The 72,089-nt window shown below is 36.3% G+C and overlaps 2 protein-coding genes and 2 long non-coding RNA genes across 5 annotated transcripts; 2 read left to right on the top strand and 2 right to left on the bottom strand.

Annotated features, from left to right (window-relative positions):
• Positions 1 to 23,859: 23,859 nt before the first annotated feature.
• Positions 23,860 to 25,492, bottom strand: LOC139881932 (uncharacterized). Of its 2 annotated transcripts, XR_011771766.1 has the most exons (4): positions 25,358 to 25,492; positions 25,142 to 25,257; positions 24,738 to 24,829; positions 23,860 to 24,086 (listed from the first exon to the last, which is right to left on the bottom strand). It is a non-coding gene; the product is annotated as an uncharacterized lncRNA (long non-coding RNA). The 2 variants fall into 2 exon arrangements; XR_011771765.1 differs by lacking the exon at positions 25,358 to 25,492 and having other exon boundaries at positions 25,142 to 25,351.
• A 4,079-nt stretch (positions 25,493 to 29,571) lies between these two features.
• Positions 29,572 to 31,789, top strand: LOC139881941 (uncharacterized). Its single transcript, XR_011771767.1, has 3 exons — positions 29,572 to 29,813; positions 29,915 to 29,990; positions 30,123 to 31,789. It is a non-coding gene; the product is annotated as an uncharacterized lncRNA (long non-coding RNA).
• A 17,781-nt stretch (positions 31,790 to 49,570) lies between these two features.
• Positions 49,571 to 56,017, top strand: LOC139881947 (coatomer subunit beta-1-like). The gene is made up of 6 exons (XM_071866338.1): positions 49,571 to 49,679; positions 50,178 to 52,228; positions 52,649 to 53,158; positions 53,884 to 53,969; positions 55,475 to 55,721; positions 55,836 to 56,017. Exons 2-5 carry the CDS (start codon positions 50,183 to 50,185, stop codon positions 55,677 to 55,679), a joined length of 2,847 nt encoding a protein of 948 aa, XP_071722439.1. The 5' UTR covers positions 49,571 to 49,679; positions 50,178 to 50,182; the 3' UTR covers positions 55,680 to 55,721; positions 55,836 to 56,017.
• A 387-nt stretch (positions 56,018 to 56,404) lies between these two features.
• On the bottom strand, positions 56,405 to 57,085 carry LOC139881957 (PRA1 family protein B4-like). The gene has a single exon (XM_071866348.1). It carries the CDS (start codon positions 57,083 to 57,085, stop codon positions 56,405 to 56,407), a length of 681 nt encoding a protein of 226 aa, XP_071722449.1.
• Positions 57,086 to 72,089: the final 15,004 nt, after the last annotated feature.

Here is a 72,089-nt window from a genome sequence, read left to right on the forward strand (position 1 = left end):
TATTATATTAAATCTTGTGGTTCAAATGCAACGTTTATTAAAACACCTATGATTTCACCAACGTTTTCGTTGACAGTTTTCTATATGTTTTCTCAGGTCCTTGAAAGCTACTTGATACATGCTTCCGCACTCTTTTTGATACTTGCTTGGATGTCGAGTATACATGCATAGATGGAGCGTCTTTTGACTACTTTAAATTGTGTCGCATAGGTTTCATTCGTACGTTAAACTTTGTAATGTAACTAGTCTTTCGAACTACATTTGTAAACTTGAAACATCCTTTTTCTTATAAAATAAATGCGACATATTTTGGTCAAAAGTCATAATAAAGACTTATGACCACGCAACGGGACCGAAGTAGTCGGCGCCGTCAAACATGATTTGGTCGGGTCGCTACAGATGGTATCAGAGCGTTGGTTGTAGGGATTTAGAGTTCATTGGTGTCAACCCCGAGTCATAGGGTACATTGGTGAGTCTAGACTACAACCGGCATATAGACTTGAAGTAGGAATTACTTGACTATTTGTGCATTTATACTCGAACGCTTCTACTCATATCTACTCTTATTTCATCTAAATCTCACGTTGTTTAATTTGATTGACACGCCACCTTGACTATATGAAATAATGTCGAATGCACATATGAATCAGGGTAATATAATTTCCGGGATTATATTACGGTGACTCATATGAACGTTCCGACATTATGACATAAGGAATTTAAGGCGAGTCAAGGGAAATTTTCTCTCTATATTTATTCCATATCACGGTTAGTATTATTTAGAATACTAACCAACGGTATTCTTTTGTTTTGAAGGAACAATGCCTCCTCGTCGTGCACCACGCCGTGAAACACCCGAACAAGCTCTACAACGCATGATAGCCACCGCCGTAGATGCGGCCATGGTCGGTCACTCATCCAACAACAATAACAATAATAATAACAACAACCAAAACAACAACAACAACAACAATGGAGCCGGTAACTCAAATGAGGGATGCTCCTATAAAGCCTTCATGGGGTGCAAACCTCACACTTTTGATGGAACCGGGGGACCGGTTGTGCTCACCCGATGGTTTCAGCAAACGGAAGCCGTCTTTAGCATAAGTGGTTGTCGGGACCAAGACAAGGTCAAATACTCCACTCACACTTTCGCCGGTGTCGCTCTTACATGGTGGAATACTTATGTACAATCGGTGGGTACCGATGAAGCTCACGCCCTCTCTTGGGCCGATTTAAGGGAAAAGATGGTCATCGAATATTTCCCTCGCGAAGAAACCCGAAAGCTCGAACAAGAGCTAAGAACCTTGGAGGCGGTCGGAAACGATCTCAATGCCTATAATCATCGATTCGCCGAACTATCCTTGATGTGCCCAAACCTCGTGAACCCCGAATCTCAAAGGGTCGAACTTTATATGTATGGTCTTCCAAAGAGCATCAAACAAGGGGTGATGTCATCCAAACCCGCTAACCTACAACAAGCTTTGAACATGGCCCGCCAATTGATCGAAACGGTTGACGAAATCGTAGTACCGACGCCTAAAGCTGAGGAAAAGTCGGGTAACAACAAAAGAAAATGGGAAGCCCCTCAATCAAGCAACAACTACAACAACAACTTCACCAAAAAGCCTTTCACCTTCGACGCCAAGAAAAGTTATGGCGGAAATAAACCCTTTTGCAACAAATGCTACAAACACCACTATGGTGAATGTAGCAATCTATTTTGCCACCGGTGCCAAAGGGGTGGTCATGTGGCCAACGATTGTAGAAGTGCCGCCCCCGTCGCTCAAAAGGTGCCCAATGCACCAAAATCGGGTACTTGTTATGAATGTGGCCAAACGGGTCATTTTAGAAATGCCTGTCCGAAGAAGAAAGCCAACCCCAACACATGCGGCCGAGCTTTCAACATCAACACCGAGGAAGCCCGAGATGACAATGAATTAGTCACGGGTACGTTTCTCCTCAACAACACTTATGTTACTTGTTTATTCGATTCGGGTGCCGATAAGAGTTTTGTATCCAAGACTTTGACTCATTCTTTTAGCACTCCACCACTTTCACTAGATACCACTTATACCATTGAAGTGGCTAACGGGAAACTATTAAGTGCCGACACATATTACCGGGGGTGTACGTTAAACATTTTGGGTAAGGAATTTGAAATTGACTTGATACCCATGGAACTAGGAAGCTTTGATGTAATAATCGGTATGAATTGGTTAGTCAAAACGAAATCTCACATCCTTTGTGATCTTAACGCAATCCGAATTCCTATCGAGAATGGTGAACCTTTGATTGTTTATGGCGATAAGAGTTGCACCAGACTCAACCTCGTTTCGTGCCTTAAAGTTAGAAAACTACTCCGTAAGGGTTGTTTTGCGATCCTTGCCCACGTTAAGAAAGTCGAGTCCGATGAGAAGCATATCGATGATGTGCCTATTGTTAGTGACTTTTTCGATGTATTTCCTGACGAATTGCCGGGTCTTTCACCCCATCGACCGGTTGAATTCCAAATCGATCTTATTCCGGGAGCCGCACCCGTAGCACGTGCACCATATAGACTCGCTCCATCCGAAATGCAAGAATTGCAAAGTCAAATCCAAGAACTACTTGATCGTGGTTTTATCCAACCTAGCCATTCACCTTGGGGCGCTCCGATTTTGTTTGTTAAAAAGAAAGACGGATCCCTACGAATGTGCATTGATTATCGTGAACTAAACAAATTGACGGTTAAGAACCGATATCCTCTTCCTCGCATCGATGACCTCTTTGATCAATTACAAGGGTCTTGCGTATATTCAAAAATCGATCTCCGCTCGGGTTATCATCAATTAAGGGTTAAGGGGGAAGATGTCTCCAAAACCGCTTTCCGAACTCGTTATGGTAGTTATGAATTTCTTGTAATGCCATTTGGTCTCACTAACGCACTGGCGGTGTTCATGGATCTTATGAACCGCGTGTGCAAACCGTATCTTGACAAATTCGTTATCGTGTTCATCGATGATATTTTGGTCTATTCAAAAAGTGAAGAAGAACACGAGGAACACCTCCGACTTGTGCTTGAACTTTTAAGACAAGAAAGACTCTATGCCAAATTCTCCAAGTGTGAATTTTGGTTGAAGAAAGTTCAATTTCTTGGTCATGTTGTAAGTGACCAAGGTATTAAAGTCGATCCATCAAAAATCGAAGCCATTAGTAAATGGGAAACTCCTACTACTCCGACTCACATTCGTCAATTCTTGGGTCTCGCCGGGTACTATCGTAGATTCATCGAAAACTTCTCTTTGGTTGCACGTCCTCTAACCGCATTAACTCACAAGGGAAAGAAATTCATTTGGGCGACCGAGCAAGAATCCGCGTTCCAAATCTTGAAGACAAAGCTTACCACCGCTCCTATCTTGTCACTTCCCGAAGGCAACGATGATTTTGTTGTGTATTGCGACGCCTCGAAACATGGTTTTGGGTATGTGTTGATGCAACGAACGAAAGTCATTTCTTATGCTTCTCGACAACTCAAAATTCATGAACGAAACTACACGACACATGATCTCGAACTCGGAGCCGTTGTCTTTGCACTTAAAATGTGGAGACACTATCTTTATGGAACCAAGAGTACTATCTTTACCGATCACAAAAGTCTCCAACACATCTTCGATCAAAAGCAACTAAACATGAGACAACGAAGGTGGATTGAAACCTTAAACGATTACGATTGCGAACTTCGTTACCATCCCGGGAAGGCAAACGTAGTAGCCGATGCCTTAAGTCAAAAAGAAAGAGCGGTGCCTCTTCGTGTCCGAGCCTTAAACATCACCATCCACACCAACCTTAATAGCCAAATTCGGGTAGCCCAAGATGAGGCTCTCAAGGATGAAAACGTTTCACACGAGCTCTTGAACATTCTCGTCTCTCGATTCGAAACTAAGGAAACCGGACTCCGATATTTCGCCGGAAGGATTTGGGTGCCTAGTTATGGGAACCTACGAAGTCTCATTTTAGATGAAGCCCATAAGTCACGATACTCGATCCACCCCGGTGCCAATAAGATGTACCACGACCTTAAACAACAATATTGGTGGCCGAACATCAAAAGGGACGTAGCTACTTATGTTTCCAAGTGTTTGACATGTTCCAAAGTCAAAGCCGAACACCAAAGACCGTCGGGACTACTTCAACAACCCGAGATCCCGCAATGGAAGTGGGAAAGGATAACGATGGATTTTATCACCAAACTACCAAAAACGACGGGCGGTTATGATACCATTTGGGTTATTGTTGACCGTCTCACCAAATCCGCACACTTTCTTGCCATGAAGGAGACCGACAAAATGGAGAAACTTGCGCAACTTTACATTAAAGAAATCGTAGCCCGACACGGTGTACCTTTATCGATTATCTCCGACCGAGATGGCCGTTTTGTTTCTAGATTTTGGCGTACCTTGCAAGAAGCGTTGGGAACGCGTTTAGACATGAGCACCGCATATCATCCTCAAACCGATGGACAAAGCGAACGTACAATTCAAACCTTGGAGGACATGTTACGAGCTTGCGTGGTTGATTTTGGAAAAGCTTGGGACAAGCACTTACCTCTCGCCGAGTTCTCTTACAACAATAGTTATCACGCGAGTATTAAAGCCGCACCTTTTGAAGCGCTATATGGCCGAAAATGTCGTTCACCTCTTTGTTGGGCCGAGGTAGGCGACGTGCAAATCACCAGACCCGAACTCATTCACGAAACCACCGAGAAGATCGTACAAATCCGAGATAGGCTCCGGACGGCCCGGAGTCGTCAAAAGTGCTACACCGACAAAAGACGCAACGACCTCAAATTTCAAGTCGGTGACCGAGTAATGTTAAAAGTTGCACCTTGGAAAGGTGTAATCCGTTTTGGGAAACGCGGGAAGCTAAATCCGCGGTATATTGGTCCTTTCAAAATCTTGGAGCTTATTGGAAACGTTGCTTATCGTTTAGATCTTCCGCCTCAATTGAACTCCGTTCATCCTACCTTCCATGTATCTAACTTGAAAAGGTGTCTTGCCGAACCCGATATCGTCATCCCTCTCGAGGAACTTACTATTGATGACAAGCTTCATTTTGTGGAGGAACCGGTTGAAATTGTGGACACCTCTGTCAAGACATTGAAACAAAGCCGAATCCCGATTGTTAAAGTCCGTTGGAACGCCAAAAGAGGACCCGAGTTTACTTGGGAAAGGCAAGATCAAATGCAAAAGAAATACCCTCATTTATTCCCAATTCCGGAAACGCAGGATTCCGAGGAAGAAACAACGACTACTACGCCTACTTAAATTTCGGGACGAAATTTCTTTTAAGGAGTAGGTAATGTAACATCCTGCCTTTTTCCGTTTACTTTTCCGTTTAACTATTTAAATCCCGTTATATGTTTATAACATCTCCCGTTAATACGTGTTTTAAAACTATCTCGTCTAGGTAATTAACGCACCCGACTACAACTTGAGGGACTTGTTTTGCCAAAACCCCAAAATGGTGACTAGCACTTGACTAGTCAACCATCTTCCACCTCCATTTTTCATTTTCTTTTCTCTTTTCATTCTCTACTTTCATATTTTCTTTAAATTCATCAAAAAGCAAATCATCATCCATACTAAATCGATCAAGCTTCGAGCCAAACAAATTACATATTTGAACTCCTCGTGATCTCCTCTTCGATTCCATACCAATCTCATTGCATTTGGGTAACTTTCTAAAATCACTAATTTTTGTGTTCTTGAGATTTTTTGAGTTACAAGGTTGTTAATTAGTGTCTATGGCTCTAGTCTAACAAGATTATGTGTTTGAATTGCTTGATTTGTTGTTTGGGAGTAACTTGCATGAACTAGCAAAATGGGTGTGTTTAATTTTGAGTTTTAGATGATTAAATGTTGTTAAATGTTATAAATGCATGTATTAAATGTGTTTCTAGTGTTACTAGCTTCATTTTGATGTATAGGTTGCAGGAGAAAACTCTAATAACTTGTTTAGTGATTTTTGGTGGAATTGAGCTAGGGTTTAATGAACTTGAAATGATTATTTGATGCATTGATTGCCATGATTTGTTGTTAGTAAGTTGTTAGTTGTATTGTATGCTCAATTACCTACAAAATGGCATGTCATATGTATGCATTGAATGCCTAAATCATTAAATGTGCATTGGTGAGTTTGAAGCATTAATGTGTGCATTGAATGATCACTTGGTTTGAAAACTCGGTTGTTACAAATGAGGTTTTTGATTGATGAATTGTGTTTAGTTGCATTCTACGTCAAAAGAGCTTTCCAACGATATAAGGTGCGAGTCCTAAGTGTTAGCGGTTTGTGTTTTATGCACAAAAAGGTTTTGGATTGAGACTTGAACATTTGGGACTGGCCAGGCACCAGCACCCGGCCTTTGCCGCGGCGCGGCCCTTTCCTGTCGCGGCGCGACATATAAGGGGGCCAGGTTCTGACCTCCTTGTCCCAAATGTGAAAAATGTTTGGCCCGTTCTAGAACTCCAATTCACATGCAACTTGTTCTAACATGCTTATATATGAATAATTAGCATAGAAAATTTGTTCGGGACCCGACCCGAACATGTTGACTTTTTCGTTGACTTTGACCGACCAAAGTTTGACTTTTTGTCAAACTTAACCAATTGATTATGCAATCTTTCTAACTTGTTTCTATACATGTATCTTGCATGAAACTTGACTATTTGCTTCACATGCTTCATAATCGAGTCGTGTTGAGCCATAGGACTAATTAAACATCTTTGACCTATCGTGTTTACCGTTATTGATACGACCTATTGGTTTAGGTCAAGACTAGCACTATCCTTCGCACACGTTACTTTGTGAAGTACTTTTCATACGTGCACTCAAGGTGAGATCATAGTCCCATCCTTCAAACAACTTTTATGCTTTAAACTATGGGATGAGAAACATATACGTATCATACTTTTACACTTTGAACACAAGTACGAAAACGAACATTCCACGTACGGGTTTGAACAAAAAGCCTCAATTCAATTATCATTAGTTACACTTGCAGGGTGTAAACGTGAACTTATATTATGTGATCACATGGGCTTGACGAGCCTCATTCGGACGGTTAGCTACCGTTAGCGGATGAAATATATTTTCGGGTCTAGTGTATGTTCTAACACTACGCGAAGGGTGCAAAACAGTTAAGTTTGATAATTGGGTGCCCGCGAAACAAATAACAACTTTGGAATGCAAATGATTTAGATAATCATATTATATTAAATCTTGTGGTTCAAATGCAACGTTTACTAAAACACCTATGATTTCACCAACGTTTTCGTTGACAGTTTTCTATATGTTTTCTCAGGTCCTTGAAAGCTACTTGATACATGCTTCCGCACTCTTTTTGATACTTGCTTGGATGTCGAGTATACATGCATAGATGGAGCGTCTTTTGACTACTTTAAATTGTGTCGCATAGGTTTCATTCGTACGTTAAACTTTGTAATGTAACTAGTCTTTCGAACTACATTTGTAAACTTGAAACATCCTTTTTCTTATAAAATAAATACGACATATTTTGGTCAAAAGTCATAATAAAGACTTATGACCACGCAACGGGACCGAAGTAGTCGGCGCCGTCAAACATGATTTGGTCGGGTCGCTACAGTCAAAGGACGCGCAATCAGAGAAAATCCTTCAATGAATCTTCGGTAGTAACCAGCGAGGCCTAGGAATTGGAGAATATGCGTTGGAGTAGTGGGGGTCTCCCACTTGCTGATGGCTTCAATCTTGGCGGGATCAACTTTGATACCCTGGTCACTTACAACATGACCCAAAAATTGTACTTCCTTCAACCAAAATTCACACTTGGAGAATTTAGCGTAAAGTTGCTCTTGTCTTAAGAGTTCAAGCACTAATCGGAGGTGTTGCTCATGTTCTTCTTCACTCTTAGAGTAGATGAGGATATCATCTATGAAGACGATAACAAACTTGTCCAAGTAAGGCTTGCAGACACGATTCATGAGGTCCATGAACACGGCAGGTGCATTTGTCAAACCGAATGGCATCACGAGAAACTCATAATGACCATAACGGGTCCTGAATGCAGTTTTCATCACGTCACTTTCCTTCACCCTTAGTTGGTGATATCCGGATCGCAAATCGATCTTTGAATAAACCCTCGATCCTTGTAGTTGATCAAAAAGATCGTCAATTCGTGAAAGAGGATACCGATTCTTGATAGTCAATTTGTTGAGTTCACGGTAGTCGATACACATACGGAAGGATCCATCCTTCTTCTTCACAAACAACACAGGTGTGCCCCAAGGCGAGAAGCTTGGTTGAATAAATCCTCGGTCTAACAGCTCTTGTAGTTGACTTTGTAATTCTTGCATCTCGGAAGGTGCGAGTCTATAAGGTGCGCGAGCTACAGGTGCAGCTCCTGGCACTAAATCAATCTGAAACTCTACAGCTCTCTGCGGCGGCAATCCAGGCAATTCCTCTGGGAAGACATCGGAAAATTCGTTCACAATTCGAACGTCGTTCACGCTCTTCACCTCAGTTTCTACCGCTTTCACATGTGCTAGGACAGCAAAACGTCCCTTCTTCATAATCTTTTGCGCTTTTACGCAACTAATGAGGTTCATCTTCGAGGTACATCTCTCTCCATAGATAACCAGTGGTTCGCCATCTCCTTGTGGTATGCGAAGTGCTTTATCTCCACAGATAATATCGGCCTTTATCTTGCTCAACCAATCCATACCGACGATCACGTCAAAACTTCCCAGTTTGATAGGTATCAAATCAATTTCGAAATCTGCACCAGCTATGTTGATAATAGCTCCACGACTAATATGGTCAACCTTTTCAAGTTTTCCATTTGCGACCTCGACAAACATACTTTCTTTTAACGGGACTAATGACCAATTAATCTTATCGCAAAAATGTCTACATACATAACTTCTATCCGCACCAGTATCAAACAAGACAGAAGCTAAAAGATTGTTGATTGTGAATATACCTGTCACCAAGTCGGGGTTATCGCGTGCATCCCTTGCATTAACATTGAAGGCTCTACCTCGGGGTGGTCCTCCGTCTTTTCGCTTGTTTGGGCACGCGTTTCTGAAATGGCCCGTCTGCCCACATTCATAGCATTTCTTCGGTCCATTGGTGTTCGGTTTCCCATTCAAAGTGGTGACCTTGCAGTCCTTTCCGATATGCCCAGCCCGTTGGCACTTCTCACAGACAACATTGCAATATCCAGTATGGTGCTTGTAGCACCGCTTGCATTGTGGTAAGGTTCCTTTGTAGTTCGGGTTGGTGTTGGTGTTGTTGTTGGGATTAGGGTTTCCACCGTTGTTGTGCCTCTTGGCGGGGGTTTGATCGTAGTTTCTCCCCCCTGTTGTTGTTGTTGTTGTTATTGTTGTTGTTGTTGTTGTTGTTGTTGTTGTTGTTGTTGTTATTGTTGTGGTTGTTGTGGTTGTTGTGATTGTTATGGTTGTTGTCCCATTTCCTCTTTTCACTATTACCGGCTTCAAACTTAGCCTTCTCCTGCTCGTCAAGGATGATTTGATTCAGGAGAGTATGCGCCATGCGCATTGCTTCGGGACCATTCGGTGGTTTGAATGAGGTGACATTTCCTTTGATGGACTTAGGGAGTCCCGAGAAGTATTTCTCCATGCGCTTGAATTCGGGGGTGACCATGGTCGGACACATTAATGCTAACTCCAAAAACCTACGATTGTAATTGTTAAGATCGTTTCCCACGGCTTTCAACTGCATAAATTCGATCTCCATCTTTTGTATTTCGGTCCTTGGACAGTATTCCTCAATCATAGCACACTTAAACTCTTCCCAAGGCGTATCATACGCCTCATCGATTCCTTGCGCTTGGGCCATGGTATTCCACCATGTAAGCGTGCCATCAGAAAGCGTGCAAGAAGCAAACTTGGTTTTATTATCCTCCGAACAGTTGCTAACCCGGAATACTGATTCAAGTTTCTCGAACCATCTGGTGAGACCAACTGGTCCCTCGGTGCCGCTGAAGTTATGCGGTTTGCAGCTCTGGAATTCCTTGTATGTACACCCATTTCGAACGGGTGGAATAACCGGTGGTGGTGGTGGTGGAGCTTCGAGATTTCTTTCTGCTAGGGCTGCAGCGACCCGTTCGTTGATCATGTCCTCAATCTGGGCGGTGGTAGGTGTGGATCTTCCGTTAGCCATGGTATTCTAAACAAAAATTTTGACTCAAGTCAAAATCCAGTATGCAAGTAGTAATAATACAGTATATAGCAACCAACATGGAATCAATACATCTCATGTTATTAAATAACGCATCTAGGTACAAATACCACAGAATCATCGTACATCAATGTAAATAGAATATCGTGCAAGAATTAAATAACGCAAAGTTCCATTCATTAATAATAATAAGTTTCATACATCTGAATAAGTTCGTACAATACATAAATAATACAAGAATCTACAACTAGATTACATCATGAAATCTAAATACAAGGTCCTACGGTGAAGGCGGGTGAACTGCTCCTCGAGCTCAGTGACTCGAGCTCGGAGAGTCTCAATCTCCCTCATCAGTTCCTCGTTAGAGGGAGCTGGTGGGGCAGGAGGTGCAGGTGGGGCGGGTGGTGCGGGTGGTGCCGGTGGTGCTGATGTAGATGGTCCGGCTCCGGATGTAGACGGTACGTCCCTAGATGTAAGTGGTCCGTATCTAAATCTAGGTGGTACGGTTCCAGGAATAGTCAATACGTAACGGGGAACCTTACGTATCTGTGGGTCGGCAGGGTATGGCACAACTCGTTTACGAGCAGTAACCCTACGACGATGGCCAAATGCGTCAGTAAAAGCACGACCTCCATTCACCCCTGGAATGACGGTGCCGTCGAAATGGTACCGCTTCTTCGGCGGGGTGGAGGGTGCCTGAATAGGTCTATCAGCAGGATCCTCATCATCGCTGGAGTCGTCTGATGATGAAGAATCGGCGGATGATGAGTCATCCGAATCGTGTGGTGGTGACACTGGTGGCTGAGCTGGTAATCCGAAGAGTCCGAAGGCGGCCAACATCTGTCTGTGTCTGCCTGGCGGAATCACGACTAAACGTCCGTCGGGAGTGCGTCGGCAAGGCGTGCGCATGTGGTTACGAAACGGCCCTTCCCCGAAATCCGCGGGGATCTCAATACCACCAATGCGGGGCTGTGACCTCGAGGGTCCGGGAGTAGACACTGGGGCAGGTGCACTAGTACCAGCTCCGGAAGTAGAAGCGCCGGGATCACTAGTGGGTGTCGGGGCCGGTGTATCGGCAGTAGAAGCAGGTGGTGTGGTGGAGTCTGAGTCTGAACTGCCCAAAATGCTAGCAGGTGGTACATCCGACATCTGAACAAGGAAAAATAAATTTTCCATGTCAGTAAGTCATAAGCAAGCACGTATTAGGCCAACAGTTTAAATCATGTATAACAATAAGTAGCATGGCAATAATAACGAATCGTACAAAAGTAGCATGCAATCGAAAGCAAGTAATATCATGCAGTAGTGAAATCATGTAGTAGCATACGGCATATAGCAGTAAAAGTAAGCATCAGCATGCAGTAAGTTCAGCAGAAACACGTAAACTAGCAAGTTGTAGATTAGTCCTATTAGTGAATCCTACTCGGGTCGGTCTTAGACTCACTAATGCAACCTAATTCCCTACAACCAAGGCTCTGATACCAAATGTGATGCCCCGTACAAAACCATCGTGTATGAATCATCAACAACAGGATCATTACAAGGTTAAGTACTATATGCTGTAATTAAAGAAGTTGCATTCACGATAAAAAGGTGATGTCACAACCGACATCAAATGTTTTTCATTTCAAAAGCATGCTTTACTAAGTAGAAGCAAATAATAAGTGTATGTGACCACAATGGTCGTTACAAGTCATAGTTCAAAAGTACGAATGTTTGAATGCAAAATAAAGTAGTTCATGCGATGACAACTCTAAGCAGCGGGTGTCTACAGCACGACTAGTACACAGCGGAAGCTAACCTCAAGCACCTGAGAAAAACATGCTTAAAAACGTCAACACAAAGGTTGGTGAGCTATAGTTTAAGTATAACAGTATGTAAGGTAGGTCACGAGATTTCAGTGCTACAAAGAGCGTTTCAAAACAGTATGATAAAGTATATGTTAACCGTGGGCACTTGGTAACTAACTTAACGTTTATACCCCCTGAAAGTACACTTGGCAAGTGCGTATGTATACGAAGTATTAAACACTCGTTAAATGCTAGCGCTACTAGCCCGAGTGGGGATGTCAAACCCTATGGATCCATATCTAAGATTCGCGTTCACCGGTTCAAAAACCAATGACTAAACGTTACCGAGCTAAAGGGAATGTTTCTGCCGTTATATAACCCACACATATATAAGTTTAAGTACTCGTGCCTAGTATGTAAAACATAAAATCCGCATGTATTCTCAGTTCCCAAAATAAGTTAAAGTAAAAAGGGAATGCTATAACTCACAATGATATGTAGCGGTAAAGTAGTAGTCGGGAAAGGTGTGCAAGTAAACGGTCTGAAGTCCTCAACCTAAGTCAAATAGTACTAAGTCAGTAAATCGTCTTAATAGGTTTAAAAGTATGTAATTAAGGTCTTAAGGGTCATCATCATTCATCATTAAACAAAAGGCGTAAAGTAGGTTTCGTTTATGAAAGTAGTTTAAAACAAAGTCTGACTTCAGTCAGTCACCACGGCCTCTACCCTTACTGAATTAAGGTGAGACCAGTGGCCATGGCTCCGTATATGAGTCCCTTAAGTGTGGTAAAATTTACAGAAGCAAACTTGTCTTGGTTTGACCGTGGCGACGGTCTAAGTGCGAGTAGGTCAGAAATTTCTGCACAACGTTAAAGGACATAGTGACGATCGGAGGGCCATAAATCCTAAACCGTAACTCGGATTAAGACGAGTCCTATATGAAAAGTTATCTACTCGAAAATTTCTATCTAAAAATCAAGGTTAGAACAGCCCAGTTCTACTGGTCTGTTACAGAAACATCAGATCAGTAGCTTTTGGACAGAACAGTGAGTTTAAAAGGGTTCCGGTGGTCTTGGTGCTTGATGTTCATCATGGTTCTCATCCTTGATGCATATAGCTTCAAGTGTACAACTCATTGATGTATCTACATCATCTTAACCAAGTCTTGACCATCATAACCCATGTGCAAGTCTAAGACATGAAGCACAACTCACTTAAGAGTTGTATGAAGTTTGATGAACCAAAGCTGCATCAAGGTCTTAGATCTAACACATACATGGACTTTAAAGCTAATAACAAGTTACAAACTTGAAAGTAAACTAACTAATCAAGATCATAAGTAGTAGAACATAGTTCTTAGTTTGATCTTGAAGATCCAATACTCAAAAGTCTAGATCCAAAGTTATATTTAAAGAAAACTTATTTGTGTGTTCTTGAACTTTCAAAGTTAACTTAATTTGTTCAAGAGATATGAGATCAAGACTAACTTGTAGTACTTGACCATATAAACTAACTACATGAAATTAAAGTGCATAAATTGAAGAAGTAAACTTAAATAAACATGAAAAGGTTCATGGTTGTTCATACTTTAAAGATTCAAACCAAAGTTTGATCTTTAGAAAGTAAACTTTAGAGTTTACTTCATGAGCTTCAAGTATGTCTTTAATCAACACATGGAACTTGCAACTTTTGAAACAATTGAAGTAGAATCATAAACTAGTGAGTTTATGTTCTTGTGTTCTTGAAAATACAAGATAATAGAAGAATCAAAACTAGAAAGTTTGATCTTGTAACTAGTAAAGAATAACTAATAATTACATGTAACAAACTAACAACAAGTAATCAAACTACAAATAACAAAAGATGATGATGATTAAGGGTGTATGGTATTCGGTTTTGTTTAAGAAAAAGGAGAGAAGAATGCTTCAAGTTACTTACAAAAGTTAGAGAGAAAGGAGAGAAAATTGGAAACTAGTAAGTGTGTGTTTTGAATGAGAGATTACAAAATGAAGAAGTGAATGAAAAGTGAAACAAAACTCCCCATATGCTTGAGGGAAACCGACGGTTTGCTTAGTGGGGGAGGGAGGATGGCTTTGTTCTTTGGTCACTTGCAAGTAAAGCTTCAAAAGTGTGGTTAAAATGGGTGATTACATGGGGATTACATGCAACTAGATTCCTAGTCTTTCAAACTAACTAGTTAAACATGAAACTAATACTTACAAGTCTAAGTGGACTAGTTAATCCATTTAAATGGGTAGGGTGAGCTTGTAAGCCCAAAGTCATAAGTCTATTAACTTAAAACAAGCCCAAGTTTCAATAATTAACAATTTAATCCATTTAAAGCCCAAGTAATTAACCAACAACCTTAGTTAATTAAAATGATTAATAAAACTAATCATGAATGTAAATAATACTTGAAAATATTATTCGTGCAAGTTCCGGGTGTCACAAAGACGTTTCGGGCAATTAAAGTCAAGTTCGGGCAATCATGGCAACATGTAAATGTAATAACGTACATTCGTTTAATCACACGTATTAATAATAGTAATTATTAATAAATAAATGTTGGAAATTTCAGGGTCGTTACAGATATTTGGATCTTCGGATATCCGATTTATCGGATTCGGGTGTCGGATATGACTTTAAAATTTTTGCATATTCGAATATTCAAAAATATATATTAATATTAATAATTTATAATTTATAATTATTTATATTATATTATAATATTATAATAATTTATTTATTTAAATAAATTTATTTTATAATTTATACAGAGTGAAATGGGAGATGATTCTCACACACCACTTTTTGATCCATCTACACTTTTGGCTAATTCTTTTAAATTAATCTAGGAATTTGAACTAGTCTATAGTTTCTATTAAAATTCTATAATAATGATGTCATTATTAGGCTAATTCTTTTGTTAAAAAAAATTAAAAAACAAAAGATTAAAATATAAGCATGGTGGGTGATGTCATTAATCTAAATAATTTTGAATTAAAATTAAATCTTATTAATTAATTAATTATTATTATTATTATTATTATTATTAAATCTTATTAATAATTATTTTAATTATTAAAGTTAAATAATTTTGAATCATTTTAATTAATTATTTCAAATTGAGTACGAGAAGGTATAAAAGCTAGGCACAAGGAAACCAATTTTAAATGTATTAATTTATACTTTTAAAATAAAATGACAACTAATATTATCTCTTATGATTGGATTTGGATTGTTTAATATGCATTTTAGGTGTTTGATGAAATGTTTAGCTGACGAGTTTCTTAGTCGGACTCTGTGGTTCAATGGGTCATTAAACTAAATGACTTTAACATTTACGTTCACTTAATACCTAAAACATATCATTAAACTGTTTCGTTTAAACAAAACCGTAATTTTACGGGTAATTTTACTAGTATTATTATTTTAAATATAATTAAGAGTATAATAGTAAATTAGGTGTAGCTGAATAAAAAGTGGGGAGGGTGTAAAAGGTAAAAGTTAAAACAAAAGAGGTGGTAAGTAGAAAAATAGAAAACCCTAGATCTAAATAATTTATTCTCTTGCCGGCGATTCTATCTTTAATCCTCACTGCATCTTCATCTCTTCATCTAATCATCTCATTTTCAGTTTCCATCTTCGATTTCTTTCATCATGGTAACAATATTTTCTTTTTAATTTTATGGTTCAACTTCCCCAATATGTTAGCATGTAAAATTATATCTAACTTTAATTGAGCATACAACTAAAGCTGTGTGTTAATTTTGTATAGTACTTAGAAAACAATCGAATCTGGAGGTTTACGAATCATAATGTAAACGCACACAACAAATTTTAAATATTGGTGAAAAAAGTTTTGTAGTCATCTGAAACAAAAAGAGAGGGCACTGTAAGGCGTAAGATTACATTTAACAAGTCAAGTACTTTCCGATTCACGTCTTTGGTTTAATGTTGTGAAAAGCTTGCTCTAATTTTACTTTATTTACTTAACATGTGTATGTAGTTACAACTCTTTGTTTTGTAAAAAAAGTGGTACTTGACATGAAATGACAGAAGATAGAAGAAGTGAACGCTCATTTGTATGCTATAATTTTATCTACAGTTCGGATATACGGATAATCCAATATCCGAATCCGAAAAATCAGATATATTAAATTTGGGTATCCAAAGTTTCGGATTTGTATTTTGGAAGACCAAAATCACTTCCAAATTTTCGGATATCCGAAATTCGGGATATGCGAATTTTCAGATATCAGAAATTCGGATATTCGAATTTTTAGATATCCGGTTTTGAACACTTCTATCACTACTCTAGATCCATCCATCCTTGTTTTCGTGTGTTCGTTCAAACCCTAGTTTATATACAATTTAGTTGATTCCAGAATCTCTCTAATTCTCATTATACCTATGCATATATGTATATTCACATATTAAAATTTTCTTAAATTTATGTATCTTTGTGATGTAATTAAAGATTGTTTTGAAATTAAGTTAGGTTTATATTGTCAGTTTGTACATTAATGAATCTGTTTGATTTGTTACGTTGTTAGGCTTTTTACACTTGATCATATTTCAGAATGCCAGATCTTATTGATTTTCCGTTGAATTTGTGATATTCGTCATCTGTAATGCACAATTGAATATTGTGTAGGGTTCCCTATACTGTTACCTGTTGTCATAGTTACAAGGAAATATCAATACTTGGTACTTCTAATTTATGGTTTTTGATATTCTAATAAAGATGAAATATGAATGTAGGTATTTTGCATGTCATTTAGCTATCAAAGTTTCAAAATCTCCAAATTGTGAGGATTTGAGATCTAACAATTTTGATATTTGATCATTTGTTTTTGAAAAGATGGAGAAACACACACTCTACTCTCCACTTTGATAAAGGAACCCCTGCAGGCTGCACTTGCCAATGAAATCATGGATAAACTGACTCTAAAGGGAACAATATGATCCACTTGTATTTACAGATCAATCAACCTCTGCAGGTGATGAAGAAGAACACGGATGGGTTCGATAACACGAATAGCATATATAGGCTTCTTCAACTGTTTTTAGAAGATTGTGAAAAGAAATTTAAAGGTGGTAAGTTTTAAATAATTTTTAGGTGATGGATACGAGACACAAAATCTAAGAGTATCATAAATGGATTATCAGAACAAAATTTGGTTTGGTAACCCAATTTTGTTTGTCTAAAAATGCTATTAAAGTGAGAAGAATTTCTTACTAATTTGGATTTGAAGTCCAACGCGAAACTAGGAGGGCGCAATGTGGAGCTCATCGATGGATATGCTAAGTTTATGAGTGAAGATAGATTCACGTTCATTGGAGACGATGTTAATAATTCGGATGAAAGAAACAAGTCATCCGCGTCGATAGTAACAGTCGTGGGCTCAGTCAGCTAGCCTTCTGCGAATAGATTTGTTGCACGTTTATCCCCCAAAGTCACTGGCAAGAACATATTTCGGATTTTGGAGATGTATGTTTAGACCTTGTAAACATAGATATGTTGCACGTTTGTCTCCCCAAACCCACCGGCAAGAACACAATTTAATTTTGGAGATCTATGTTTAGACCTTGTAGACATGTATGCTAAAGTTAATTTGGGGGGGGGGGTGTCATACCTCAACACATATTCGTTTTTCATGATGGAGTGAGCGACTCGCAGTTTAATACGATTATGGATTATGAATAAAATTATGAAATACGTTTTTGACAAAAATAAATACAAGCCACATGGATTGAGGGGGGAGGGAAATGTGCCAGGGAGAACTTTTGTAGATATTACAATAGTTCGTTCTGGTTTAAATTGCTTCTACCTTTGTAGTCACTCGGGATAAAGGGAATGAGTAGACCCACACATTACACTTGTCTTTGGAATGAACCTCTCAATATGCAGTGGGAAAGACTCGTATGTCATTTATGTTATACGGTTGCAGGATGCACGACATCCGTATCCTTAGTGCCGCCTATATACTACGCAAACCTTGCAACTTATAGGGGCCGGATATATCAAGTCGTTGATTGATCTTCAACCTTCAGGTTGTTAAAACAGCATTCGACCAATACTTCTATGATCTTCACCAAGATCTAAAGGATGTGGTGTTCTTTATTTGAGATCGTTTATGGGAAGACTCTTAAACTTACATTAGATCGTGGTCGGTGAATTGAAAATGGTTTTTTTTTATATTATATATAGTTTTGCTCGATGCTGGTCAGATTTTAATAAGACTTTTCTCTTCTTTTTTTTAATAAGAATATGGTTTAGAGAGAACTATCCAGCATTAAACAAAACTTTATATAATATAAAAAACCATTTTCAATTTCATCGACCGGAATCTAATGTGATTTTAAGTGTCTTTCCATAAATAATCTCAAATAATAAACATCACATCCTTCAAATCTTGGTGAAGATCATAGAAGGATTGGTTGAATGCTTTTTTTTACAGAACCCGGAGGTTGAAGATCCATGTATGACTCCGATACATTATGCCCCTATAAGTTGCAAGGTCTGCGCAGTATATGGGGGGAACCAAGGATACGAAAGGTGTGCATCTTGCAACCATATAGCATAAATGACAATATGAGTCTTTCCCGCAACATATTGAGATGCTAATTCCAAAGACAAGTGTAATGTGTGAGTTTACTCGTTCCCATTTGTCTCGAGTGACTACAAAGGTAAATGTCATTTAAATTGGGACGAACTATTGTAGTATCTGCAACACGTCCCTCCCCATCAGTTTTAAATAAACATGTCTTGTGATGTTTTTGAGGAACAACAATACTTACATGCGGCCTTGTACTTATTTTCTTCAAAAACATATTTCATATATTTATACTCATAATTCATGATCGTATTGAACTGCGAGTCGCCCACTCCATCACGAAAAACGATTGTGTCGAGGTCTCAACCTTCCATTCACTTTAGCATACGTGTCTACAAGGTCTAAACATAGATCTTCAAATTTAGAAATGTGTTATTGCTAATAGCTTTGAGAGGGCAACATGCAACATATTTATTTGCAGAAGCCAATTGATTAAGGCCACAAGCGCTGCTATCGATGGGGATGACTCGTTTCCTTCACCGAATGATTAACATCGGCTCCTATAAACATGAATCTATCTTCACTCATAAACTTAGGATATCCATCAATGAGTTCCACAATGCTTCCTTCTAGTTTCACGTTGATTTTCAAAGCCAAATTAGTAACAAATTCTTCATTCGCTTTAATAGTATTTTTAGCCAAGCAAAATTGGGTTACCAAACCAAATTTGGTCTCGGTAATCCATTTGAGATGCTTGTAGACGTTGTATCTTGTATCTATCACCCAAAAAATCATTCAAAGTTTACCACTATTAGATTTCTTTTCACAATCTTCCAAAACTCGTAAAAAAGCCTATAGATGCTATCCATATTATCGAACTCATCCATATATTTCTTCATCACTAGCAGAGGTTGGTTAATCTATAAACCTTAACTTTGGCATCGTTTCATTAATTTTTGGAGGAACATGCCGTCATCTCGCTGTCCGCAATCATTTATTCGCTCTGAGGTGAAATTAAAAAATGCCCACCTTAGGGGCACTCTACCTTTAGCTAATGTCTTCCCTTTAAGTTTATACAGATTTTTGTAGTTGTCAACCGTTACGATGCTATGCTCACATATTGTATTAGCAAGGTTTGGTCTAGGCGGCGTCAGCAAACTCCCATTCACCCTGACCACATCCCTACTAACTCTAAAACTACATATGCAGCACGGTAATAAATTAATTCTATGATTGTGTTTAATACCCAAATTAATTGTAACAACTCTAAAAATGCTTTAGTATGGAATAGTATGTCTTGTGTTGCATGCCCAAAGAGAAAATATTTGGATGACAGTAATCAATACACAACATTGTTTGCACTATATTGCTTCTTATTGAGTTATCTACTTATCTTGTTAATATGTCTTGGACATTTTTTATATATGTTGAAGTATGTACCATGCTTGGAATAATCCACTAGAAGCCGCAGACTGATATGTGTAAGTACTATTTTACTTAAGTGGCTAATTCAACCCGTTTTAGTACTATATTACTTAAGTGGCTAATTCAACCCATTTAAAGAAAGTCTATTTCTCCAAAAATCGTCGGATCGCCGCTGATTAATTCTGACCTCTTAAATGGATCTTGGACATGGGATTGGACACGTAAAGACATTGGTAGCGGGAATCGATTGGCCCTAGCTGATTTACAGTCGGCTCTAACGGATGTCATCCTCTACAACCAACCGGATTACTGGAGATGGACTTTTGATGGTTGACGTTTTCGGTTGCATCGGCTAGAAAGTTCATTGATCGTAACTTACTGCCTATTAGTTCTCCACCAACAATTTGGAAAATGTTTTTACCCGGAAAGATTAACATTCTTTTATGGCGTCACATCTTGGACAGGCTACCACATTAACTTAATTTATCGAGGCGAGGTTTGGAGATTCAGTCGATAACTTGTGTCTCGTGTAACAGTAACAATAATGTTGAAAGGTCATCACATATCTTTTATTCTTGCATTATTGCTCAAGATATATGGCGTGCTATTTTTATTTGGTTAGACAGGCCGGTTCAACTGTTTACATCATGGCAGGAGGTGTTAAGTTGGATGGAATCTAGTGTTGTTTCTGCAAGCTCGAGGGACCGATTATTTTCGATAGCTGCAGTGACACATTGGTCGATTTGGCGGCTTAGGAATTGTTCTCTATTTAATGACAAATCGGTGAGTAAATGTAATATTATTGATTTGATTAAGTATTTTTCATTTGTTTGGCTTCAATTTAGGGATAAACTTGATGTAAATTGGAACGCATGGCTTGTATGCCCTTTGTAATTGTTAGATCGCATAGCCCAAACACAATGTCCTGCAATATAAGCCCAAGAGTCCATCCTTTTCTAAAACCAATTGGTGATAGAGGGACTTCCCCTTGGACTTATATACATACATTTGTTTTGTCCCATGACCGATGTGGGACTTTGGTTTGCACCTCCAACAAACCTCCCCTCAAACCCAAGTCCATCTGGGCCTCCCCTCCAACGATAGTGCGGATCCAACCTTTACCGCCGCCAACTCGGAACTCTCAACCTGGTGGGAGGGCAGAGAGATTTCGATACAAGGCTTCCAGGATCAACTCATCGTGCCAGGGTCCCCCTCGAACGAGAGCTGGGTCCACTCATCGCTGCTCAAGACCGAGGGGTGCGCCACGTCGCTGCGTGTGCTCAGGGGTGCGCCCTACTGCGCCGTCCACCACATCGGGGCTATAGCCTAGCTCTGATACCACTTGTAAGATCGCATAACCCAAACACAATGTCCTGCAATATAAGCCCAAGAGTCCATCCTTTTCTAAAATCAATTGGTTTTAGAAAAGGATGGACTCTTGGGCTTATATTGCAGGACATTGTGTTTGGGCTATACGATCCTTACAGTAATTCTCTTCTAGCTCCTTGTTAGAGAGCCGTTGCTTCGTTGTGTAATGCAATTTTGTCGTTCCAAAAAAAAAAACTTAATAGCAACAGGCTATAACCTAATCACAAGCAACTATGGGTTAAACGGGTCAAGTTGTTCGAAGCGTGTTTCTAATGACATTCAACCACCTATATTGCTTTATTCAGTGATTTAGATCATTCTGTTTTACTGGTATAGACGATAATCGTAGTCATCGGGTTAATTCTTTATAAGGACCCTTTTCGATATACTTCACGACTACAAATCATGCCTCTTCTAGGAAAATGTTGTAATACTTGTGAACATAACAAATTTTTATGCCAATATACAACTGTTTGGTTTTGGACTTGTATATTTTCGCTGCAGATCTTGCTCTTAAAGATTTAAGATTTGTGTATTGATTAATCAAAGAAATGAATTTGATGGACTGATTATGATTGTAAGCATGGTCTTTCTTCTTCTTTCTATTCAAGCTGTAAAAGATCATTTCCTAAATGTCAATTTCGTTTCCATTTTCCAGCTCAAATGATGTAAATGTCTTGATAACTGAAATGTGGATTCCGAAATGTTTGAGAATTGAGTCGGAGCAGGTCATCACGAATCATCAATATTGTCGTAGCTATTCTGCTTCATACGATTGCATTGATTCTTCATTTTTTTCTTTGATAAATACCTAAATATTAGCTAAGGTCTTTGCAAGATATAGTATTATTTTTATATATTATAAAAATATATACCATTGATGATTTGAAACTCAGTTACACGAAAATCGTTTTTGGCACATTGATTATGTCAGATGACCATTTTTTGGCGATGAGCATTCGCCAAAATGCTGCAGATGTAAAGATGACAAATGTGGTCGAATTCAATTTAACGGGGAAAACTCAAGTCACAGGTAGAAACTGCTTTTAGCTCTTTTGGTTTAAAGGTTCCCGAGTTTGAAGTTGTTGTGTCTTCATGATTATGTAAATGTGTCAAGTAGTTGTGGTGTTCATCTCATTTCTCATTTGTAAATTATTCTAAATATCAATTGCATTCGTTTGTCAAGTAGTAGCTCATATCTTCTTAAACCATTAAACATTTAATTGAATTGGGATGACAGCTATAGTTCATTACAGAATATGGAACTTGAATGAGGCAAAGATTATTTAATACATAACCATGAAGATGATAGCAGTGAATCTGGTGATGCAACGTCAAGTGAGCAACCTGCAATTGTGGAACCCATTGGCCAAGCTGAGAATGCAACATCAAGGGAGGGACATGATAAACGATCAAGACACCCTTCTAGTTGGTCTCGAGACTATGTAAGTGTTGAAGGCCTATCTGGTGTTGAAGAAGAAAATATGATGCTGTTGTTAAACAACCCCTAATCTTTAGTCAAGAAATAAGACTGATTCTTATGGTTCATAGTAGCCGTTAGTAGTTTGTTGCCATGATCAGATTTATGTGGTGAGTGGGTTGTTTATCTCTTGTTTTCTGTTTATTTGTAATCTGCTATTTAAAGCCTGGATCTATTATCAATAAAGCAAAGGTTTTAGGCTAATTGCACACTATACATAGCATTACTTGTCATGATTACATTATGTATATCATAACACAGCAAATGAGTTAGATGATCTAATACGAGATGCACATTAAATATATATTTTCTTAGGTATATTTGTATTACGGTATATGACATTTAGAAACAACATAAATAGAACGTGAATTATTTTTAGAATTATTATTATTAAATTTAATATTATTAACTATTTAATACCCGCGCATTCGCGTGATTAACAAAGTGAAGTTTTTTACTCGAAAAAATTTAATTGAATTACGATGTGAATTCATTGCACGGGTAAGTTTACAATTTTATATGTAATATCAAGAAAAAAGAAGATATAATCTGGGCAAGAACCTGTATGAGCACAACACATTTTTTTAGATATACAATCTGAGCATGCTGAAAACTGAAAAGAGAGATTCATAATGCACACCTGATTTTGTGAGGTCCAAGTTTTTTTTATTCTAATAAAATGCATAAACTCTTGTGATCAGTGAGGTGTTGTGCACTTAGAAGAACTAATCTGACCCCGTTGACTTTTTTCAGTTCACTATTTGACTCCTCGGATATGAAATATAACTCAAATAAAATCATTAAATAATTGAAGGGACTAACTTACCCTCTCTAATGTGCAGCAGATGCACAATGGCATTAAGTAGCTTATAACATATAACATTTATATTTATATTTATATATAATATATAGAGACCTATTAGATGGATAGATAATACAGTATACATCATATTATATACTACATAAAGCAGTCTATAAAATTAAGCTTTTCAGAAAAATGAGTTGAAATTATAGCCCTTGATATTACATTACAATAAACAATATACAAGTAACAAATTGTTTCTGTATATACATTGTAATACAAGATATATGACTATTTAACACCTCACATACCAGTCAATAAGGGTTTTAATGTCCTCAAATATGATAGTAATAAAAATTCAGTATCATTTAGGTGTTGTTTTCTCTTGAACTATCTTTGAATGCAGATAGACGTTATCCACTCCAGTTGGTTCAAGTCACAATCTATAATAGGAAATCAGAGATTAAAACAATTGAAGACCTGAAAATGCATCAACCCCGTGGGATCAAAAAACTTAGACAACTTTTACTAATTTTATAAACCAAAATGGTTGCTGTTCGAGAAAAAAAAATGGTTGCTAGTTTGATTAAAACACCTCCATTCAATTTTGTAATATGGTCAGAGTATAACATATAACATACAGAATTCATTAGACTGGACGATCAGTGCATAGTATATGATCATGAATTACAAATTGTTAAATATTAGATTAGATTAGTCATCACACAGAACTCCATAATACAATCTACCAAATACAGTCTAAAAACAAACACACTCATTTCACTCATGGATTATAGTAATCAAGTCCAAAGCACGAAATACTTTCGGTACCAAAAGGTAAATTACCGAAAAACCCGTTACCGAAACCCGTACTGATTTCTGTAATCACTTTTGGTATTTGGTTCCAAAATTTTGAATTTTTCGGTATCAGTATATACGGTTTTGGTACGGTACGGTTCCGGTACTGATCTCATCCTTAGTTCATAACACATCCATTCTGAAATTAAGTATTTTATTCTCATTTTAATAATTATTTATCTGTTTGATAATTACTTTCATTTTTGAGTTCATTAAATATAAATATCACTGTGTACCTTTCGAAGACTAAAGATCTTATAGTGATATGGTGTCGTTGAAGCCTTCATAACACAGCCATTCAGAAAATGCATCCAACGGACATCACTCCCTGTTACATATAAAACCCAATTGATGTTTTTAGAAAGAAAACCCCATAACATTAATCCAACATTTTATAAAAAAGACTAATTTAATCTAACTTTAACATGATCGATTTTATATGATTTCAAGGTTATCCGACATGTAAATGTTTTTCTTATTTATTTATGAAAAACATTAATAGTAGATTTACAGAACAATAAATTAAGAGTAAATACCTAAATTTTACAATAGTTTTAGGGCTTTTTGTTTCTTTGAATCGGATTTCTGCATTTACAACAGGAATCGTAAGTTTTCAAAATACGAAATTAAGAGTAAATACCTAAATCTTCATGCGTTCAGATATACCAAATGTTGGATTGAAGGGATTTCATCATGTAATTAATCATTGCCTTCATCATACCGATATAAGCGATGAGGAACAGATGAGTTGTAATCCTAAATTTGAGATATAGATTGAAAAGATGATATAACTGTGTGCTGAATTCGATTATTACACAACAAAATCAGAAAAGAAAGATATACAGATAAAACTTACGATTACGAATAAAAATCAAATATGCGATTGGTTGATTTCAAACGATGTATAAAATTGGGTTCCATATGCATTATATCGCCTGAGATGGAAAAGAGGAAAGAGGATGCGTGGGTTTTGAGAAACTGAAAAAAGAACTATGAATCTCATAGGGTGGTTTTTTTCCCAATTTTGTACGAGTAACTTAAATAAATAAAAAAGGTTAAAGTAACTTGAAGAAAAAAAAAAAAAAAAAAACTTCTCGTGAGACACTATTCTGATCTAGTAATATTATATTATTAAGGGTATATTGGTAAATACCTTCTAACCTTATTATGAGAGACAAATCTTAATATAGATAAATGTGAACTATCAGATTTCTTTGATACATTCCTATTCTACGGTTGAGATTGAATTTTGAAAGAATCTCTTTTTTAATCTTAAATAATAAGCACTGTGTTTTAATATATAGAGGAGATATTAATATTAATATTAATTTATTAATATTAAATAATATTAATTAATTAATATTAATATTAATTTAATATTAATATTAATATTAATATTAATATTAATACTAATACTTACATACTAAATGTGATGGGAAAATGTGTAGTTTCAATTATATTGGATTGTAGTTTTGAGTTTGTGTTTACATTACAACCGGTCCCTCAACTTCGGCTACATTTACACAACGACCCATCAAGTTTACACTTTTTCAGGGGTTAAAATTGTAAATATATACTAAATTTAACACTTACACACTAAATGTGATGGAAAAATGTGTAGTTTCAATTATATTGGATTGTAGTTTTGAGTTTGTGTTCACATTACAACCGGTCCCTCAACTTCGGCTACATTTACAAAATGACCCATCAAGTTTACACTTTTTCAGGGGTTAAAAGTGTAAATATATACTAAATGTGATGGGAAAATGTGTAGTTTCAATTATATTGTATTGTAGTTTTGAGTTTGTGTTCACATTACAACCGGTCCATCAACTTCGGCTACATTTACACAACGACCTATCAAGTTTACACTTTTTCAGGGGTTAAAAGTGTAAATATATAATTTTATTAAAATAAAATAAAGTAATTCCACCTGGATTTATAACGGGCCCTATCTTCTCGCTCGGTGCGAGTTAAAGTTTTCCGAGACCACCGTTCAATTCGGAAAAATCTTACGGACCCAACGGGCTAACTATACGCGAAACAGACAATTTTTGAAAAAACACTAAGCACAACGACAACCCGTATCTTCCCGCTCGCCACGAGTTAAATTTTTTCGATGCCAGCGACAGACTTGAAACAATTTTATGAACAAAACGAAACTAACCACGTTCAAAACGGACACTTTTTAAAAACGCTAAACACAACGACAGTCCGTATCTTTCTGCTCACCGCGAGTTAAATTTTTTCGACAACACCGTTACACTCGAAAATTTTTATTGAACAAAACAAAACTAACTACGTTCGAAACGTATACTTTTTAAAAAACGTTTAACACAAGGACATCTAAAACGGCGCTTAATACATGGGCTGTGTTCCCCTCTGTAAATATGAATACGCAGCCCGAAAGCCCCTACCGCAACGCACGGGCCGTTCCGGACTAGTTATTATTACCAATATAACTAATAGACAAAATTTGTCTTATTTGTTATGAATAGTACTATTTAGTTTTTCACTTTTCACAAACCTAACCCCCTAACTTCCATTAAAATACAAATCGAACCCCCACTTTATACCTAACCCCCTAACTTCCATTAAAATACAAATCGAACCCCCCACTTTATACCTATATTCTAAATTATTATTTATCCCATCACTAACACCAAAAATACTGAATAATAACACCCACCACACTTTACCGACTTGTACACTGCGCTCAAACAGTAGGACCCACATAGGCCACTACTGTGCTACATATTTTTTTGTCTCCAACGATAAAAGAAGCAACTTTTTAAAGAGAACAACCCTTAAATGCTACCAAAAGATGTCGAAAAACATTTTTTTTTTTACAAAATAGATCAACTAACTCTAACGCTAAAAGAAGCAACTTTCACAAAAGGAACAACCCTTCAATGTTAGATGTCGAAAAAATTCTTTTTTACAAAATAGATCAAGACTTTTTTTTTTTAACTCGCATTCAAAACGGAGCCCCCGGCGCGAAGCGAGGGCTCCACAACTAGTTATTACAATTGAGAACATTGGCTCTACCGTAGACTCAAATTTTAAATTCAAAAAGGGTATTACCATTACCAATATAACTAATAGAAAAAATTTGTCTTATTTGTTATAAATAGTACTATTCAATTTTTCACTTTTTACAAACCTAAACCCCTAACTTCCATTAAAATACAAATCGAACCCCCTACTTTACACATATATTATAAATTATTATTTATCCCATCACTAACACCAAAAACACCCACCACACTTTACCGGCTTCTACACTACGCTCAAACAGTAGGACCCACATAGGCCACTACTGTGCTACATTTTTTTTTGTCTCTAACGATAAAAGAAGCAACTTTCTTAAAAGGAACAACCCTTCAATACTACCAAAAGATGTCGAAAAATATTTTTTTTTACAAAATAGATCTACTAACTTTAACGCTAAAAGAATCAACTTTCACAAAAGGAACAACCATTCAATGTTAGATGTCGAAAAAAATTCTTTTTTACAAAATAGATCCACAAAGAAAAGACTTTTTTTTTAACTCGCATTCAAAACGGAGCCCTGGCGCGAAGCAAGGGCTCCACAACTAGTTTTAGTCATTTTGCATTTGATATTCTCTTTTGTCACTATGTATTGGTTTCATCCACCCACTTCTTGAAGCTTTTCTTGAAGCTTCTACTTTTATCCGCGAGTTTCTTTCATGTTTACAACCTACAACCCTAGCGACTTTCTTTGAAATTAAGGCTTCGATTTGGTGGCTTTATGTTGGTGATTTTAGGGTTTGGAAGACGGATCAGGGTTTTATTTGTTGGTTTTCACGCTGTAGTCTTATGGCCACCGCCCCCATTATCTTCATGGTTTGAACGGTAAATTTTTATTGATTTTTGCATTGGGTATCTGTATTTGTTGGATTTGATTGAGATTCTCAAGTATGTACAACTGGTGGTGGTTGGATTACCTTTAAGTGATAACAACGTTATGACTATCGAGGAGAACTTAAAAGAAACTAGTGACGAACTTTAAGTTACGATTTATTAAGGTACTTGTATGTCTTATGGGGGCAATTAGGGTAAAATATATATATATATATATATATATATATATATATATATATATATATATATATATATAGCAGGATCAATGGGGAAGTAACCAATCGGGGGAAGCAAAAAAAAAAAATTCGTTTTTTTGAAAAAAAAATTTCCGGCATCAAGATCACACGAAAATATGAACATTTAGAAGAGACACCTCGTGATGAATGTTATTATTTAGGCGGGAAAACGATCGACAAAAATAACATTCAATATAATATTGTTCGTGAAAAATATGAACGTTTTTTTTCTTCATGTTTTGTAAAGTAAAATTTAGCCCAGTTTAGGGTTTGGTGTTTTGGGTTTATTCCATAAACCCAAAACACCAAACCCTAAACCCTAAACCCTAAACTCTAAACCGTTCGTGTTAAAAACTCAATCTAAATTCTAAATCTAAACCCTAAATCTAAACCCTAAACCCTAAATTTCTAAACCCTAATATCTAAACCCTATAAACCCTAATATCTAAACCCTGATATCTAAACTCCAATAGCTAAAACCTCAAAATACGCTCGAAAAACACGATAATTGTTATATATTATTTCTTCGAGCGTTTTCCCGCCAAAATAAAAACATTTATCAAAAAGTGTCTTTACTAAATGTTCATATTTTCATCTCATCTATAATGTTCGTGAACAAAGTTTTTTCAAAAAACGAAAAAAAAAAAGTTTTTGCTTCCCCCCGAATGGTTACTTCCCTCTTGATCCTGGTATATATATATATATATATATATATATATATATATATATATATATATATATATATATATATATATACCTTTTACAAAGCGTAAAGGTCAGATCTGACATGTCAGTCTGACAATGTCTCTGCCTTTTATTTTCCACGTGTAATTTTCAAATTAACTACTGTAAATACTTTTAAATTCCCACAAAAAGACACGTGTCCCACTAATACTTCAAATTAAACAATCATCTTTACACAAAAAGGTTTTTATTCGTAATTGAAACATAACCATCCAATCTTTCCTTCTCTCTTAAAACTTCCAACCCCACATCATCTACACCGGCGATGGTGGCCTCCTGTGCCAACAATAAACCTCGCCGCCACTGCAGAAAAAATCCTTACCATTTTACGAACAGAACAGTACAACTTTTGTATATTTTGTTGACATATACTCGCCGGAAAATAATCTGGTGACAGGAATACACAGGAAGACGACATCCTACATCAAACCGCCGAAAAATTATTAGGTACGCACGTCTCTTTTCTGATTTGTATATGTTTTTTTTGGTCAGATTTTATCATTCTTCAATTTTGATGGGATACATCTTGGTGATTTTGAAATTTAAAGACTCATTAGGGTTTAATTGCTTGATTTGAAGACTGATTAGATATGCAATCGTGTTAATTAGTTCCAGTTATACCAGGTATGTCACAATCGCCACAGATTCGTCAATTTCAAAATTGTTTTTATAGTTAATAAATATCCTTGATTTTACTTGATTATAATTGTGTTTCGCAATTAGATTTTCTATTAAGATTGCACTTGAGTTATGCAGTTATATCCAGACGTGATATGATAAAAGGAATCAGAGAAGTTGCTGGGGATAATAGGGTGTTGGTGGCGGTTAATATGGAACAGCGATTTGGCTACAGGTTTGTGACTACTTATATTTTTAATTTTGTTTACTTATATCTTCCATTGATCATATCAGTTATGATTGTCTTACACATAAGTTTGTCGACTATTGTAGTTTACACACTTATATAATGTGATTTGTGTTAAAAGGAGTCTGAAGAACCTATTGATCATTTTTTTTATAGAATTGTATACGAATTATGAGCCTGTAAGTGATGTAAATGTGATAAGAGTATGTTGAAAAATAGTTGTGCTGGTCTTTTGTTCATGAAAAGAAAAATAGATCGACTGTGTACACAGGTCATTTGACCACATTCACTTACAGTAATCCGAAATTTTTTAAATAAAAATATGGAAAGTCAAACTAAATGATTTGAGTCTATTAATGAAAACCGAAAGTCAAACTAAATGTATTACGCTATATTGAAACAGAAAAATAAACTCAACAAGTAATGGATTAGACTTTGTATTTTTAGTTACGCTGTTTGTTACTTATGGTCATGGTTTAAACTTTGATTTTTGATTGTTGTAATTTTTGGTATGCTATATTGAATTAGACGTTGAATTGTTATATATGGTAGAAAGAGTCACTGTAAATCTGATTATATGCTATAACGATGGTCATTGCTTTGATCGTTTAAGTCATACTCAAAGTTCGAAGGACAATTGATTGATGTAGGCTGCTTAGAAATTGTAAGAATAAGCTGTTCCCATGTACAATCAATTCTATTCATATCTATCGCAAACAATTTTATGTGGGCGACGTTCAGGAGGTATGTTGTCTTATATTGTGTTTGGTTTCACTACAAAATATCATAAAATGTTCTACATTCAGCTACCTACAGGTGATAAATGGGTGGATCAGGGAATACGTCAAAATTGGTCAATACAGTATTGGTCAAAATGGAAAATTTTCACGTGTAAACACTTTTTCGGGCTCATTTGCAATCACTTTTTTAAGTATGATAAGAAGTGCACTATAACTGCATTTGTAATATCAACATTTGAGTAAAAGACTATTGACAGTTGTATGTTTTTAAAATAGACATTATTGTGTCAAGATGTGTCGTAATTTAGGGACGGAGAATGGGTATGGTAGATTGACCCATATTCATATTCGAAAATTTTTAACATCTATTGGATCAAAGTCAACTGTCTATCAAATTAAAGATTTTTTACGTCGGGCTGAGTCCGGAGCAGAACGACTATCACAAGCAGGTAATTCATTTTTTCACTATAAATGTGTCAAACTGATTGTAGGGGCAGATTAGGTTATGTTTCAAGATGGGTCGTAATTTAGGGACGTGGAATGGGTATGGTAGATTGACCCATATACATATTTTGCTGACATGCTCTTAAAAAGTGCAAACTATTGCTATTCAAGGCGTCAAGCTTTAGCATGAGATGATACACTGTTTTTATGTGAATATGGTATAGGTGATATTCTATGATATTTTTAGTGACAAACTTTAAAAAACAACTGCACCCACTGAAAAGTATTGGACTAAATATTTTACAAATGATATCCATAGTCAAAATTGATTATTAATGAAACCTGCTACTCATGGTCTGATGTCAAGTAACTCCAATCATATGTATTTGTGTGATGCCCCGTACAAAACCATCGTGTACGAATCATCAATAACAGGATAATTACAAGGTTAAGTACTATATGCGTTTTCAAAAAGAGTTTGCATTCATTAATAAAGTGATGTCTAAACCAACATCGAATGTTTTACAATCCAAAAGCATGCTTCACTAAGTAGAAGCAAATAATAAGTGTATGTGACCACAATGATCGTTACAAGACATAGTTCAAAAGTACTAATGTTTGAATGCAAAATAAAGTAGTTCATGCGATAGCAACTCTAAGCAGCGGGTGTCTACAACACGACTAGTACACAGCGGAAGCTAACCTCAAGCACCTGAGAAAAACATGCTTAAAAAACGTCAACACAAAGGTTGGTGAGCTATAGTTTAAGTATAACAGTAAGTAAGGTAGGCCACGAGATTTCAGTGCTACAAAGAGCGTTTCAAAATAGTATGATAAAGTATATGTTAACCGTGGGCACTTGGTAACTAACTTAACGTTTATACCCCCTGAAAGTACACTTGGCAAGTGCGTATGTCTACGAAGTATTAAACACTCGTTAAATGCTAGCGCTACTAGCCCGAGTGGGGATGTCAAACCCTATGGATCCATATCTAAGATTCGCGTTCATGGTTCAAAAACCAATGATTAAACGTTACCGAGCTAAAGGGAATGTTTATGCCGTTGTATAACCCACACATATATAAGTTTAAGTACTCGTGCCTAGTATGTAAAACATAAAATCCGCATGTATTCTCAGTTCCCAAAATAAGTTAAAGTAAAAAGGGAATGCTATAACTCACAATGATATGTAGCGGTAAAGTAGTAGTCGGAAAAGGTGTGCAAGTAAACGGTCCGAGGTCCTCAACCTAAGTCACATAGTACTAAGTCAGTAAATCGTCTTAATAGGTTTAAAAGTATGTAATTAAGGTCTTAAGGGTCATCATCAATCATCATTAAACAAAAGGCGTAAAGTAGGTTTCGTTTATGAAAGTAGTTTAAAACAAAGTCTGAATTCAGTCAGTCACCACGGCCTCTACCCTTACTGAATTAAGGTGAGACCAGTGGCCATGGCTCCGTCTATGAGTCCCTTAAGTGTGGTAAAATTTACAGAAGCAAACTCGTCTTGGTTTGACCGTGGCGACGGTCTAAGTGCGAGTAGGTCAGAAATTTCTGCACAACGTTAAAGGACATAGTGACGATCGGAGGGCCATAAATCCTAAACCGTAACTCGGATTAAGACGAGTCCTATATGAAAAGTTATCTACTCGAAAAGATATATCTAAAAATCATGGTTAGAACAGCCCAGGTCTGCTGGTCTATTACATAAACAGCAGGTCAGTAGGTTTTGGACAGAAACAGTAAGTTTAAGTGAGTTCCGGTGGTCTTGGTGCTTGATGTTCATCATGGTTCTCATCCTTGATGCATATAGCTTCAAGTGTACAACTCATTGATGTATCTACATCATTTTAGCCAAGTCTTGACCATCATAACCCTAGTGCAAGTCTAAGACATGAAGCACAACTCACTTAAGAGTTGCATGTAGTTTGATGAACCAAAGTTACATCAAAGTCTTAGGTTTGACACTTACATGAACTATAAAGCTAATAATAAGTTACAAACTTGAAAATGAACTTATAAATCAAGATCTTAAGATGTAGAACATAGTTCTTAGTTAGATCTTGAAGATCCAAGACCCAAAAGTCTAGATCAAGCATAAGTATACAAAGTTATATTTAAAGAAAACTTATTTGTGTGTTCTTGAACTTTCAAAGTTAACTTTTAGTTTAAGCTAGGTAAACAAGTAATTAGTTCATTGTTGTTCATACTTTAAATATTCAAACCAAAGTTTGATCTTTAAGAAAGTAAACTTTAAAGTTTACTAACATGACTTACAAGCATGAGTTTACCAACACATGAACATTAATCTTTTTAAAATAACAAATGTAGAACATAACTAGAAAGTATATGTTCTTGTTGTTCTTGTTGTTCTTGTTTTAACAAGATAAAATGAAGAATCAAACTAACAAGTTTGATTCTTGGAAGCTAGTAAGTAAGTAACAACAACAAAGTAAGTAAGTAATAATAACAAACAAGTAATCAAACAACAAGTAACAAAAGATGATGATGATGATTATGGAGTGTTGAATTTCGGTTTTGGGACAAAGAAAAGAGAAGAAGATTTGTTCAATACTTACAAGAAGAGAGAGATGTTTGAGAGAAAAAAAAAATGCAAGTAATCTTTGTGTGTGAGAATGGGAGAAAACAAGTGAAGTAGTAATAAGTAAAAATTGGAAAAAAAACTCTCTTGGCCTACACAAAAGGCCACGGCCAACTGCAATGGGGAGGGAGGAAGAAAGAATTCTTTGGTCACTTGCATGTTAAAGTTGAAAAAGGTGGTTAATGGATGGCCATGCATGGGGATTAGATGATAACTAGATTCCAAGTCTTTCAACTAACTTGTTAATGTTTCAAGTAATACTTACAAGTGGAAGAGTGGGCTATCTAAGTCCACTAAGAAGTAGGGTGGGCTTGGAAGCCCAATATCATGAGTCCATTACACTAACAAAGCCCAAGTTCAAATAATTAACAAATTAATCCATTTAAAGCCCAAGTAATTAACCAACAACCTTAGTTAATTAAAATGATTAATAAAACTAATCATGAATGTAAATAATATCTAAAAATATTATTCGTGAAAGTTCCGGGTGTCACAAAGACGTTTCGGGCACTTAAAAGTCAAGTTCGGGCAATCATGGCAACATGTAAATGTAATGACATACATTCGTTTAATCACACGTATTAATAATAATACTTATTAATAAATAAACGTTGGAAAATCCAGGGTCGTTACATTACCCACCTGTTAAAGAAAATTTCGTCCCGAAATTTTAAGCTGAGGTAGATGGAGGAGTCGGGAAAAGGTGAGGATACTTCCGCATCATTTGATCCTCTCGTTCCCAAGTAAATTCAGGTCCTCGTTTGGCATTCCATCGTACTCGGACGATCGGAATCTTGTTGCGTTTCAAAGTTTTGATCTCACGATCCATAATTTCAACAGGTTTCTCCACAAAGTGGAGTTTGTCATCAATTGTAAGTTCTTCCAGTGGTATGATAAGTTCTGGTGCAGCAAGACACTTCTTCAAGTTTGACACATGGAAGGTAGGATGAACTGAGCTCAATTGTACTGGTAGATCCAAACGGTAAGCAACGGGTCCAACACGTTCCAAGATCTCAAAATGACCAATGTATCGTGGGTTTAACTTCCCACGTTTTCCAAAACGGATCACACCTTTCCAAGGTGCCACCTTTAACATTACACGGTCGCCGACGTTGAATTCAAAGTCTTTACGTTTAAGAGCGGCATAACTCTTTTGACGATCACGGGCAGTCTTAAGTCTAGCTTGGATCTGAGCAATCTTCTCCGTGGTTTCGTGGACTACCTCGGGTCCGGTGATTTACTTTTCGCCTACTTCGGCCCAACAAATAGGAGATCGGCACTTACGGCCATACAATGCTTCAAAAGGTGCAGCATTAATGCTAGAGTGATAACTGTTGTTGTACGAGAATTCGGCGAGTGGCAAATGTCTTTCCCAGGCCTTTCCAAAATCAATGACACATGCACGCAGCATGTCCTCCAAGGTCTGAATCGTTTGTTCACTTTGCCCGTCAGTCTGGGGATGATAAGCAGTGCTCATGTCGAGACGAGTTCCCATGGCTTCTTGCAAAGGACGCCAAAATCTAGAAGCAAAACGGGGATCGCGATCTGAGATGATCGATAAAGGTACACCATGACGAGATACAACCTATTTGATGTATAACTGAGCAAGTCTCTCCATTGTATCAGTTTCCTTCATCGCTAGAAAGTGTGCAGATTTGGTAAGGCGGTCAACAATAACCCAAATAGTATCGTATCCGCCCACCGTCTTTGGTAGCTTGGTGATGAAATCCATTGTTATCCGTTCTCACTTCCATTGTGGGATTTCTGGTTGTTGAAGTAAACCAGAAGGTCTCTGATGCTCGGCTTTAACCTTCGAGCAAGTCAAACACTTACCAACATAAGTCGTAACGTCCTTCTTAAGATTCGGCCACCAATACTGTTCTTTAAGGTCGTGGTACATTTTGCCCGCTCCAGGATGAATCGAATATCTCGATTTGTGTGCTTCATCAAGTATAAGGTTCCGTAGATCTCCATAAAGAGGTACCCAAATTCTTCCGGCATAACATCGGAGTCCAGACTCCCTAACCTCGAATCGAGAGACAAGTATGTTCAAATGTTCGTGAGATATATTCTCCTCCTTGAGAGCCTCAACTTGGGCTACTCTGATCTGGCTGTTGAGGTTCGAATGGATGGTGGTGTTCAGAGCCCTAACACGAAGAGGTGTCGTCCTCTCCTTTCGGCTTAAAGCGTCAGCTACAACATTGGCCTTGCCAGGGTGATAACGGAGTTCACAATCGTAGTCGTTGAGCGTCTCGATCCATCGACGCTGTCTCATATTCAGTTGCTTCTGATCAAAGATGTGCTGGAGACTCTTATGATCGGTGAAGATAGTGCTCTTAGTTCCATACAAATAATGTCTCCACAATTTAAGCGCAAAGATAACGGCTCCAAGTTCAAGATCATGTGTAGTGTAGTTCCGCTCGTGAATCTTCAATTGGCGGGAGGCATAGGCAATAACCTTTGATCGTTGCATCAGTACACAACCAAAACCACTCTTCGATGCATCACAATAAACAACAAAGTCGTCACTGCCTTCAGGAAGTGATAGGATAGGTGCGGTGGTTAACTTCTTCTTCAAAGTTTGAAATGCTGATTCGTGTGCGGGTTCCCAAATGAACTTCTTGCCCTTGTGAGTCAGTGTGGTCAAAGGACGCGCAATCAGAGAAAATCCTTCGATGAATCTTCGGTAATAACCGGCGAGACCTAGGAATTGGCGAATATGCGTTGGAGTAGTGGGGGTCTCCCACTTGCTGATGGCTTCAATCTTGGCGGGATCAACTTTGATACCCTGGTCGCTTACAACATGACCCAAAAATTGTACTTCCTTCAACCAAAATTCACACTTGGAGAATTTGGCGTAAAGTTGCTCTTGTCTTAAGAGTTCAAGCACTAATCGGAGGTGTTTCTCATGTTCTTCTTCGCTCTTAGAGTAGATGAGGATATCATCTATGAAGACGATAACAAACTTGTCCAAGTAAGGCTTGCAGACACGATTCATGAGGTCCATGAACACGGCAGGTGCATTTGTCAAACCGAATGGCATCACGAGAAACTCATAATGACCATAACGGGTCCTGAATGCAGTTTTCATCACGTCACTTTCCTTCACCCTCAGCTGGTGATATCCGGATCGCAAATCGATCTTTGAATAAACGCTCGACCCTTGTAGTTGATCAAAAAGATCGTCAATTCGTGGAAGAGGATACCGATTCTTGATAGTCAATTTGTTGAGTTCACGGTAGTCGATACACATACGGAAGGATCCATCCTTCTTCTTCACAAACAACACAGGTGCGCCCCAAGGCGAGAAGCTTGGTTGGATAAACCCTCGATCTAATAGCTCTTGTAGTTGACTCTGTAATTCTTGCATCTCGAAAGGTGCGAGTCTATAAGGTGCGCGAGCTACAGGTGCAGCTCCTGGCACTAAATCAATCTAAAACTCTACGGCTCTCTGCGGCGGCAATCCAGGCAATTCTTCTGGGAAGACATCGGAAAATTCGTTCACAATTCGAACGTCGTTCACGCTCTTCACCTCAGTTTCTACCGCTTTCACATGTGCTAGGACAGCAAAACGTCCCTTCTTCATAATCTTTTGCGCTTTCACGCAACTAATGAGGTTCATCTTCGAGGTACATCTCTCTCCATAGATAACCAGTGGTTCACCATCTCCTTGTGGTATGCGAAGTGCTTTATCTCCACAGATAATATCGGCCTTTATCTTGCTCAACCAATCCATACCGACGATCAGGTCAAAACTTTTCAGTTTGATAGGTATCAAATCAATTTCGAAATCTGCACCAGCTATGTTGATAATAGCTCCTCGACTAATGTGGTCAACTTTTTCAAGTTTACCGTTGGCGACCTCGACAAGCATACTTTCTTTTAACGGGACTAATGACCAATTAATCTTATCGCAAAAATGTCTACATACATAACTTCTATCTGCACCAGTATCAAACAAGACAGAAGCTAAAAGATTGTTGATTTTGAATATACCTGTCACCAAGTCGGGGTTATCGCGTGCATCCCTTGCATTAACATTAAAAGCTCTACCACGGGGTGGCCCGCCATCTTTTCGCTTGTTGGGGCATGCGTTTCTGAAATGGCCCGTCTGTCCACATTCGTAGCACTTCTTAGGTCCATTGGTGTTCGGCTTCCCATTCAAAGTGGTGACCTTGCAGTCTTTCCCGATATGCCTAGCCCGTTGGCACCTCTCGCAGACAACATTGCAATACCCAGTGTGGTGTTTGTAGCACCGTTTGCATTGTGGTAAGGTTCCTTTGTAGTTCGGGTTGGTGTTGGTGTTGTTGTTGGGATTAGGGTTTCCACCATTGTTGTGCCTCTTGGCGGGGGTTTGATCGTAGTTTCTCCCCCTGTTGTTGTTGTTGTTGTTGTTGTTGTGGTTGTTGTCCCATTTCCTCTTTTCGCTACTACCAGCCTCAAACTTAGCCTTCTCCGGCTCATCAATAAGAATCTGATTCATGAGAGTATGCGCCATGCGCATTGCTTCGGAAACATTCGGTGGTTTGGATGAGGTGACATTTCCTTTGATGGACTTAGGGAGTCCCGAGAAGTATCTCTCCATACGCTTGAATTTCGGGGTGACCATTGTCGGACACATAAGAGCTAACTCAAGAAACCTCCTGTTGTAACCATCAAGGTCGTTCCCAACGGCCTTTAACTGCATAAATTCGATTTCCATCTTCTGGATTTCGGTTCTCGGACAATACTCATCAATCATAGCAGCCTTGAATTCCTCCCATGGCGTAGCATACGCCTCGTCAATGCCTTTCGCTTGAGCTAACGTGTTCCACCACATTAGCGCGCCTTCAGATAGCGTGCACGAAGCAAACTTGGTCTTGTTTTCCTCCGAACAGTTGCTGACTCAGAATACTGATTCAAGTTTCTCGAACCATCTGGCGAGACCAACCGGTCCCTCGGTTCCACTGAAGTTATGCGGTTTGCAGCTCTGGAATTCTTTGTAAGTACACCCATTTCAAACGGGTGGGATAACTGGTGGTGGTGGCGGTGGAGCTTGGAGGTTTCTTTCTGCTAGGGCTGCAGCGACCCGTTCGTTGATCATGTCCTCAATCTGGGCTGCGGTAGGTGTGGTTCTTCCGTTGGCCATGGTATTCTAAACAAAAGTTTTGACTTAAGTCAAAATTCAGTATGCAAATAGTAATAATACAGTATATAGTGACCAACATGGAATCAAAACATCACATGTTATTAAATAATTCATCTAGGTACAAATACCACAGAATCATCGTACAGCAATGTAAATAGAACATCGTGCAAGAATTAAATAACGCAAAGTTCCATTCATTAATAATAATAAGTTTCATACATCTGAATAAGTTCGTACAATACATATGAAATACATGAAACTATATCTAGATTACATCATGAAATCTAAATACAAGGTCCTACGGTGAAGGCGGGTGAACTGCTCCTCGAGCCAACTGCTCCTCGAGCTCAGTGACTCGAGCTCGGAGAGTCTCAATCTCCCTCATCAGTTCCTCGTTAGAGGGAGCTGGTGGGGCAGGCTGTGCAGGTGGGGCGGGTGGTGCCGGTGGTGCCGGTGGTGCTGATGTTGATGGTCCGGCTCCGGATGTAGACGGTACGTCCCTAGAGGTAAGTGGTCCGTATCTAAATCTAGGTGGTACGATTCCAGGAATAGTCAATACGTAACGGGGAACCTTACGTATCTGTGGGACGGCAGGGTATGGCACAACTCGTTTACGAGCATTAACCCTACGACGATGGCCAAATGCGTCAGTAAAAGCACGACCTCCATTCACCCCTGGAATGACGGTGCCGTCGAAACGGTACCGCTTCTTCGGCGGGGTGGAGGGTGCCTGAATAGGTCTATCAGCAGGGTCCTCGTCGTCACCGGAGTCTGATGAAGAATCATTTGATGAAGAATCGGCGGATGATGAGTCATCCGAATCATGTGGTGGTGGCACGGGCGTCTGAGCTGGTAGTCCGAAGGCGGCCAACATCTGTCTGTGTCTGCCTGGCGGAATCGGCACTAAACGTCCGTCGGGAGTGCGTCGGCACGGCGTGCGCATGTGGTTACGAAACGGCCCTTCCCCGAACTCCGCGGGAATCTCAATCCCACCGATGCGAGGCTGTGACCCCGAGGGTCTGGGAGCAGACGGAGCTGGAATCTCCGTAGGGTCAGAATTGGTCACAGGTGCCGGCGCACTACTACTCGCTCCGGAAGACGAAGCGCCGGGATCACTAGTGGGTAACGGGACCGGTGTATCAGCAACAGTAGCAGGTGGTGTGGTGGAGTCTGAGTCAGAACTGCCCAAAACGCTAGCAGGTGGTACATCCGACATCTGAACAAGGAAAAATAAATTTTCCATGACAGTAAGTCATAAAGCAAGCACGTATTAGGCCAACAGTTTAAATCATGTATAACAATAAGTAGCATGGCAATGACAGCAATTCGTATGAAAGTAGCATGCAATCAAAAGCAAGTAGCATCATGTAGTAGTGATATCATGTAGTAGCATACGGCATATAGCAGAAAAAGTAAGCATTAACATGTAGTAAGCTCAGCGGAAACAAGTAAACTAGCAAGTTGTAGATTAGTCCTATTAGTGAATCCTACTCGGGTCGGTCTTAGACTCACTAATGCAACCTAATTCCCTACAACCAATGCTCTGATACCAAATGTGATGCCCCGTACAAAACCATCGTGTACGAATCATCAACAACAGGATCATTACAAGGTTAAGTACTATATGCGTTTTCAAAAAGAGTTTGCATTCATTAATAAAGTGATGTCTAAACCAACATCGAATGTTTTACAATCCAAAAGCATGCTTCACTAAGTAGAAGCAAATAATAAGTGTATGTGACCACAATGATCGTTACAAGACATAGTTCAAAAGTACTAATGTTTGAATGCAAAATAAAGTAGTTCATGCGATAGCAACTCTAAGCAGCGGGTGTCTACAGCACGACTAGTACACAGCGGAAGCTAACCTCAAGCACCTGAGAAAAACATGCTTAAAAAACGTCAACACAAAGGTTGGTGAGCTATAGTTTAAGTATAACAGTAAGTAAGGTAGGCCACGAGATTTCAGTGCTATAAAGAGCGTTTCAAAACAGTATGATAAAGTATATGTTAACCGTGGGCACTTGGTAACTAACTTAACGTTTATACCCCCTGAAAGTACACTTGGCAAGTGCGTATGTCTACGAAGTATTAAACACTCGTTAAATGCTAGCGCTACTAGCCCGAGTGGGGATGTCAAACCCTATGGATCCATATCTAAGATTCGCGTTCATGGTTCAAAAACCAATGATTAAACGTTACCGAGCTAAAGGGAATGTTTATGCCGTTGTATAACCCACACATATATAAGTTTAAGTATTCGTGCCTAGTATGTAAAACATAAAATCCGCATGTATTCTCAGTTCCCAAAATAAGTTAAAGTAAAAAGGGAATGCTATAACTCACAATGATATGTAGCGGTAAAGTAGTAGTCGGGAAAGGTGTGCAAGTAAACGGTTCGAGGTCCTCATCCTAAGTCAAATAGTACTAAGTCAGTAAATCGTCTTAATAGGTTTAAAAGTATGTAATTAAGGTCTTAAGGGTCATCATCAATCATCATTAAACAAAAGGCGTAAAGTAGGTTTCGTTTATGAAAGTAGTTTAAAACAAAGTCTGACTTCAGTCAGTCACCACGGCCTCTACCCTTACTGAATTAAGGTGAGACCAGTGGCCATGGCTCCGTCTATGAGTCCCTTAAGTGTGGTAAAATTTACAGAAGCAAACTCGTCTTGGTTTGACCGTGGCGACGGTCTAAGTGCGAGTAGGTCAGAAATTTCTGCACAACGTTAAAGGACATAGTGACGATCGGAGGGCCATAAATCCTAAACCGTAACTTGGATTAAGACGAGTCCTATATGAAAAGTTATCTACTCGAAAAGATATATCTAAAAATAATGGTTAGAACAGCCCAGGTCTGCTGGTCTGTTACAGAAACAGCAGGTCAGTAGGTTTTGGACAGAAACAGTAAGTTTAAGTGAGTTCCGGTGGTCTTGGTGCTTGATGTTCATCATGGTTCTCATCCTTGATGCATATAGCTTCAAGTGTACAACTCATTGATGTATCTACATCATCTTAGCCAAGTCTTGACCATCATAACCCTAGTGCAAGTCTAAGACATGAAGCACAACTCACTTAAGAGTTGCATGTAGTTTGATGAACCAAAGTTACATCAAAGTCTTAGGTTTGACACTTACATGAACTATAAAGCTAATAATAAGTTACAAACTTGAAAATGAACTTATAAATCAAGATCTTAAGATGTAGAACATAGTTCTTAGTTAGATCTTGAAGATCCAAGACCCAAAAGTCTAGATCAAGCATAAGTATACAAAGTTATATTTAAAGAAAACTTATTTGTGTGTTCTTGAACTTTCAAAGTTAACTTTTAGTTTAAGCTAGGTAAACAAGTAATTAGTTCATTGTTGTTCATACTTTAAAGATTCAAACCAAAGTTTGATCTTTAAGAAAGTAAACTTTAAAGTTTACTAACATGACTTACAAGCATGAGTTTACCAACACATGAACATTAATCTTTTTAAAATAACAAATGTAGAACATAACTAGAAAGTATATGTTCTTGTTGTTCTTGTTTTAACAAGATAAAATGAAGAATCAAACTAACAAGTTTGATTCTTGGAAGCTAGTAAGTAAGTAACAACAACAAAGTAAGTAAGTAATAATAACAAACAAGTAATCAAACAACAAGTAACAAAAGATGATGATGATGATTATGGAGTGTTGAATTTCGGTTTTGGGACAAAGAAAAGAGAAGAAGATTTGTTCAATACTTACAAGAAGAGAGAGATGTTTGAGAGAAAAAAAAATGCAAGTAATCTTTGTGTGTGAGAATGGGAGAAAACAAGTGAAGTAGTAATAAGTAAAAATTGAAAAAAAAACTCTCTTGGCCTACACAAAAGGCCACGGCCAACTGCAATGGGGAGGGAGGAAGAAAGAATTCTTTGGTCACTTGCATGTTAAAGTTGAAAAAGGTGGTTAATGGATGGTCATGCATGGGGATTAGATGATAACTAGATTCCAAGTCTTTCAACTAACTAGTTAATGTTTCAAGTAATACTTACAAGTGGAAGAGTGGGCTATCTAAGTCCACTAAGAAGTAGGGTGGGCTTGGAAGCCCAATATCATGAGTCCATTACACTAACAAAGCCCAAGTTCAAATAATTAACAAATTAATCCATTTAAAGCCCAAGTAATTAACCAACAACCTTAGTTAATTAAAATGATTAATAAAACTAATCATGAATGTAAATAATATCTAAAAATGTTATTCATGAAAGTTTCGGGTGTCACAAAGACGTTTCGGGCACTTAAAAGTCAAGTTCGGGCAATCATGGCAACATGTAAATGTAATGACATACATTCGTTTAATCACACGTATTAATAATAATACTTATTAATAAATAAACGTTGGAAAATCCAGGGTCGTTACAATTTGTATATTGATCAAGTGTTTGGTAAATGAAGCTATTAACCACTTAATAAAAGCCATGTTGCCTCAACAGCTCATTTAAAGACGTATGGTTTGTCAAGTGAAAGCTTATATTGATACCTAATATCATTTAGTTGTTTGTTATAGTCATGTGTCTTATGCTTGATCAATGCCATGTCAAATACTTTATTTTCAAAAGCTTATTATATCTGTTTGAGTTAAGGTTTATCATTCGAGTGGTCAGTTGCATAACATTGTAATGCGAGTCAAATTGGGTCAGATTAGTTTGATCCAAATAAACTTTCTTGCTAATTTTGATATTTTGCTTATATACTTTATTATAATGCTAATAGATTCCAAAACAAAAATCTAGAATAAACTAATTGACTTTCTTTCCTGGCAGTCACGAATAGATCTATGAACAATTTATTTAAATGAGAACGGCTCACAATGGTGTAGGTGCTTATCTCAAAGGATCATTTAAGGTTCTCCTCTTTTCATTACCTTCCTACTTGCTTATCTTGATGCTTGGCATGTAAATGTCAAGCATGTTGTCGTTTTTCATGTATGATGTTTGATTCTTTCAGTGGCTTGTGTCACAATCTATTTGTTGTTACTTATTGCAGGTAAATGTTTGCATATGAGTTTACGCATCAATTTAGTTTATTTCAAGCACCTTTATCTTCAGGCAAATCTGATGCGTTGATGTTTATGCAGCAGGCAGCTTATAGGTTAGGTTTAATAAATTATACTTTATCAACTCAATATTTGTGAAGCTATTGGTTACAATTTTGTCTTTTCCTCTCTTAGGTTTTGATAATTAAGATGTGATTTATTCATACTAATTACAAGTATATAGAAATGTTCTCTGTATAAATCTTCTTTCCTTTGGAAAGAAAAGAATAGTACTTAGTGTAAATAAATGATGAACTTGAGGTTTGTGGCGGTGTTAAATATAGGATAGAAGTTTGACAACTTCACCTTTTTAGTCAACTTTATTTTATAGTCCTTACAATAGTGGATGTTGCTTTTAAGAACTTTTTGCAGTAAGTTAGAATTCTAATTGTGATTAAATAATACTGTAGAACTTTTTACCTAAGGTGCACAGGAAAACACTACAAGAAACACATATGCTGGAAAATTTGTTTAGGTACTCAATCATTCAACTTCACAACTTATACATATATAAACTAATATTTTTGGTTTTTATAGATGGAGAGTCCAAATTAGAAAAACTTGAATAAAAAGGTGCGATTAACCGCTATTTAATTTTAGCGATTTTTACAGGCGTGCCACAGGCTCAAAACATTTACATATGTGAAACTAAAATTGTTTGGCTGAATTATCAGCAACTCCTTAACTTTTGATAGCGTCATCATATAATCATCATCTCATCTTATTGCCAATAGAAATTTACTTGCAAATATTTTAGCATTAGCATGTGACTATGGTTAAGCAGGGATACGTATGTTAAGTTTGACCTATATTGTTTTTATCAAAATCATAACACAACATCATGTCATTCGAATGAACGAGGTTCGTTATCGGATAATTACATTTCTTTCTCTGAGATGGTTAATGGCTATACAATCAATGGAATATTTTTTGGTATGATATTCAGTTTAACATATATGTTAGGTTGAATTGTAAAACTTATACACCAGTTTTGGGTTGCATCCATAACATAATAACAAGAGGTCTACTATGCTAATAATAAGTGTTGAGTTTTTATGGCAACTACATGACATAAATGGATTGTTTGTGATTACTGGATGTCCTATGGGTTATATTAACTTAGAAATTCGTTAGTTTTGTTTATGGGGGCCAGACGAGTCAGGTTGAGTTGGTTAGGGTAACGGGTCAAAATTGTTTTAGGTTGAAATTGGTCATGAGTCAAATGGGTCTGATTTTTAAAGGGTCCAAATGAGTCGGGTTGGGTGACGGGTCGAAATGGGTCATAGGTCAAATAGGTCAAATGGTTCCAATCGTGTAATATACTTTTACACTTGATTTTTTACATTTATGATTACGTTTTACATTTATATTTACATTTTACATTTATGATATATATTCACATTTATCTTTGATTTTTCTAGATAGATAGTGATGCGTTTTTATTCAGAAAAACTCAATTTGTTACCTATAATTTTAAGAAATTTTTATTGGTGCGAAGTTAGTAACTTTGATGTCTCATTTTAAAGAAATGTCAGTATCATACCGTTAATTAATATAATATTATACATATTCAGTTTGTTTGATTAAGAGTCGACGTGCAACGCACGAGCTCTTAAAGGCTAGTATATGTATATATTGAAGTTATAAGAAAATAATTATCACATTTGTTGCGGTAAGCATGGAATTCATTTTCAATTTTTGCGTTGACAAATACTTAATTTTTAGACAAAATTGTCCATTTCGTCCATGTGTATTTCACTTTTTGCCCGTTTCATCCCTGTATTTTATTTTCTGCATATTTCATCCTTAAAAGCATTTTAAAGTCCTAATTTCATCCCTCACCCTAACGAAGGTTAACTGAGTCCGTTAAAATTATTCACAGGGACTATTCATGTAATCTTTAATTAATTACAACTACCGGTATATATTAAGTTCAAAATTGCCCATTTCGTCTCTGTGTTTTCCACTTTTTGCTTGTTTCATCACTGTGTTTTATTTTCTGCATTTTAAAGTATTTTAAAGTCTCAATTTCATCCCTCACCCTAACGAAGGTTAACTGAGTTCGTTAAACCTATTCACATGAACTATCTACGTAATCTTTAACTAATTAAATTACAAAAATCAATTCCTTTCATCTCAGGTATAATTAAAGAGTAGAGTTTCCGATGGTAAAAATGATGTCAGTATTCAACTTTCAGGTATAACATTTTGTTTTCTTTTGTGTAATTGAGAATTCTATTTCTAATTTTATATGAACAAAGAAAGCGAAATTTATTCATGTCTGAGACTTGCAAATGAAGAGGAGGTATCGCTTATCTCATTGAATGAACCCGTGCCTTCATATTCAGAATAGACCAACCATGATTTAATTAATTTTGTTAGTATTCAGTGAAAAGTTATTCAATTTTAAACATCACTTTTGTTTTTACTCGTATCACTATGTGTTGCAGGTTTCAAGCATGTTGGACTCTCGCGAGTTGGGCTACAAAGTTATATCGAGTTTGTTGGGCCACAAAATTATATTGGGCCGCATTGCTAACGAATTGGGATAGGATAGCAACATGTGTGTTTGGCAATAGGATAGCAACATGTGTGCTTGGCAACGATAATGTGATAAGTCGTCACATGATGAATTAGAATTTAAATTGTGTTTAGATAAGAACTAGCATGTTTATCTTATTAGTATTCGGTAGTTTTATTTATTTTAAATAGGCTTCTAGTGGTTGTCACATGTTTAGTTTTATGAGTTTATTACTATTGTTATGAGAATAAGAAACAAGCCGTGAGGCTTTTGAGTGTTTATTCCAATTCTAATTGTTAATTCTGTTTGGCCACGATTCTTTACATTATTTGGTATCAGAGCAGATGGTGATGATATCCCTCGAGATGCAGATGGTATCCCTCGAAACACATATGGTGATGATGGAGAATCCCTTTATGATACCGAAACCATCTATGATACTGATGGTGAGGAATGTTTTTCTTTTTCTACATCCGATGATGAAAGTAAGTTTGAAGTAGTTACTAATAAAAATACCAACATGTACAATGTCGATGTTGATTTGAAGAACAATTTAATTGAAGATGTTGATTTTGGTGTCCAGGACCATCTCTATGCTCTTGTTGCAATATTTGACACATCCAATGAAGAAAATATTATTCGTGTAGTTCTTGAGAATTATTTAGATGTTACCGTTTTTGAAATTGTAGACTCGAGGATGAGTCTTTTCGAAGAAAGGGAGGATAATGCAGGAATTGGGCTTTCTAAACTTGGGCTTGCAAATTATGTACAAGAGAATATGGATCGTTATTATGGCCTTGTTTGGAACATCAAGAATCTGAAGCCATATAGCACACGTATAGGAATTGGTTAACGAGTTGGTAAAAGAAAGCAAGGAGCATTGAAAAGTAATAAATAAGGATTCTTTTGTTTGTGCTTATTCATTTAGTTAATTGTTAATTTTTACGCTTATCCTACGTATCCCTTTTGTTAGTTTAAAAAGTTAGTTGGTTTTATCTTTTGGTTATCCTATTATTTTAGCTATATATAGCTATCGATGTACTAGGATTAGTTTTCAGTTTTGTTGATTATTTTTGAAGTGAATAAATAAGCTACGGTTTTTTTTTGTTACGTATACACAAGTTATCTAACTTAATTGTTAATTATGTTTGGCCACGATTCTTTACATTATTTGGTATTCAGAGATCAGGTTTTGGCCAAACAATGTTTCGTGGAGGTTATCGAGGAGACTATTGTAGAATCGCCGATCGAGGCAGCGATGGGGATAATCGTAGACACGCCGAAAGAGGCAACGAAGACCCTCGAGAAGCAGAAATTGAACGATTATATAAGCGAATCGCCAAGTTGGAACTGAACCAACAACGATTCCCTGCGCGGTACGATTCAGAACGAATGGATTCAGAAACCATCTATGATACAGATGGTGAGCATGAAGAACCCATCTATGATACAGATGGTGAGGATGGAGAATCCATCTATGATACGGAACCCATCTATGATACTGATGGTGGTGAGGATTTTTTTTCTTCTTTTAAAATTAAAGAAGAGGAAATTGTTGTTTATGGTGTGACTATCCAAGATGCTATATTGACCTGTGAAAGCAATCAAACGGAACAAGTTTTCTCAACCTATAGTGATAATCAATCTGGTGTTTTGGTTCAAATATTCGATGGTTAGGAGAGTTGTAGTCGGAATGATAAGGAAATATCAAAGAGAGACACTAAAAAAGTGGTTGAAGAGCCCGAGGAATTTGAAGACAAGATGAAGGAGCTGGAGAGTATTTTCTCTACTAACGTTTGTTTCTTTTTCTTAGACTCGAGATCGAGTCTTCTCGAAGAAAGGGAGGATGATGCAGGTTTCAAGCATGTTGGACTCTCGCGAGTTGGGCTACAAAGTTATATCGAGTTTGTTGGGCAACAAAATTATATTGGGCTGCATTGCAAACGAATTGGGATAGGATAGCAACATGTGTGCTTGGCAACGGTAATGTGATAAGTCGTCACATGATGAATTAGAATTTAAATTGTGTTGGATAAGAACTAGCATGTTTATCTTATTAGTATTCGGTAGTTTTATTTATTTTAAATAGGCTTCTAGTGGTTGCCACATGTTTAGTTTTATGAATTTATTATTATTGTTACGAGAATAAGAAACAAGCCGTGAGGCTTTTGAGTGTTTATTCCAATTCCAATTGTTATTTTCTGTTTGGCCACGATTCTCTTACATTACTATGCTTGCAAAACTTCCATGTATATGTACGTTATAGCTATAACTAATTAATTCAGGCTTAAGTACATTGTATAGATAATTAAATGGGTACCGGTAGAAGTAAAAAGAAAGTAAAAAAGATATTCGAACCTGTGCACATGCTTACCTATAATTTATCCACGAATATGTATATTGCTACTACGAAGCTTGAACTATCAATCTTGTTGAAGGAACTTTATCGTTAGTCTATATGCTCTTTTGTAATTTGTCCAGTGTTTAAAACTGATTATTGATGATTGAAAATGTTTATAATAAATAAATCACTCCAAAATTGCTCATTCAAACCACGTAGGTTTGTCTGAGTGGCCATCGAGTTGCTCAATGAAACACACCAATCGGGTTCAATTCCTTCGGTGAAATCTCCAAATAAAAATTTCTGTGTCTATGTGCTCGTTCATATGAGAGTTTACCGGTAAAAAAAAAAAAAATTGCTAATTCAAAATTTTAACTTCGTTAAGTAATTTTTTGTTAAGTAATTCTAATAAATTAATTAACGGGGATTCGGGGAAGTTAGAAAACGTCTTACGGAGTATTAAAATGTGTCCAATTTTTAAGTAAAGCATTCTTCCTTCCTTCCGTTACCACTTGGAGCGATCGAGATCTGATTTCTCTCCCTCTTTTAGCACTAGACTAATCCTTGTTTTCGTGCGTTCGCTCGCTCAAACCCTAGCTCATTTACAATTCAGGTGATTCCACAATCTCTCTAATTCTCATTATACCTATACATATATCTGTATTCACATGTCGAAATTTCGTTAAATCTATTACATATCTTTGTGATCGATGCGGTTGTAATTAGGAATTTTTAGAAATTAAGTTATGATTTATATGATCTGTTTGTACATCTTTTTAAATCTGTTCGATTTGTTACGTTGCGAAGTTTTTTACATTTAATCATGTTTCCGAATGTCAGATCTTATTGATTTTCAATTGAATTTGTGATATTCATCATCTGTAATACACAAATCAATATTGTATAGGGTTCCCCTATTCTGTTATCTGCTGTCATATTCACAAAGAAATATAAATACTTAGTACCTTCAGTTTTATAGTTTTTGATATTCGAATAAAGATGAAATCTGAATGTAGGTAGTTTTCATGTCATTTGGCTATCAAAGTTTCAAAATATCCAAATTGTGTGGATTTTAGATCTTATAATTTTGAATTTTGGTCATTTGTTTCAGTAAGGATGGAGAAAACATGCACTCTGCTTGTCCACTTTGATAAGGGAACCCCTGCACTTGCCAATGAAATCAAGGAAGCTCTTGAAGGGAATGATGATGCTGCAAAAGTTGAAGCCATGAAGAAAGCAGTTATGCTTTTATTGAATGGTGAAACTCTGCCACAGCTCTTTATTACTATTGTTCGATATGTTCTTCCTTCAGAGGATCATACTGTTCAGAAGCTGCTACTTCTGTATCTTGAAATTATTGAGAAAACAGACTCTAAAGGCAAGATCTTGCCTGAAATGATCTTGATCTGCCAGAATCTGAGAAATAATCTTCAACATCCTAATGAATATATTCGTGGTGTGACTTTAAGGTTTCTTTGTCGCCTGAACGAGACAGAGATTATCGAGCCTTTAATTCCGTCCATACTCTCTAATCTTGAACATCGACATTCGTTTATAAGAAGGAATGCGATACTTGCTGTAATGGCAATCTACAAGCTTCCACAAGGTGATCAACTTCTAATTGATGCTCCAGAGATGATCGAGAAAGTTCTTTCAACAGAAGCAGACCAATCAGCCAAAAGAAATGCTTTTCTCATGCTTTTTACTTGTGATCAGGATCGTGCTGTTAATTATCTTTTGACCCATGTTGACCGAGTGTCTGAATGGGGAGAATTGCTGCAGATGGTTGTGTTGGAGTTGATTCGTAAAGTGTGCAGAGCAAACAAAGGTGAAAAAGGGAAGTATATAAAGATTATCATATCTTTATTAAACGTTCCTTCTGCTGCTGTTATTTATGAATGTGCTGGCACACTTGTGTCATTATCATCTGCTCCTACTGCAATTAGGGCTGCAGCCAACACCTATTGCCAGCTACTACTCTCCCAAAGTGACAACAATGTGAAACTAATTATTCTTGATCGTTTGAATGAACTCAAGATTTCTCACAGGGAGATTATGGTTGATATGATAATGGATGTGCTCAGGGCCCTTTCAAGCCCCAATCATGATATTAGAAGAAAAACACTCGATATCGTTCTTGATTTAATAACTCCACGGAACATCAATGAGGTTGTTCTTACATTGAAAAAAGAAGTTGTGAAAACTCAAAGTGGAGAATTGGAAAAAGATGGCGAGTATCGCCAGATGCTCATTCAAGCAATTCATTCATGTGCTATTAAGTTCCCCGAAGTTGCTAGCACGGTTGTGCATTTGTTAATGGATTTCTTGGGTGATAGTAACGTTGCTTCTGCTATGGATGTAGCTGTCTTTGTAAGGGAAATAATTGAAACAAATCCAAAGTTGAGGGTTTCAATCATAACAAGGTTATTAGACACTTTTTACCAAATCCGATCTGCACGAGTTTGTTCTTGTGCTCTTTGGATCATTAGTGAGTACTGTCTATCACTATCAGAAGTTGAAAGTGGACTTGCAACAATAAAACAGTGTTTGGGAGACTTACCATTTTACATGGCTTCTGAAGAAGGTGATGCTAATGATTCATCAAAGAAATCTCAACAAGTTAACTCGATTACGGTTTCATCTAAAAGGCCAGCTATACTTGCTGATGGTACTTATGCAACTCAAAGTGCAGCATCTGAAACCACTTTTTCACCTGCTACACTGGTCAACACAACTTTGACTTCAGGAAATTTGAGATCTCTTCTCCTAACTGGCGATTTTTTCCTTGGGGCAGTTGTAGCTTGCACTTTTACAAAACTTGTTTTGCGTTTGGCAGAGGTTCAGCCATTGAAAAGTGAAGTTAATAAAGCATCTACTCAAGTTTTGCTAATTATTGTTTCAATGCTACAACTTGGGCAATCTTCATTTCTTCCACACCCAATTGATAACGATTCCAATGACCGAATCGTCCTTTGCATAAGGCTGCTTTGTAACCCAGGTGAAGAAATCAAGAAAATATGGTTGCAGTCTTGTCGTGAAAGTTTTGTTCAAATGCTTGCTGATAAACAACTGAGGGAAACAGAGGAACTTAAAGCAAAGGCTCAGGTCTCACATGCACAACCTGATGATCTCATTGACTTTTACCATCTGAAGAGCAGGAAGGTAAGTTAATCTTGTTTTGTGTTTTGGTGTTCTGTTAATTACCAGACTCTTAATATGTTGAGACAAATCCTTTAATTTGTAAGAACAAAAGCTCATAATGTATGTGAAATTTTCAAAAGCTGTTTACTTTGCCTTTATAACTATCAAGTGATGATACTTTAATGGATTTTTCTATTGTTAGCCCTTGGGGCTATCCTCAAGAATTTAGGACATGTTTAATTTACTTGTACATTGATAATAACCACTCTAAATAACTACCCACTACACCTCATGTACCATCAGTAAAGCTTAAATAATCTTCTTAATTATAGCCCTTAGGGGCTATCATTAGATAAAGTCTACTTTAATTATGAATATGTTGGCTTTATTACTCATTCTAATCAAATTTCTGTTTTATGGTTGACTTGGTCAACGTTCTAGGGAATGAGCCAGCTGGAGTTGGAGGATCAGGTTCAAGATGATCTAAAACGAGCCACTGGCGAGTTTATCAAAGAAGGAGATGCTGCAAATAAACTGAACCGCATTCTTCAACTAACTGGGTTCAGTGACCCAGTGTATGCTGAAGCATATGTAACTGTTAATCACTATGATATTGTTCTTGATGTAACTGTTATCAACCGAACAAAAGAAACTCTCCAGAATTTGTGTTTGGAGTTGGCCACAATGGGCGACCTTAAACTTGTTGAACGTCCGCAAAATTATACTCTTGCACCTGAATCAAGCAAGCAGATAAAAGCAAACATTAAGGTGTCGTCAACTGAGACTGGGGTTATTTTTGGAAACATTGTTTATGAGACTTCGAATGTGATGGAGCGTACAGTTATTGTCCTCAATGATATTCATATTGACATTATGGATTATATCTCTCCAGCTGTCTGTAATGATGCGGCTTTCAGAACTATGTGGGCCGAGTTTGAGTGGGAAAATAAGGTAATACTTGCTTTAAAAAATATTTCTCGCGTCTAGTAGTTTTAAGTGACTAATATGGATGTGGGTTGGTTAATGGGTCAAGCAGAACACGTAACATGTAATACGTGTAAAAACGGTATGGGCCATGGGGTGATAGGTGAACACTTTTTGTCCCCTATTTATCTTGACCTTGTGCCACCTGACTACCAATACAGTTTTTTGTATATTATTTGTTTATATTTTGTAATTCACTAGTTCAAACTATTAATGTTTTTTAGTTCAATGTGTACATCATTGGATTAGAACACAAACACCGTTTCAGCTATTCTTATAATTCCGAAAGGTCATGTATTGTCTAGATGGTGAGTATCTATTATTAATAGTTTGTATATCTATTATTAATAGTTGCTATTATATACTGTATTGTCATATTTGATACGATAGAACCCTAACAATAAAACTTGAGATCAGTGATTGTAAGTTACCATTGTAGACCATTTAGAAGCACCTTGGCGCACTTCCTTATGATGATAAGTGCCTCTACTAAGACAGTCTCATATCTGTTTCAAATATTATTGTTTTTGATATATCTGTCAATTCATATTATATATGCATAGGTGTAGTTAACGTTTGTGCTGTGATCATCAACCATAACAATTTCTCAAATCCTTAAAGTCTCAAAGCTAGTTTTATTCATATTAATTATACTTTTTAATTGCTAATGTTTTTATTGTATCTAATACCAGGTTGCCGTCAATACTGTAATTCAAGATGAGAAAGAATTTCTTGATCATATTATTAAATCCACAAACATGAAGTGCCTCACTGCACCGTAAGTCATCTATCCTTTGAAGTTACCCTATTTCTTCTTTCTATATTTAAAGCATCTTCAATGGTGAACTTCTAATAGATTTTTTTAGCATAATCTCTGTTTATGAAAAGTTTTTGTCAAAGGTTTTTCTCAAGGGCATTTCCAATGGAAGCTTTTTTTTGTGGTTTATTATAGAACACAAAAACTTTTTTATATGCTCAATTCCATTGGAGTGCATAGCTCAATGATACAATGCGTGTGTAGTTTCTTTGATAATAAAGCTTTTAGAAAGGTTTTTCTATTGTAGTATAATGGTTTTTTAGTGCATTGATAAAGGGATTGTTTCATAAAACAACCTTTTCAAATGGTTTCGTGGATGCTCAACAACAAATCATTTCATCAACTTTGTTTTGAACAAAACCCATATACTCTAATGGAAGGAGTCATTCACAAGCTTTTTAAAGGTTGTTTCGTTCTAAAAAACCTTTAAAATGCTCAATTCCATCAGAGAGAGTAGCTAAATATGCCTAAATTTTGCCAAAATTGAGCTATTACTCAATGACTCAATTGAGCTATATCCTTTCATTTTCTTGAAGTACGAAACTAACATTGTAAATTAACAAGAGAAAAGCTTTGCAAAGACTCTGTTCATTAAAATGTGTAGCTCTTTATTATATGGAAGCTGATTGTCACATGGCATTAAAAATGGTTTTTAGCTTTGAAAAGCCTTTTAGCTCAATACATTGAAGATGCTTTTCTCTTTCCAAATTTTATTTGCCGTTGGAGCAAAAGCTTTTCTGTCTTTTTCAAATAAGCTTTCGAAATAATCTTTTTTAGAGATGCTCTTATATAACTTAGCAGTTAGCTTTGAAAAGTCCATATATATGCTCCATGTTTTCTTTCTATCTGTGAAAGAATACTGTGAAGTTATGGTTAACGAATGATGTCTTAATTTTTTTTCCCACTTCTTTTACTCTTTTTGTGCTCAAGGTTAACTTAGTATTATAAACATTATGTTTCCTATAAGATGACTAAACTAGGTACATATAATCAGTGGCGGTACCAGGATTCCAAGTCACCGGGGGCAAAAAAAAAATTTAAAACCGTGGCAATTTTTTGGGCAAAATATGGAGATTTTGGGGCTAAAAATGGAGGTTTTTAAGCAAAGTATGAAGGTTTTGGGGCAAAATTTTAACATTTGTGGACAAAATTTAAAGGTTTTGGGGTAAAATTTGGAGATTTTTGGGCAAGATTTAAAGGTTTTGGGGCACAAAAAAATCCACTGGGTCAAAGTCGAAAAATCCAAAAAATTTACACTGAAAATTGTAAATCCACTGGGGGCGGCTGCCCCCGCCTGTCCCCATTAAAAACCGCCCCTGCATATAATACTGTGCGTATAGCATAGACATGAAAACATATAAGATATTTTCGTTGTTTTCTGTTACGTATTTATGTCATGATTGGAATGGTATTCAAACAATATATCCAAAACATACTTGACCTTTGGTTCAATATTTGTGTATCAGGTCTGCACTGGAAGGTGATTGTGGGTTCCTGGCTGCCAACTTGTATGCAAAGAGTGTTTTTGGAGAGGATGCGTTGGTAAATTTAAGCATTGAGAAACAATTAGACGGCAAGTTAAGTGGATATATCCGTATAAGGAGCAAAACACAAGGAATTGCTCTTAGTTTAGGAGACAAAATCACTCTTAAACAAAAAGGAGGTGCCTGATTTTGATTCTCATCAGCCTTAGTTGTTCATCAACCTAATTTGGTAAATTCTTAACGCCTAATAATCTAATCAAATTGTGCAAAGACAGTCAACTTCTATACTTATCATGTGCTCCTCAAAATATATATATATTCTTTCGTCTTGTGGTTTATCCAGGTTTGGATACTAAGAGGACCATTGGCGCTAAGATGTTTACATGGATGTCGATAGAAGGTCATAATAAGCATAATTTTGAATTTGGAATTTGTTTAGACGAGGTGATTATTACTTATTGTGTTTCGCGGATGATTGCAAATTTAGAATTTGTTTCTTTTCTTTTAACAGCAGATATTATGTTCCTTTATACCTTTATATTTCATTATGCTATTATTATTACTATTACTATTTTTTGTTGCTCTGTTTAGATGAACCTTTTTTGTTGCTCTGTTTATTTCAACATCGTACCTGCTATTGTCAACGGTTTATTGTTTTTTTCCCCCTTTGTAAACCTGATGTGCTTAGTATGAAATATTTGTGTAATTTTGAAAAGCTTCATATGATCAACCAAAGATTACAAGAACATGAAATTTTTTACGGAATATAACGTTGTACATTGCATCTATCATCAACATCGGTTTCTCTAATGAATCTAGTTTAATGAATCAAGAATATGGATAAATTTCACTCAAGAATTTAAGAAAGAAAAGTATATAAATAATGTATACCATACATTACATTCCATTCGATCAACCACGAGTAGGTGGAGCGATTATAGGAGCAGCAGATGCAGCCGCATTTGTGGCGGCCCCACCAAGCAATGACAGAAATCCGGTGTGGCCACTACTAGGCTCTTGTTCATCAAGAAACAAATCCTCAGGAGCCCTAAATGTACCATGAACACAAATAATTCCCATTCCAACAAGTGTAGCTGATATCAAAATCGATCCAACACTCGTTAAAAAGATCACAATGATGCTTAAAACAATCAACAACCCTAACGTTTCACGTTCAGAAAATTCACGTCCAAGTATTACCAAAGGCGGATCAGATGGACGAAACAAATAAAGAAAAGTCCATGCAGCGACAAGACAAAGAAGCGTAATCAAAGAAAAAGGATTCGTCAATAGCGAAATGGCAATCACAACACCAACAATTGAAACATAATTTACACGAAAGTAAGTGTAGTTTTTGCGAATACGTGTTGTGGCATCTGATATGGAATCAGGTTTGGAGAATGTGGTACGGTCAATGAGCTCGAACCAAGGTCGGCGTTCAGAGAGACCTGAGCGAACGGTGGAGGTTAAGTGGTTGATGAATGCGCGAACCGCAGGGGTGTTGACGGGTGGTTGAGTGTCGTTGTTCGGTATGGTGTTTTGAGAGCTGGAGACTGGGAGGATGGCTGGAGATGGGGAGGGGTTGGTGGCCATTGTTGCAAGGTTGGATTATAGGTGAAAATCGTAAGGGAAAATGGATTAATTAAGAAGTTGTGCATGGTATAATTCTTGGATATATGTTTGTGTGTGATTGTTTGTACAAGGGATTTGAAGTTTTTGTGGTGAACAATGATTTTAAGAGGTTATTTAGTTGTGATGATGGATGGTTTTGAAAAACCAAAAATGGATGTATGGTTAATATCTACGACTATTAGGAAGTTAATTGTTGATCTTTGATTAATGTTTGTATATTAAGTTATTACGGAGTATTATAATTATTTATATTTATATTTATATTTATATTTATATTTATATTTATATTTATATTTATATTTATATTAGTATTATTAACTTAAAAAAGATTAAAAGGGTAAGGTGATACAAAAGGGCGATGGCAGTTTGTGAGGAATTCAGAAAAATAAATTCGTACGAGTCGTAAATTGAGTATACATATGTGCTGATAAGTTGATACTGTTTGTCACACAGATAATAATCAAAAATATTATAAAGAGTAAACTTTATAAGGGTATAAGGGTCAAATTATTTACTCCGTATCTTTTACTAGGTACAAGGTTAGATACACACGTAGTTCATCTCAATGATAACGTACTAATGTACTGTATGGTCTATGCATATTAGAACATGTACTTGTTTGCTTCAAAAATTAGATTTATAACTCTATGTTATAAAATATCTAGATTGTGTTATAAAATATCTAGATTGGATGTTAATTTTATTATTATTATATTTCTTGCATAGTAATATTTTATACTATAAATAGACATGTATGGTAACCATTTAAGTTGCACCATTTCTCTTGAAATATCAATATCAATATTTCTTCTCTCCTTCTTCTCTCTTTTTCTCTCTTTGTTCTTATAACCATTAAAGGTAGTTATAAGCCTACTGAATTATAACACGTTATCAGCACGAAGAGCTTAGTGTAATCAAAGGATATCTCAAACGATCACAAGTCAGTGATCAAGGTATGAAATTATTAATAATTTTCAGACTCGAATATATCAAACTTCTACTAACATTTTGAACTACTAATTTTTATTAAGTTCTTAGTGCATTTGTATTGTTCTTATTATATGGTTGGCTCTGCCACCTAAATTATATATGGTCGACACTGTCGCCTAACTATCATTTATGTTTACTAACTCTTATTAACTTCACTAACATTTATATTTATGTTATTTAAGTTATATATGGTCGGTTATACCACCTGAATTATATTTCTGTAATCTAACTTTTACTAACTTCACTAACATTTATATTTATGTTATTTAAGTTATATATGGTCGGTTATACCACCTGAATTATATTTCTGTAATCTAACTTTTACTAACTTCACTAACATTTATATTTATGTTATTTAAGTTATATATGGTCGGTTATACCACCTGAATTATATTTCTGTAATCTAACTTTTATTAACTTCACTAACATTTATATTTATGTTAATAAGACCTCATGATTGTACGCAACACGTCATTTGACAACACGGTACTTTATGTACGCAACACGTCATTTGACAACACGGTACCATGGGTCGAGATTAATTCCGATCAATACGAATACGACGGGGTCTTTATATGTTATCTAACATTTATGATTACTTATGCAATTAATCATTATTTATTTCATGCATACTAATGTTTATTCTTAAATTTATAATTTTAAAAGTTAAAATAAAAAAATAGTTTATATTTTTATTAAAAGTAAATCTTAAAAGTTAAAATAAGAAAAAGTAGTTTGTATTTTTATTAAAAGTATATCTTAAAAGTTAAAGTAAGAAAAAAAAGGGGATGGTAAAATGGAATAGTTTTTTGTCAAAAATGAAGTATTGAAAATGAAGTGGTCTCCTTCTATAACTAAAAAAAAATATATATACTTTTATCAAATGAATTTTTTTGTGGCCGACAATTTCAAACACGAGTCCGTGTTTAGTTTATCAAGAATATCTCTTGCTTTAGTGAAAGGTCACGATCACGATATCAGGTGTTGTGAAAGAATTAAAAAATTGGTCAAGTGGCCTTTTAAAAACTAGAAAAAAAATTTAAACAAAAAGTTTTTTTTATATATTTATAATTTACGGGTAACGTAAAAAAAAGGAAGTTTTTTTTTAAAAAAAAAAAACATAGAAAGTGTTTAAATGAGTTTTACAGAAAGGGTGAAAGCAAAGTAAAAAAAAAACTTTTTTCCAAACAAAGGTAAATGAAAGTAGGACTTAATACAAGAAAAAAGTAAACATCTCCTAGACGTGATAAAATCTATCAATGATAAGTATTAGACTTGATGAGCTAAATGTGACAAAAATGTTTCAACATGTCTTATGTTAATTTTCTAAAATAAGTTATTATTATTCCGAGTTTAACACATATACATATGTTAATTAAAAACAATCTTTTTGTTCTTATGTAGTGTTGGGTTGCAATTTTGGTTGTATGCCATAATTCCATCCAGTAGAGTGACAATAGAAAACTTTTGATGATAATCAATAAAAATTTTTTTCCAAACTTGTCAAATGTTTTGTTAAAAACGTGACCGTTGAAAAAAGGAGGTTGAATAATAAAACTTAAAAAACAAATTATTTTTTTAAGAGTGTGCATCAAAATGGCCCGTTTAATAATGGGGAGTAAAAATATAGTCAAATTGTTTCAACGAACAAGGGTTCAATTGGATGTCTCTTAAAAAAAATCCGCGGGTACGGGCGATGGATCCAATGGATCCGCATCCACGACCCGCGGGTGCTATCCCTAATTGTGACAAATACAAATCAACTAAAAGTCTAAAAATAAATGCTCTTATAGGGACCAAATGTTCACAATAATTGCCTAAGCTAGATATGAAACAAATAGTTCATAAAAAAAAAAAAAAAAGTTCGTTGTGCGTTTTCGGGATGATAGCCGAAATACACTTACAAAAGTAGGTCAGCCGTCAATTCTTTATGGCCATATCAACGTAGATCAATAAAATCATTTATGGTTTTGATAAAAGATTAATTAAAAATTAATTGTTTTTTGGTCTTGGATTCTCGGTAACAAAAGCAAAGGCTGTTTTTGGTTGCCACAACAAACAAGACAGAGGTTGTTGACTTTTGTTGTTAAACATGGCACAAGTGAACAATAACAATAGATTATTGTTTTTGAAAAGAATAATGATGCGTTAATTTTATTGTATAAAATAAAATTAAAGAAAATGGTTTTCATTGATGACTATGAACAAACGCAAACAAAGTGTTTGTGGTATTTGGTGATTAAAAAAAAAAAGTGCATCTAAAGCTTCTACTGAAAATAATATGCATCTAAAGCTTCTACTGAAAATTAATGTGCAAGGTACAACGTATAACTATATGGTCAAATTCATTTGAGCCTTCGGAGTCACAAGTATATGATGTATATATATATTACTCAATTAACAAAATAGTAAATCTAAATTAATTCATATGAATAGTAAAACGAAATTAATTAATTTACTATTCACATAAAAAAGCGCATATGATAAAAAGCGCATCGCATATGATAAGCGCATATGATAAAAAGCGAATATGGTGAAAAACACAGCGCATATGATTAAAAGCGTATATGGTGAAAAGTATATATGATAAAAAAAAACACATATGGTGATTTATAAAAAAAAAAAAAAACACATATGGTGATTAATGGAAAGCACATATGGTGATTAATGAAAAGTATATTGTGAAAAAGAATCACAAATGTTTCTTGAAAGAATTCAAGGTAAGATATATGAACCAATTCATCCATCATGTGAACCATTTTGATATTTCATGGTTCTAATAGACGCATCTAGCGGATGGTCTCATATTTGTATGTTATCAAGCCGTAATATGGCATTTGCAAAGTTTCTTGCACAAATTATTAAATTGAGAACACATTATTCTGATTACACCATTAAAAGGATGAGACTTGATAATGCTGGTGAGTTAACATCTCAAGCATTTAATGATCATTATATATCTACAGGGATTGTTGTTGAACATCCAGTTGCTCATGTGCATACACAAAATTGGTTTAGCTGAATCAATAGATAAACGCTTACAGCTAATAACTAGACAATTGATAATGAGTACAAATCTCTCAATATTTATATGTGGACATGTAAATTTACATGCTGCGACATTAATTCGCATTATACCATGTGGAAGTCGTAAATATTTTCACTTAATACTTGATTTTGGCCAAGAGCCAAATATTTTCTACCTTAAAACATTGGTTGTGCAGTGTATGTTCCAATTGTATCACCACAACACAATAAAATGGTTCTTCAAAGAAAGATGATAATATATTTTGGATATAAAACATCTTCAATCATAAGATATATTGAACCCATGATGGGTGATGTTTTTACAGCACGTTTTGCTGATTGTCATTTTAATAAAACATTGTTCCCTAGATTAGGGGGAGAAATAAAAATAAAAAATAAAATGATGCTTCATGATGTGAACATCAATTAAGGTATATTGAACTCGCACAAAAGAATGTGAAACGAAAGTTCAAAAATAATGCATATGCAAGAACTTGCAAATTAATTACTTTATGCATTTACAGATATAAAAAAGTGACTAAATCATATATACCAGCGATAAATGCTCCAGCTCGAACTGAAATTCCAAAAGCTGGCAATAATGTCACTGTTGAGTCTTTGCCACGCATCAAACGTGGAAGATCAATTGGTTCCGAAGATAAAAATCCTCGAAAAAGAAAATCAGCTGATAATGAGGTAAGAGAAAGTGTTCAAGAAGAACCACAAATCAATATTCCTTCTGCAGAGGATATTGATAAATGTAAATACTAAAATTGCGATAAATTATGCAATATTATGGAACCGAAATGAAACTAAAATCTCTATGAGATATTTTCATATAATGTTACAATGACATCATGAATAAAGATGATGATCTGGAACTAAAATCTGTCATTGAATATACAAAATGGACATGATTGAGCTCAATGGAAAGGAGCAATAAGAGCTGAATTAGAATCGCTCGATAAAAGAAAAGTTTTCGGATCAATCGTTATCACTTTTAAAGATGTGAAACGTATGAGATACAAATGAATTTTTATCCGAAAAGAAATGTGCAAATGAAGTTACAAGGCAAAACTAGACTTGTAACTCAATATTTCCCACAAAGACCAGAAATGAATTAGAAGGAAAAATTATCCTCCTGTAATGGATACAATTACTTATTAGATACTTAATCAACCTGGTAGTTATTTAAATGCATCTCATGAATGTTGTTACTACTTATCTGTATGGATCACTTAATAGTGATATATATGAATATACCTAAAGGGTTAAGGTATCATAAGCATCTAATGTAAAACCCAAGGGAATATATTCCATTAAATCACAAAGATTTCTAAGTGGGTTTATACAAACGAGACGTATGTGGTATAACCGATTAAATGACTACTTGATAAAAAAAAAGGGTATAAATATAAACTTATTTTGCACGTATGTTTTATAAAAACAATGTTCGGATATGAGATCGTAGTTGTTTATGTCAATGTTCTTAACATCATATGAACAAATAAAGAGATCTATGAAATCATTCAACTTCTAAAGAATTATTTTGAAATGAAAGATCTTGAAAAAACCAAGTATTACCTTGGATTGCAAATTGAGCATATGCCTAATGGTTTACTTGTACATCAAACAACTTTGTCATAACCCGTCCTTAACCATAAGAACGCGTTAGATAACGTATGATTTCGTTGCGAGGTATTGACCTCTATATGAGACATTTTTAAAAGAAAAACTGCATATATTATACATTACAAACCACAACCATTATTTTTGTTACAAGCTTAAGACAATAAAAAGAAGATTAACGTTTAGCGATAATCTTCGACTTACAAACTTTACAAATGATGACAACAACACGGTTTCTAGCATATTTTACAATACAACATCTCGGATATGCAGTTTTATTTTTGACACAAACATGCGTACGCAAGATCCTGGTTAGATCCAACATGATGCAGCGGAAGCTTTAGAAATCACCTGAGAATAGACATGTTTTAAAAGGTCAACATAAAGTTGGTGAGATATAGGTTTAATGCCGGCAGCAATATATATATAGACCACAAGATTTCGTATATAAACAGTTTAATAAAAGTATTCTAAGTGGTTGAGCACTTGGTAACCATACTTAACATTTTCACGTCGCATATTCCCTTTAATATGAAATCTTACTACACCGTACCAAGTGTAGTCACAAAACGAAGTACTGTGCAACCGTTGAATACTGGTCGTCCAGTCCGGTTGGGGTTGTCAGGCCCGATAGATCTATCAACAGGATTCGCGTTTACAATACCGCTGTAAATATTAGTTACCAAGCTACAGGGAAGTATGCCAGTGGTACAACTCAACGTAGAACATATTTTTCAGTTACTTGTGTCCATATCGTAAAACATAAAATACATGTATTCTCATCCCGAAATATTTAGAGTTTAAAAGTGGGACTATATACTCACTCTTGTCTTGATGATATATATAATTTGACTCGGTCTTCCGGTTGATATCACGAACCTATCCATATATAATATATCAATATGTTTTCATTTTAAAACAAACGTTATATATATATATACTTGTTATACTTTTAATATTTTGAATATTTCCTTAGTCCGTAGTTAGCATTTCGATGTTAGTAATTCAATTTTAATGGTTCATTTTTAGATGTTTAATATACCCGCAATAAACAAAACCCCCAACGAAATAAATAAAACCCCATCGTATATGTATTGGTTGAGATTAATCTTGACCCACGGTACCGGTGTTGTCAAATGACGTATTGCGTACATAAAGTACCGGTGTTGTCAAATGACGTGTTGCGTACAAACATGGGATCTTATGATTAATCTTCTCGTGTTGCTTACGGGTGATCCTGAACCATATGAAATTGAATTATGAGTACATATATATAAAATATCATGTTATCTTATAAAGATGTGATTTTATGTAAATTTTTCCAATGAATCCCGAAGTCAATTAAGTCTTGGATAACCAATTTTGTTTCGGTCATAGTTTCTTCGTTACAAGTCCGTTTTCGTTGATTCAAATTGCCATCTTCTTGGATCGAGTTCTTCTATAAGACTATGAACTGTAAATACCTTGGTTTGTATTCAAAATCATACGGCATAGATGAAAGTTTAGTGAAACATATGAAGTTAAACATTTTTGTTACAACAAAATCATTTAATGACCATTTTTCCAAAAATACTTATACTTTGAAAAACCAAGTTTTACCTTGTTAAATTAACATATAAATAAGTTATGTTACATGTCTTGAAGTATTTTAAAAGTTAAGTTAGAAGGATCTATTTAGTTTGCAAACAAGTTTGAAAACATTCAAACTATGTTCTTGTTGTTAAAATTTTATACCATAAAATAAGATAGCTATACATATATGAATCGAATAAGGTTATGAACATAGTTACTACCTCAAGTTACTTGGACAAGATTGCTGTAAAAGAGGAGTAAGAAGCTAGAATCAAAAGGGTGATAGAAGTGGATGAAAGATTGGAAGTAAGTTGGTGTTCTTGGAAGGTTTTCTTGAAGTGTTTTTGTAAGAGTTTTCTTATGGTGTTTTAGTATGGTTTTTATGGCTAGATCTTCTTGGTTATTTGCTGGATTGTTATGGAGTTTAGAGAGTAAGAAAGAGTGTGTGTTTTTGATAAGAAAATGGTAGTAAAAATGGATCAAAATGAGCATGTATATATACACCAAAAAAAACGTGTAACATGGTGTATATGGACAAAATTTCAAGTGATAATTTTATGTATCTAGTCCTAATTGCTTCCAAGTTCAATTACCTAGCCCTCATGGCATGAATAATGGCTGGTTAGGTGGTGATTTTGATGTGTATTTACTATTAGTAAATACGTATAGGAGCTTGGTATGATACGAGTACAAATACTCTAGGTATACGTATAGAAATTTTGTGAAAAATGGAATGAGGATTCAAATTGTAACGACCCGACCAAAACCGTTATTGACGGCGCCGTTAACTTAGGTCCCGTTGCGTGGTCGTAGTCCCTATATGAGACTCGTTTGACCAAAATTATGTCGCATTCATTTAAAAGGTACAAGACTTGCAAGTTTAGTTTACAAAACCGTTCGACAACAAGTCTAAGTTTACAAAAGTCATAACGTATAAATGAAATAACTTGCGACATAATTAGTTTGAAACCACAGTTGCTATAAATAGCGTAAGTAAGTAAACAAAAGTTTGAATCCAAAAATGCTATCCCTAGCGTATGCATGCATGGTAGACTCCAATCAAGTAATCAAAGAGTGCGGAAGCATGTATCAAATAGCCATGTGAAAACCTGAGAAAACATAGAAGAATCTGTCAACGCAAAAACGTTGGTGAGATCATAAATGTATTTGTAAAAGTATAATTTGAACCACAAAAGTTTGTATAGATGATTATCCAAATCGCATTTATTCCGAAGAATGTAGTTTGTATTACGAGCACCCAATTACCAAAGCTTAACTGAATCTTCCCTCTGAATTTTGAATATAGTGTTAGAACATACACTATGCACGTTGAAATTATATTTCATCCACTAACGGTAGCGAACCGTCTGAATGAGGGTTCGTTAAACCCGTATGGCCACACAACATAATCACTCGCTTACACTTACACCCTGCAAGTGGAACTAATGATAATTGGATTGAGGACTTTTGTTCTAACTCGTCTGTATCCTTGTATTCGTATTTGTGTTCAAAGTATAAAAGTATGAAAAGTATATATACATGTGAAATGTATATAAGTATGTAATGTATATGTTTCTCAGCCCACGATTTAAAAGAATAAAAGTTGTTGAAAAGGTGGGACTATGATCTCACCTCGAGTGCACGAGTATAAAAGTACTTCACAAAGTAACGTATGCATGAAAGTTGCTTAGCCTTGACCTAAACAAGTAAGTTATATCAATTAACCGGTTACGACACAAGGTCGGGCGAAATGTGTTCCATTAGTCCTATGGCTCGTTACGACTCGATTAAATATAGCATGTGAATCACGTTGCCAAGTTTCATGCGAGAATCAAGTATAAAAGCATGTTAGAACGATTGCATAAAAGTTTGGTTAAGTTTGACTAAAAGTCAAACTTGGTCAAAGTCAACAAAAAGTCAACGCGTTCGGGTTCGGTCCCGAACTATTTTTCTGAGGTTTTTATTCATATATAAGCATATTAGAACAAGTTTCATGTGAATCGGAGGTCGGTAGCTAGTCAAACATTTTACGTGAAAAGGGACAATTTGAGCAGAATCTGGCCAGACCCATTTGCGCGCCGCGCGGGTGAGGTGCGCGCCGCGCACTATGCTGTTCAGCTATTTCTGCAGTTTTCAACTTATGCACGAATCCAACTTCAAAAATTCCTAACTTATGATCCGCAAACAATTAAATTATGTATCTTATATCATCGGAAAGCGATTTTGACGAGGAAAATAACTAGACACATTTCATAGATCATAACCGACAATTTCCAAATTGAAAACATCATCAAAGTTCATCATTTTCAACCAAAAATCAAAGAAACGCATTTTATGATTCGGGAACTTTTAACATACAAATGATATGCCGTTTTGAAGGTAATAACGCATACAATTTAACTAGTTAACTAGCATACATTCAAACAAGTGTTTCAACTAGCATTCAACCGCATCAAGTTCCTACCAAAACGATAATCGATTCAACAAAAACACATTTCATGTTATTGAGCTAGTTTATCATCATCCAACATACCAAAACGAAGCTAATGAAGTAACTAACACTTTTAACACATACACTTTATCATATAACCTCATTCGAGCCACCAAAACTCAAGATTAAGCTAGACCCATTTGGGTGTTCATGTCATATTTTCAAACACGAAGAACGAGCATACAAATTACATACACGACATCCCTATGAGCCATAGACACTAATTAACACAATTTCAAGTATATAAAACGAATTTAGAGAAATTTAGTGTTTTAGAAATGTTACCCAAAATGGATGAAATTGGTACCAAATCGAAGAGGATGATGAGAGGATCACGAATATGTAATTTGTTTTGAAGTTTGCTTCCCGATCCGAATTTAGATGATGAATTATGTTTGTGTTCTTGAGAGAAAAAAAAGAAAGAAAAAAAAGAAAAAGAAATGGATGAATGAGGGGTGGAGGTGGTGAGTGGTTGACTAGTCAACTACTAGCCACCTCTTTGGTCAAGTGGCGGAACTAGTCCCTCAAGTTTCAGAGCGGGTGCGGGATTTAACCAAACGAATATTTTAAAAACGCTCGAGTAGACGAGTGATGTTATAATTAAATAACGAGAATATTATAAACGTTAGTCAACGGAAATTGGGAATTTAAATAGCGAAAGATATTATTAAAAAAAAAAGACGGTGTTAAAAATAAATTTAACGGAAAAACGCGGGATGTTACATTATCCACACCTCAAAAGAAATTTCGTCCCGAAATTTAGTTGGAAGTAGTAGTTGTTGAATCTTCCTCGAGATTTTGTGTTGCAAATTCTACGAATGAGGGAGAAGTACGTTCTAGGGTATTTCAACGAATTTTTGACGGTCGGGATCATATGTTGTTTTAAGGTTTGGCTTCACGATTTATGGTTTCAACCGGTCCTCCTAGGAAGTGAGGGTTATCGTCGATAGTGAGTTCATCAAAGGAGATAACAAGTTCTTGTTTCGCAAAACACGTCTTTGAGTTGATACATCGAATGTAGGATAAACGGAGACCCAAAATGAGTCGGAAAAGTCTAAACGGCTAGCGACGGGTCCAAAACACCCCAAGAATTTAAAGGATCAAAATATCGCGGATTTAGCTTCCTACGTTTCCCGAAACGGATTGCACCTTTCCAAGGTGCGACTCTTAACGTGACGCGGTTTCCCACGTGGAATTTGAAAAGTTTACGTCTAACATCGACATAGCTCTGTTGGCGACTACGGGCCGTCTCGAGTCTTTCTTGGATCTGAACGATCTTAACGATTATTTCATGAATGAGTGCGGGTCGGTTGATTTGCTTATCATTTACTTAGTTCTACAAAAGGAGAATGACGTTTCCGGTCATATAAGATTTCAAAAGGTGTGACGTTAAGACTTGAATGATAACCATCGTTGTAAGAGAATTCGGTTAGGAGCAAAGATTTTTCTCAAGAAATTTTGAAGTCGATAACACGAACTCGTATTATGGTTTCCAAGGTTTGAATCGAATGTTTGTTTGGTCATTCGAGATGCGGTTGATGTGTTGTACTCATGTTTAAACGTGGTCCCGAGGCTTTTTGTAAAGCACTCCGAAATCTAGAAGTGAAACAAGAATCTCGATCCGAAACGAAGTATATCTCCTTAAGATATATTTTGAACTAGTTTTTGTTTCTCAAGAATTTTCGCGTCGCGGAAGATTTATCGATTTCCGAAAACGTTCATTAGGACTATTCTCCCTCGTGGTGAATACTTGTATAATGTGAAGAGTCTCTCTCTCCATTGAGAATTTTGATAAAAGATTTCCTTATACGGAAGTACGAGTGTAATGCGAGAGAAGTTTCCGCCTCGATGTGAGCATATCAAGCATGTTGTAGTTCGTCGATAAAACTGTGCGAAAACAAAATAGTATACACGTGTAACATACGTCTGATATTGAAAGAATTTGCCATTCATTTGGAAGCATAAATATGGTTCGACAATAATCGAAGATGTGTCCCGGGTATGGTTGTTATCAGTATTCTCGGAGTTTTCAGATGTCCAAACATGAATAGATGAAGTCATGTACATGGCACATGGTGGTGTTTAGGTTGATCGAGTCTAACCACCATCACGCGTCACTAGAACTTTGGTATGTCTTACCGTAATATAACCACGTTGATCGAGTGTCGTTATATTACGCTAACTCATACTTCCATTCCCACATCACTCTATAGATTCAAGTTCGTGTAATCGCGAAAATCTAAAATGAACAAAATGTAACGACGTCTCAAACGTGACTCGTACTAAATCGAAAGAGTTTCTACAACTCTAAAGAAGCGTTTCCCCGTGGGAAGTGTATAAATGATTGTTCACGTCAATGCGGTTCGAGTCAGACAATAATGTATTTAGGTATGAAAAGAGTAACGAGTCATGATAACAAGTAGTACGCAACCGTAGTGATAAACAGTGATGACGATACTCATCTAGAGTGGTGGTGGTAACTTTACAACACTTGTGGATAGTAAGCTGAGACGGGGTGGATAACAACCAAGGAGTCAGAATTCCCGAACTAGAGTGACTAACGAAGTCGTGGTCATCCGTACGCGTATGAACCTTGAATTCACGTGTGTTACCAAAAAGTGGCGGAATACGAGTTCGTATGATGAAGGTTGGGTACCATTAAAAAGTTTGCCTAAGAATGATTCAAGTATAATGCACAAGTAGTCAAGTAAGTGCTATCTATAGCAAATGTATGTCAGAATGCAAATGCTAACTATCCGGTTGTAGTCTAGACTCACTAATGCGTCCTAACGACTCTGTTAGACACACTAATGCACATCCTAGTTCCCTACAACCAACGCTCTGATACCACTTGTAACGACCCGACCAAAACCGTTATTGACGGCGCCGTTAACTTAGGTCCCGTTGCGTGGTCGTAGTCCCTATATGAGACTCGTTTGACCAAAATTATGTCGCATTCATTTAAAAGGTACAAGACTTGCAAGTTTAGTTTACAAAACCGTTCGACAACAAGTCTAAGTTTACAAAAGTCATAACGTATAAATGAAATAACTTGCGACATAATTAGTTTGAAACCACAGTTGCTATAAATAGCGTAAGTAAGTAAACAAAAGTTTGAATCCAAAAATGCTATCCCTAGCGTATGCATGCATGGTAGACTCCAATCAAGTAATCAAAGAGTGCGGAAGCATGTATCAAATAGCCATGTGAAAACCTGAGAAAACATAGAAGAATCTGTCAACGCAAAAACGTTGGTGAGATCATAAATGTATTTGTAAAAGTATAATTTGAACCACAAAAGTTTGTATAGATGATTATCCAAATCGCATTTATTCCGAAGAATGTAGTTTGTATTACGAGCACCCAATTACCAAAGCTTAACTGAATCTTCCCTCTGAATTTTGAATATAGTGTTAGAACATACACTATGCACGTTGAAATTATATTTCATCCACTAACGGTAGCGAACCGTCTGAATGAGGGTTCGTTAAACCCGTATGGCCACACAACATAATCACTCGCTTACACTTACACCCTGCAAGTGGAACTAATGATAATTGGATTGAGGACTTTTGTTCTAACTCGTCTGTATCCTTGTATTCGTATTTGTGTTCAAAGTATAAAAGTATGAAAAGTATATATACATGTGAAATGTATATAAGTATGTAATGTATATGTTTCTCAGCCCACGATTTAAAAGAATAAAAGTTGTTGAAAAGGTGGGACTATGATCTCACCTCGAGTGCACGAGTATAAAAGTACTTCACAAAGTAACGTATGCATGAAAGTTGCTTAGCCTTGACCTAAACAAGTAAGTTATATCAATTAACCGGTTACGACACAAGGTCGGGCGAAATGTGTTCCATTAGTCCTATGGCTCGTTACGACTCGATTAAATATAGCATGTGAATCACGTTGCCAAGTTTCATGCGAGAATCAAGTATAAAAGCATGTTAGAACGATTGCATAAAAGTTTGGTTAAGTTTGACTAAAAGTCAAACTTGGTCAAAGTCAACAAAAAGTCAACGCGTTCGGGTTCGGTCCCGAACTATTTTTCTGAGGTTTTTATTCATATATAAGCATATTAGAACAAGTTTCATGTGAATCGGAGGTCGGTAGCTAGTCAAACATTTTACGTGAAAAGGGACAATTTGAGCAGAATCTGGCCAGACCCATTTGCGCGCCGCGCGGGTGAGGTGCGCGCCGCGCACTATGCTGTTCAGCTATTTCTGCAGTTTTCAACTTATGCACGAATCCAACTTCAAAAATTCCTAACTTATGATCCGCAAACAATTAAATTATGTATCTTATATCATCGGAAAGCGATTTTGACGAGGAAAATAACTAGACACATTTCATAGATCATAACCGACAATTTCCAAATTGAAAACATCATCAAAGTTCATCATTTTCAACCAAAAATCAAAGAAACGCATTTTATGATTCGGGAACTTTTAACATACAAATGATATGCCGTTTTGAAGGTAATAACGCATACAATTTAACTAGTTAACTAGCATACATTCAAACAAGTGTTTCAACTAGCATTCAACCGCATCAAGTTCCTACCAAAACGATAATCGATTCAACAAAAACACATTTCATGTTATTGAGCTAGTTTATCATCATCCAACATACCAAAACGAAGCTAATGAAGTAACTAACACTTTTAACACATACACTTTATCATATAACCTCATTCGAGCCACCAAAACTCAAGATTAAGCTAGACCCATTTGGGTGTTCATGTCATATTTTCAAACACGAAGAACGAGCATACAAATTACATACACGACATCCCTATGAGCCATAGACACTAATTAACACAATTTCAAGTATATAAAACGAATTTAGAGAAATTTAGTGTTTTAGAAATGTTACCCAAAATGGATGAAATTGGTACCAAATCGAAGAGGATGATGAGAGGATCACGAATATGTAATTTGTTTTGAAGTTTGCTTCCCGATCCGAATTTAGATGATGAATTATGTTTGTGTTCTTGAGAGAAAAAAAAGAAAGAAAAAAAAAAAAAAGAAATGGATGAATGAGGGGTGGAGGTGGTGAGTGGTTGACTAGTCAACTACTAGCCACCTCTTTGGTCAAGTGGCGGAACTAGTCCCTCAAGTTTCAGAGCGGGTGCGGGATTTAACCAAACGAATATTTTAAAAACGCTCGAGTAGACGAGTGATGTTATAATTAAATAACGAGAATATTATAAACGTTAGTCAACGGAAATTGGGAATTTAAATAGCGAAA

Source organism: Rutidosis leptorrhynchoides, chromosome 1, assembly GCF_046630445.1.
Source record: "Rutidosis leptorrhynchoides isolate AG116_Rl617_1_P2 chromosome 1, CSIRO_AGI_Rlap_v1, whole genome shotgun sequence".
NCBI classification, from domain to species: Eukaryota; Viridiplantae; Streptophyta; class Magnoliopsida; order Asterales; family Asteraceae; genus Rutidosis; species Rutidosis leptorrhynchoides.

What these genes read in the sequence shown, in the direction of transcription:
- LOC139881947 (XM_071866338.1), top strand. Translation starts at nt 50,183, where the DNA reads ATGGAGAAAACATGCACTCTGCTTGTCCACTTTGATAAGGGAACCCCT. An exon ending in ACCATCTGAAGAGCAGGAAG is followed by an intron (nt 52,229 to 52,648) that starts GTAAGTTAATCT and finishes TCAACGTTCTAG; the next exon opens with GGAATGAGCCAGCTGGAGTT. An exon ending in AGTTTGAGTGGGAAAATAAG is followed by an intron (nt 53,159 to 53,883) that starts GTAATACTTGCT and finishes ATCTAATACCAG; the next exon opens with GTTGCCGTCAATACTGTAAT.
- LOC139881957 (XM_071866348.1), bottom strand. Translation starts at nt 57,085, where the DNA reads ATGGCCACCAACCCCTCCCCATCTCCAGCCATCCTCCCAGTCTCCAGC.